The sequence below is a fragment of the Ruditapes philippinarum genome, unplaced genomic scaffold, assembly GCF_026571515.1.
Source record: "Ruditapes philippinarum isolate M1 unplaced genomic scaffold, ASM2657151v2 ctg5539_1_1_1_1, whole genome shotgun sequence".
NCBI lineage: Eukaryota > Metazoa > Mollusca > Bivalvia > Venerida > Veneridae > Ruditapes > Ruditapes philippinarum.
The window spans coordinates 131,792-203,880 of NW_026864389.1; the positions used below are offsets into that span (position 1 = coordinate 131,792).

Below are 72,089 nucleotides of genomic sequence, written 5' to 3' on the forward strand. Positions count from 1 at the left end.
TGTAATACATATAATTTGGCTGACATTCAATTCAGTCTGTAAGAATTATACAGCTTATATTTGTTTGTTTCTCTCTTTACAGTATACCAACAAAGTATAGGTCAAATTGGGTAAAAACAGGAAAGATGTTTTTTTTTTCTTTTGGCTGGGTTTTACATTGCACCAACACAGTATAGGTCATATGACAACTTTCCAGCTTTACTGGTGAAGAAAGACCTCAGGTGCCACTCTGTACATTACTGTTCCAGGCACAAACAGGCATCTGAGTAGAACCACCAACATTCCATAAGCAAGCTGGATAGTTGTCTCGCATGTATAATCTGACGACACTTGCGCAGCTCGAACCTACAGCAGTGAGCGGCAAGGAAAGACTTAATAAAGGTTATACATCAAGATAGCAAAATTGGGTGTCCTACAGTTAAGAACCTGGTGCTGGAATGCATGAAAATACAGGTAAGCCTGGCTCTATACTCCTGGTATAGCTCTATTAAAATTGCAGCCAGCATTTAAAGAGTTTACAGTGATATGTGAAGACTAGAAAATTGATTTTATTCTCTTAAAAACACATAATGGTAATCTTACTTCAACATATGTAATATTAAAATGACTAACAATAAATAAATGACATCATCATTCTTTGAAACATACATAAAAAACAACTTTTATCCATTACCAAAAATAGAGAAATAATAAACATGGTCATATCATGAAAATGTCATAATAAATGTTTGAGAGTTATTGCACGCATTATTTCTTTTTCTTTGATTTCTGTGAGGACTGTTGTGCTGAAGTGCTTCCAATCTCCTCTGCTTCTACACGAGATTTCTGCCAGTTTAATGGAGTATTTCTGAACATGGGCCATGGTGGAAGTGTTAACTGTCAAAAATGAATTATACATTATCATATTGAATAGTTGAACATATTAAAACTCATGATATTGTTCATGGTAAATGTTTGGTCACAAGTCACACCAGCATGGTCAAGATACTGTACCTAAATTTTAATCAATACATTTAACGGGACTACTTATTCCTGCCTCATTCTCTCAAATCCAATCCAATGGATGTCTGTGTGTGTGTGGGGGGGGGGGGGGGGGGGGGGGGGCGGGGTTTCATGACCCACTCTGAGATTTGACTATTTTGCATAAAATATAGTATTACATCAAGGTTGGACATTAACTCTTGTCTTTTACGGATAAAAAATCATGCAAAAATTTTACATCAATGCACTTTAAATTTATATATATTTCCGAAATAATACATAGTTTAAGAAACAAGAAAAGCTAAATGAATGGAGATTATCTTACTTGGACAAACCTTTAATACTGTACTACGACTACAAACCTCCAGTAGAACTTGCCAAGTTAACAATGATATAAATAAACAAAGTCAACAAATATGTAACAAAAATAGATTAACTGTATCAGTAACTTACCAGGCATGATATAACAAATCCAGCTATAAGAATATACATGGTCTGTGAGAACTGCTGACAAATATAACCCCATATAAATCCAACAGTCTGAAATTATAAATTCATAATCATCAACACTGATGAAAACTTAAACGCTGCATCAGAAACATGTTGCAATACATTATACAGATGAGTTTGTGAAACATGTATTAAGAGATTAATACCTTCACCTTATCATCTTCCGGCCCTACTCTGACGTGTATTAATGTCTTTAATACACTTGGTATATCTAATAGTAGCATTTAAAAAAGCAACAACAACAAATACTTTGAAGTTCTTTCGTTGAAATTCTTGTCTACACTTCTACTGTTTTGTACAGAGATGTTTACTGTTTGTGTGTTCAAAGCAGTAGAATCTAGAAGCAAGTTTTATTTTCATTTGTTTCAGAATGAATTTAGTATTATTTCTTCTTCAATAGTAACAAAAATGTGTTTGTACTAAATACTCTTAAGCTCTCACAATAAAAATAAAGTGATTCGTGCTGACAAACTACTTTCACTTTTACAGTTAACTGCTTGATGACGTAAAATATGACGTCATTGTTTCAGTTTGTGCACGTGCACATGTTCTGCGGGCTGATAACTAGTTCTCGGCCCCGGGCCGCAAACTCATAATAGGTCACGTGACACTCATAATCAGTTGAAATCATAGGCAATTTTGTTACTATATATAGTACATTTGTAACAAGTGTATTAATTACTTTTAAGACAGGGGCAACAGACATTTATCATTTTAGGGGGAAAATTTCAAAATACCTACAGACTGAACAGCAACCAGTGAAGATGATGATCAGACAGCACGGATGTGCCAGTGATCTTCATCTACACTAGTTGCATGGGTTAATGCTGACCTATTCATTATGATTTACAAGTTGCTGGGAATGACATTTTTTCAAAATGGGGGAAACACTTTAAAGAGCCATCAAAATTTGCTTTGGGAAACTTACCGGACAATCCTTTAAGGTTGCAAGAGACAAAGTTTGGTGAGGTATCAATTGATAAATTAAAGCAACCTTCAGCTTTTCTAAAGGTTAAATATGTTATTTTTAGATAAATCATTTCATATAATTGAGTTATTTAAGTAGAAAATGAAATTTGTCATCGATAAAATAAATAAACAATAAGGAATCCACTTGATACCTATAATCTACCGGTCTGCTCTCTATATGTTAATTAGTAAAGCTTACAATTTGTTTCCAGATATTCTATTTTAAGAAACAATGTCACCGATGCACTATAAATAGTTCTCAGGACACTGTTTTGAAGAGGGCCTAACAGTGATATGATGCACTTTTCCAAGATAAAATTTCTGAAATACTTAGTATGAAACAATACAGAATATATTTATAGTCTATTTATACCTCCAGTTCTAGTGAGGGAAAACTAATTAAGTGTTTGAAACGAAACAAGGACCTTTAAGTAAGTGTATGTTACGGAAGTTCAACTTTAATACATTAACACTTGCATCACTACTGACTAAATTTAAGAGGTCAATATACTTAATTCATATTAAATTGTTGAGAGATTCTGGGAATCTTTCAATACAAGTCGAACAAACTTTGATTTTCTTACTAAGAACTGCTTATTAGAGTGTTCTTTACAAGGTAACACGGTTGGACTTTCTAGTCAAATTATAAATGATGCCAGATCAACATCTACAGAGCTAAATTTTCTAATATCTCTATAAATACCGGAAAAACAATTTTATATACTTACTGCAAACGTAATAATGATCAACTGAAACATTTTCTCCGCTTTCTTCTGGCCATTGAAGTCCTGAAATATATAGTGGTTAAATGTGGTGAACTGTTGATAGAAATAAAGATAGGCTTAAAGTGTATTTCTTCTGGCCAACAAAGTCCTGAAATATATAGTGGTTAAATGTGGTGAACTGTTGATAGAAATAAAGATATGCTTAAAGTGTATTTCTTCTGGCCAACAAAGTCCTGAAATATATAGTGGTTAAATGTGGTGAACTGTTGATAGAAATAAAGATATGCTTAAAGTGTATTTCTTCTGGCCAACAAAGTCCTGAAATATATAGTGGTTAAATGTGGTGAACTGTTGATAGAAATAAAGATATGCTTAAAGTGTATTTCTTCTGGCCAAGAAAGTCCTGAAATGTATAGCAGGGCTCATCCTGGGGGGAAATTTTAGGGAGAAGTGACTTCCTCGCGAAAATTAGGGAGAAGGGAAACAACCCAATGCATTAACATGCATGGCTATACATCCTTTAATTATAATATAAACACAATTAACATCACTTATAATATTTCTCCAGTTTATTAATTAATAATAGATTAATTAGTAGTAGATCTGGCAATGGTATCTAAATGTTTTTGAGCTGCAAATATGAATATAAAAAATTATTTTTGATATCTATTGATCAGCTATTTATAAGCTTTCTCTAAATATGTGTTTATATATTTTCATGTACATTTGTTGATAATAATGTGTAAGAAAAGATATGATGATAAAATCAATTTCATATTTTTTACTTTCCTCACTTTTAATAGAAGATGATGTCACATTGGATATTGATTAATAATATCTGTTCTATTCTGTTCTGGTAACAGAAATTTCTTTCAAAGTCCTGAATGTTGTAATGTCATATTTATATGCATATAATTATGCTTATAAAACAATTTTCAAACATCAAAGAATATGTAAAATATGTACTGCAAACATTTGTGCACATTATATTTGATCACTAAAATTACATACATTCATTTCTTATTGAAAAATTTGACTGAGAAATTGTAGAAAATTAATTTCTAATTACCTCCCTTTATTTTCATGAAATGTTAAATTAGGTAATATCTTTATAAATAATGCTTTTTAAAATTTACAATATTGATAAATCTTAATCTGAGCGTCATATTTACGACATTAAAACAAATATATATATTGAAACAATAAGAACACTTCTTTCCTGACAAATTTTGTTGTTATATACGTTACATGATATACGACCGATATGTAGTTTAGCCGGGATGTCTTGCCCACGTGCGTAAACTGTGTCAAATTTGGCATTTCTACAAAGAGAACAATGCCTAACACCCCCACTGTCTACAACATACCAATCGCATGGCTTTCTTAAATTTTCGCGTAGGTGTAACTATCAGAATCAGTAACTTTCTTACTGCTCGGTTTCGGCATTTCGCCTTGTAGCCATGACGTGAGCGACATAACAATTTTACAGTAAAAATTGATGTTAACAGACTGAAATCATTCAAAACTATGATTAAGTTTTTAATCCGGTCGCTGATCATTAATGAAATTGATTATTTTTAATTGACTAACAGTTTTGTGATAGCCGTGAAAAATCCATTGCACATCGACTTTACTCGGGTTAAAAACCCACCATCGAAGTGCATCGTGTATATCAATTTGGGAAGATTGCACGTGTTTAGATAATCGGGGAAAAAACAATGTATAATTATCGCCAAATCCCGTATTAAACTCGCAAAACTATCACACAATTATACCGTTTCGGGCCGATGCTCTCATTATTTATTGTTTAGAGTAGGCGGTCTATCGCTTCGCTTACAGGTGAAGGGTAGTATAAAGCGACGCTCTGATTGGATAATGATAATTAGCGGTCGTCATATGGGCGGATACAATCTCTGCTCTTTACATCGCTAAGTAATTACTATTTGGGAATTAAGATTTTATCGGCGATGTTGAATTCTCTTTGATCAGTCGGAAGAGCGAAATTGGAATATACACGGCGAAGTTTTCGCCTGAATCGCCCTTCCGGATGATTTCGAGACGTTTCGGCCCCAAGACATATCGGCCCCAAATTACCCAAGACGTTTCGGCCCCGGACGTTTCAGCCCTTTACCAAATGGGCCCCAGAATAAGTACTGTGTTTTAAACCGGTATATTAAAATTTCATAGTTATAATAATCAAAAATGACAATTTTCATGAAGTGGAACGCCAATTTCCAAGTACCTTGAAAGATTTACGATACCTCTTATATATTTTACATAAAATATTAAATCTTTACCAAACCATCAACGATTAGATACTTGTTGCATTTAATGTTAACTTCAATGTTTATAAATATATCACAATAAATAGCTACTCGTAATTATTTCCTTGATATTGAAAAATCTAACACATTTAATTATCAGGTAAGGAAAGTTAGTTGTTCATGCACGTGAAAATCGAAACATTCGGTCATGTAATTTTACAATGAAAAGAAAACAGAAGCCATAATATCTATAATTCTTTTGTCACTGTCAACATTGTTTGATTAAACTAATTAATAAATATATAGCAGGTACATAGCATTTATAATTTGGTTTCAGTCTTTCAATCACTTTTATAACATCTAGCATCTATCATTATCTAATAACAATAATTCAGGAGATTATAGCAAAACGTTTTTTTTTTTTTTTAAATCTTTTGAAGTTTTCTCTGATATTACTTACATAAAGCTATACACAGTTAATTAGTTACACCTTAAAAAAATACGTAGGCCTATAGTTTAATTAAGATAAAAAAAATAATGCTTTCTAAGGAATAATTGTAATTAACTTTCTTAATCAAGAAGTTTTAGTGGTTTGATTTATAAATTAAGGATTAACCTGCCTTTATTGTTTGTTACACATTTAAAAAAAAAACATTAACTATATCTAAATGGTTCAAGAGATCAAAAGATAATAAATAATTATTTAATTAAGAATTAAAGTGTCAAAATTGTTTAATTGTAATTAAATTAATTGTTGTTAATTAATTGTCTGTACTATATAGTAGGGCCGAAACGTCTCGCGGAAAAGGGCCGAAACGACCAGGGGCCGATTTTTCCACTGGGGCCGATTTGGTTTGTGGCCGAAACGTCCTGTTTGCTTCCGGATGAGCCCTGTATAGTGGTTAAATGTGGTGAACTGTTGGTAGAAATAAAGATACAGTATGCTTAAAGTCTATTTCTTCAGGCCATTGCAAAGTCCTTAAATATATAGTGGTTAAATGTGGTGAACTGTTGATAGAAATAAAGATATGCTTAAAGTGTATTTCTTCTGGCCAACAAAGTCCTGAAATGTATAGCGGTTAAATGTGGTGAACTGTTGATAGAAATAAAGATAAGCTTAAAGTGTATTTCTTCAATAGAACATGTTTAAAAGTTTTCTATTTGGCCCCAAAACGGGCCAATCAAATTATTTTGAACAAATTTGATAACAGGTTGGGGGCATGATGGTGAACAAGTGTGCAAAGCTTCAAAGCCATATGTCAATGGACTTATATTTGAGGTGGTACGCAAACTTAAACATAAGAGGTTACATCAAAGCCAATGCTCCTGTGACTAGTATAGCTCTACTTATTCAGCAAAAAAACAAGGAAAATTTAGACATTTAACCTTTAAGGTCAAAGTCATTATGAATGAAGGTCAAGGTTAGTCTTGTCTACTTGAATGTTCTGTCCCAAGGGTTGTTGTGACCAAGTATGAAGACAATACACAAAGAACCTAAAAAGTTATGATCAAGGTTAAAGTCTGCGTACAGCTATGGCAATTGCAATGTTGACATGACTGTCAAAATTTGACAAAAAAAAGTCGGGCTAATTATCAATGCACAATATTCATACCAAAGTAAGCATTATGAAAACTATGTCAGTTGTTAAAACAATAAGCATTTTTTTCTGAATAAATTGTGTTTTCCACAATTTTAAGATTGCCTATGGCTGAAAAAAAAACAACAATTTTTATCTACCTGTAAATTTTCTGACGAAAATTCCTTTAAAACAATATTCAGGGGACTGCCATATTTATATTGTTATTTCCAAAAGGTAAACCAATTTGAAAACAAGACTCATGATCGCTATCGTGCCAACAGCATCATTATATTAGCAGCATATCCTGCTAAATGATATCATTTTAAGAGGAGATTACTCTATAGTTATTTATCTTTGTGAGTATGATTGTACATGCAATAGTCTTTAAATAATTTCATATCATATGTTGTCCTACCAATTTCTTTATTGGTTAAATAGATAGAACTTTTTATATACATGTATATTGAGTCTAGTATTTATGTTCCGTCTATTGATTATTATAAAAGGGGCAATAATCAAATTTAAGTTTATAACAGGAAATGTACTATAAGAGTTATTTCCCCTTCATATTTTCATTTAAAACAAAATGAGGAAATGAAAAAGTAAATTTCCACATTTCTTGTCGAACAGAAAGTCAATACAATGGTTTGGTAATTTCACAAGATAATATCCAATCCAACTTTCAAAGTAAGTTAAAAATTTATTTTTATAATAATACACATAATTTCATCGGCAGTTTTAAAGCCTTAAATAATAATCATAAATGTAACTTTGATATACAAAAAGGTTACACAATTCGAAGGGACAAAATTCAATTATTATAAACTATAGTAATAAAGCAAGTGAGTAATTTTTCTTCTTTTCTTTGTTTTAATACAAACATGAGCTGCCATGTTAAATCTATGAATGCCTTGAAAAGGTTTCTTAACCCATTACGTTATATACACGCCTTTTAACGCCTTTTTCACACACCCCCCCCCCCATTTTGTTGTCTCAAATGGTGAAAAAATGCCTTATTTAGGCCCCCAACACTTGTTTTTGTTTGAGCAATGTTGTTAAAAAAAGTGACCTCTTTTTTGGCGCGGCCCCCCAACCAAAAGAGGGGGTTGCCAGAAGGGGGATGTGCCCTCTTCTGTTTGGGGGGTTTGAAGGGGGGTGGAGTCCCCCTCATCGCCAAGAAATTTTTGGACTTGTGAGAGGCTATAAATGACCCCAGATTCAGGGCTCATCCGGAAGGGCGATTCAGGCGAAAACTTCGCCGTGTATACTCCCATTTCGCTCTTCCGATTGATCAAAGAGAAGTCAACATCGCCGATAAAATCTTAATTCCCAAATAGTAATTACTTAGCGATGCAAAGAGCAGAGATTGTATCCGCCCATATGACGACCGCTAATTATCATTATCCAATCAGAGCGTCGCTTTATACTACCCTTCCACCTGTAAGCGAAGCGATAGATCGCCTACTCTAAACAGTAAATAATGAGAGCATCGGCCCGAAACGGTAAAATTGTGTGATAGTTTTGCGAGTTGAATACGGGATTTGGCTATAATTATACATCGTTTTTTCCCCGATTATCTAAACACGTGCAATCTTCCCTAATTGATATACACGATGCACTTCGGTGGTGGTTTTTACCCCGAGTAAAGGCGATGTGCAATGGATTTTTCACGGCTATCACAAAACTGTTGGTCAATTCAAAATAATCAATTTCATTAATGATCAGCGACCGGATTAAAAAACTTAATCATCATAGTTTTGAATGATTTCAGTCTGTGAACATCAATTTTTTCTGTAAAATTGTTATGTCGCTCACGTCATGGCTACAAGGCGAAATGCCGAAACCGAGCTGTAAGAAAGTTACTGATTCTGATAGTTACACCTACGCGAAAATTTAAGAAAGCCAATTCGCAAAAATCTTGCTATTGGTATTTTGTAGACAGTGGGGGTGTTTGGCGTGGTTCTCTTTGTAAAAATGCCAATTTTGACACAGTTTAGCACGTGGACAAGACATCCCGGCTAAACTACATATCGGTCGTAAATCATGTATCATGTAACGTGTATATATCTACAAAATTTGTCAGGAAAGAAGTGTTCTAATTGTTTCAATATATATATTTGTTTAAATGTCGTAAATATGACGCTCAGATTAAGATTTATCAATATTGTTAATTTTAAAAAGCATTATTTATAAAGATATTACCAAATTTAACATTTCATGAAAATAAAGGGAGGTAATTAGAAATTAATTTTCTACAATTTCTCAGTCAAATTTTTCAATAAGAAATGAATGTATGTAATTTTAGTGATCAAATATGATGTGCACAAATGTTTGCAGTACATATTTTACATATTCTTTGATGTTTGAAAATTGTTTTATAAGCATAATTATTTGCATATAAATGTGACATTACAACCTTCAGGACTTTGAAAGATATTTCTGTTACCAGAACAGAAGAGATATTATTAATCAATATCCAAAGTGACTTCATCTTCTATTAAAAGTGAGGAAAGAAAAATATGTAAAATTGGTTTTATCATATTTTTTCTTACACATTATTATCAACAAATGTACATGAATATATATAAACACATATTTAGAGAAAGCTTATAAATAGCTGATCAATAGATATCAAAAAATAATTTTTATATTCATATTTGCAGCTCAAAAACATTTAGATGCCATTGCCAGATCTACTATTAATTAATCTGCTTTTAATTAATACTACTATTAATTAATCTACTATTAATTAATAAACTGGAGAAATATTATAAGTGATGTTAATTGTGTTTAAATTATAATTAAAGGATGTATAGCCATGCATGTTAATGCATACACATTGGGTTGTTTCCCATCTCCCTAATTTTCGCGAGGAAGTCACTTCTCCCTAAAATTTCCCCCCAGGATGAGCCCTGAGATTGATCATAAGGTAACATGTAACCAACGCTGAAAAGCATTTGACTCTATCTCAATCCATTGAGAAGTTGCAGCACTTTGAAATCAATTTTGATGGAAAAAATCAATGCAAAATAGTGATTTTTGGCAATTCTGAGATGTCCCCTCGTTGCCATGGTAACAGAAAATTTAAGCCTGAGCATGTTGTTGCAAGGGCAATGGTCCAGTCAACATTTGTGCCAAGTTTGATTAGTGTTGAAGCAGTTTTTATAGTATTATAGCAATTTGAACTTGTAACGGGAGACTTTTCAATGAAAACAGCCATTTTTCACAAAATGCTCATGAAGTAATGGGTTAAGTATTGCTGCTATTGCAGTAAGGTATCATGATAAGAAAAGAGAATAAAAGTAACTACATGTAAGTGCTTAATATTTTACATGTGAAATGAAGTTAGCAAACTTACCACCTTGACCTTAGAGATAGGGACATGGGTCTTAAGACGCAACACATTATCTTGATGTGGTAGACATTTCTGCCAAGTCATTTTTGAAATCCTTTAATGTATGATAAAATTAGAGTCTGGACACGATGTTGTACCTTTAAACTCTAAATGTGACATTGACCTTTGAGGTAGGGAGGTAATTCTTCGATGCAACATATTGTCTTGATGTGGTAGACATTTGTGCCATTAGTTATGTTAAAATATCTCTTAATGCATGACAGTCACATTCCAGACCAAAATGAGCCACGTCATGAGAAAACCAACATAATGGGTTTGCGACCTGCATGGATCCTGATCAGACTGAGCATGCATGGATCCAGACCAGCCTGCGCAGTCTGATCAGGATCCATGCTGTTCCCTATCAGTTTGTTTACTTGTTATAGGGTCTGTAAGCCAACAGCATGGATCCTTATCAGACTGCACGGATGCGCAGGCTGGTCTGGATCCATGCTGGTCGCAAACACATTATGTTGGTTTTGTCGTGACACTTGTAAAGTCGTAAGTTGAAACAAAGAGGAAGAAAATCCACCACATCAGTAACAATTTGCCGCAATTGAATTTAAGAAATAAGTATTCAGGAAACAAAACCTAATAAAAAAAATTCCTGATTTACTGATACACTGACATCAAAATTTTACATAATAAAGATAGAAAAATATCAATACAAATATTAGTACATGTAGATAAGAGGAACAAAATGAGAGACAAAGTTAATCTATATAATATTATTTATTGATCAATATCTAACTCAAAATTTCATAATATCGAAACCGGATATCCTGTACTGTTTTGTTCTAGAACAAAAAATTCAAGGACAAATAAATAACAAGTCGAAGTTTGAGACAAAAAGATATAAAGGCTGACTGAAACAATTTTTCATTTTACTAATATATTACAGAATGTTTCAAGAACCTGGCTACAATGAAAACCTATCACTGAGGTTATGTGAGGTTTTAGATGACATTGGTGTCAATGAAAGAATGGTAATGAAAAGGAGGAGAGTGAACATTTTGAAAGAGACTATAACTAATATCAGGTACAGGTCAACTGGTAAAACTGGAACTGTATATCATCTAGGTAGTCAGACTGAAGGTACAACTACTACAGGACTTCATTCAGACATTGATGTACTATTCTGTAGCGATGTTGTCAATATAATACAAGACTGGTCAGAGTGGGAACATGCCAAGAAAAACTTTCTCATGATAAAAGATGAAAACACTACCCCTGGGTATTGTTTCTTACAACTGCTCCGAACTGATGAACCTCTTCCTGTCACTGTCATTCCTGATGAACACCATGTAAGTGATAGAATTGGAAGAGTATTGTATAAAAACACAATATTTCAAGGTTTCGTTCCAGGTGCTGTGGTTCATGGACCATCACTGTCAGTTATTAATCAGGCACAACATAGATTATCTGATTTCGATAATGTGTTAGCTTTTTCTTGTAAATCATGGCCTCAATCAGCATCAGGTTGGTTAGAGAGACAAGGTATTGGCAGATGGCCAACACAAGACATGAAAAGATATGCAGCCAGTACTGGGTGTTTTGTTGTTCCAACTGGAAGTAAAGTTAGTGAATATCCTGAACTGGAATGGAGAATATCTACAACATTGGCAGAAAGGTGCCTAATACTTAATCTAAATATAACACAAATAAGGTGCTATGTATTATTGAAAATGATTCAAAAATCCTTCCTAAATCCTACAGCAGAAATTAATATATCAAGTTTCTTGTGTAAAACAGTTTTATTACATTGTATAGAAAACACAGAGCCAAGTATATGGAAAGAAAACAATTTATTTACATGTTTAACATACAACTTATTGGAATTACACAGCTGTGTACAGAATGACTGTTGTTCTCATTTCATTATCCAAGAAAACAATTTGATGGCAGGACAATTTACAGCTGAAAAAAAACTTGAACTTTCCAAAAATATAACTGATTTTATACAGAATGCTAGACATGGGTTACTCAGAATTGATATTGATGATCTTGGTCAAAGACTGCAAGTTAAGCTGAACATGGTACCATATGAAGCATACAATTTTCCGTCTCCTCTTGAAATATTTAAAAATCAAGTGACCTTAACCTATATACAGACTGCAGGTCATACAAGTGGATGTCATAAGCTTGCTTTAGCATATTTACACAATCAAAAGATAAGGACAATGAAGCAATCTGTTGGTAAACTAATGGCCTTCAGTGACAATGGTAATAGATTAGAACATGCTGCATTCAAGTTTCTAGCACCTTTAATTTTTACCACATATGGATCTGCCCTGGCATCATCCAGCATTGGTGAAAATAATCAAGTGTCACCTGAAGCATTGGTTTGGCTTTCAGCTGGATCAAACTCGGATATCTTTTCTAGCAGACTTAAATTGGCTTCAGTGTTCTACTGTACAGGAAATATTGAGAAAGCTGAACTAATTCTAAGACACACTGAACAACAATATATCTTTAATTCTGTGCCTTCTGTATCTGTCTGTACCTGCTGGAAGAAACCTCCACCAACAGTAACAGCAGAATTCATGAGGGTATGTGGTGAACAAAGTGAGGACTGTATCAAACATATAACAGCATTTTGTGTCAGATTTATACAGGAAGAAATCAACTGTGTTCCTCATGAACTACAATATGAAATGTTCAGATCTACACAAGATGACAGGATACACAGGAATAAATGTAGTGACTATTGGATGGACTGGGCTGTAATTGATTCTCTACCTTTCCTGTTCTTTCTACAACACAAGATCTACCACCGTCTACAAAGACATCAAGATCAACAACAAGCACTATGTAAACTTATAACAACCATAGTAAAAGCTAAATATCTTGGACATAGGGAAACAGCCCTAAATATTTTAGGGCAATGTATGGAGCAAGAAAACAGACCTGAACAGGCATTAAAATGCTACCTGCTTTCTCTTCAACAAAGAGCTAGAAACAATGTAGCAAGCTTACATATATGTAAACTCCTTTCAGGGGTTGTGGCTGGTCGATAAAAAATGTGGTCACTTAGCAGAAAATATTAAGACTTGAATTTCTATTGATCATTGGACATTTAAACTAAAAATATGTCCATAGGACACAGGTGCCCCCAACGCCCTCTGTTCTGTCAATCTTAAGACTCTAGGTCAAATGTTTTTTTGAAAACTAAAAATCTTTTACTTAGTAAAGGGCAAGAACTTTACAAATACTGAATAAATCCACAAGCAAACCCCAAGGTGCATAAGTACACATGCTGACCAACATTCTTGTAAACTTTCAGGCCTACAAGTGAAATACTTTTTGAGCTATGCATGAACAAGTTGAAAATTGCAAATTTATACTACTGTAAGTCAAGGGCAATAAGTCTAACAAAACTGAAGAAAATCCACATGCAATGTCCCAGGTTCATAGCTTCACAGTAATGTGAATCATTATTCCTGTAATTTAGTGATGTCTGTAAAGTTGGTTGATTCTAACTCAAGCACTCAAGGAACAAATAACAACATAATGAAACAGTTTTTACTAAGTCACAAGCCAAACCCCAGGAGCACAACTAAATATGCTTAGCAACCTTCCTGTAACGTTAAATGACTTTATGTCAAATCCTTTTTGAGGTACATGCGACACAAGTTGAAAATAGCAAAAAATTTCTAAGTCAAGGGCATAACTCTACAAATACTAAATAAATCCAGACCAAAATACCCAGGTGCACAACTACACATGATGATCAATATTCCTGTAAAGTTTAATGATTCTATGTCAAATCCTTTTTGAGTTACATGCACCACAAGTTGAAAATTGCAAAATTTTACTAAGTCAAGGGCAATAACTCTAAAATTACTAAAAATATCCAGACAAAAATACCCAGGTGCACAACTACACATGCTGATCAACATTCCTGTAAAGTTTCATGACTCTAGATCAAATCCTTTTTGGGTAACATGCGACACAAGTTGAAAATTGCAAAATATTACTAAGTCAAGGGCAATAACTCTAAAAATACTAAAAGTATCCAGACGAAAATACCCAGGTGCACAACTACACATGCTGATCAACATTCCTGTAAAGTTTCATGACTCTAGGTCAAATACTTTTTGAGTTACGTGCGACACAGAAGAGAACGGAAGGACGGACAAGGGTAAATCTTTATGCCCGTCACTTAAGTGGGGGCACAAAAACTCAATTCAAGTGATTTGAAAATTCCTCCATGCGCAAAACAAGATTGCATTTGAGAAAAATGCTATGCCACCGCATGGTTAAAATTTCATAGCTGTACATCAAAGGACAAGAAAGTAGGTCACATCATCAAAATCTAGGTCACCTGATATCAAAGTTCAATTTTACAACTAAAACTGTGCACATGGTCAAAATGTCATTGCTGTACATCAAAGGACAAGAAAGTAGGTCACTGTCCCCTTGGGCAAGGCATAATTTTGACCCAAGGGTTTAATTCAAAACAATTTTGATGCAGGTCCACCAAACAACATTTCAAGTCAAATATCTAAGCTATAGCTTTCTCCCATTCAGAAAACATTTGTTTTTTTTCTGTTTTTACTATGTGTACATAATGAGAATCACTGCCCCCGGGCAGGGCCAATTTTGACACCAGGGAAAATTTTGAACAACTTTGGTAGAGGACCTATAAATGATATCAAAGCTCTATGCCGTGTACCTTCAGACAAAAATACTTTTTATTTTTTCACTATATGTACATAATGAAAATCAATGACCCCCGGGGCGGAACCAATTTTCACCCAGGGCTATAATTTGAACAATCTTGCAAGAGTTCACTACACAATGTTTCATGCAAAATATCTTAACTCTAGCCTTTGTAAATTTAGAGAAGATGATTTTTTAAGTTTTTACTATATATATATAAGGAAAACCTATGGCCACCGGGGGCGGGGCTAATTTTGACACAAGAGGCAAAATTTGAATAACTTTTGTAGAGTACCTTTAGATGATATTATTTAACAAATATTAAAGCTCTAAGCCTTGTACCTTCAGACAATAAGATTTATTTATTTTTTACACTATGTATATATTGAAATCAATGACCCCAAGGGCGGGGGCAATTTTGACCCTAGGACTATAATTTGAACAATCTTGCTAGAGGTTTACTACACAATGTTTCATGCAAAATATCTAACCTCTAGCATTTGTCAATTGCTAGAAGAATTTTTTTTTAAGTTTTTACTATAAGTTTTTACTATATACATATAAGGAAAACCAATGACCCCCGGGGCGGGCCGATTTTGACCCCAGGGCTATAATTTGAACAATCTTGGAAGAGGTCTACCAGACGATGCCTTATGCAAAATATCTAAGCTCTAGGCATTTTGGGTTTTTACAAGAAGGTATTTTAAGTTTTTACTATATGTACATAGTGAAAATCAATGACCCCCGGGGCGGGGCCAATTTTGACCCCAGGGCTTTAATTTGAACAATCTTGTTAGAGGTCTACCAGACAATGCCTTATGCAAAATATCTAAGCTCTAGGCCTTTTGGGTCTTTACAAGAAGATTTTTTAAAAATTTTTAATTCCTTTTGGTTGCCATGGCAACCAGATTTCTGCATGGAATTAAATTCTTTGAACAACTTTGGAAGCCCTTCACCCAAGGAACAATCCTGCCAAGTTTGGTTGAAATTGGACTCGTGGTTTTTCACAAGAAGATTTTTTAAGTTCACTATATAACCTATATAACACACACACAAACACACACACAAACACACGCACACACACACAGGTGAATCGCTATATGCCACCGCATCGCAGATGCTGCGGTGGCATAAAAAAGTTATGGCATGGACAAGTTTGGATGCATTCAAGCACACACAAACTAACACTGTACAGCCATTTTGACAACTACGCTGAACTTAGCATAATACTTCAAAGCATAAGTAAGATACAGTGTGGACAATCAAATTTTAATATTTTTCATTTGACCTCTTGTGACCTTGTCAAGACAACTCGACTCAACATATGATATATAGCATACCAGTAAAGATATTTCTTTATATTTTAAACTTTTAATCAGAAAAGCTGCTGCTTAATTCATTCTTTCACAGTATATATGCTATTCATTTTTTTATATTTGTTTGTTTTTTGTTGTCTTTTTTTTCTTTTTTTTTTTTTGGGGGGGGGGGGTACATATACATTATAACAAGGCATTTTTTCCATGTTAAATATTATCAATTTAGAATTGAGAATATACACAAAATGACCTCCTAAACAGTAATTTTTGTAACATAAAGATGATTCATGTAGTCCAATGACACTAGAAAAAAATTATTTGACTCATGAAAATTTTGGCCAAAGAGTCTTTGACTCGTGAAATTCTGACCCTACTGAGAGCCCTGCATCACCCCATCATGGTGAACATTTGTATCAAATTATTTTGCAATCCTTGAATAATGAGCAAGATATAGACCAGACAAATCCAGACGTATAGAAGGAGGGGTGCACACATGGACCCACATACACTGAAAATACGCCAAAAGTGGCGACTAAGTTTAACCAACCGTACTAATAAAATCCTTAGATTTTATGCCATTTTGTTCATATTTTGTTGTACTCAAAATGATTACAATACATATCCAAATATGGAGTAACTATTTTCCCCTGGGGTAGTACCGCTTTCTATCAGATCTATGGGAAAAATAGTTTGTCATAAACAACTAAAATACAAACAATTGTCATATCTTGTCATAAAAAAAACTAAGGTAATATTTAGAATCAATTTAAAACTTTTCCGCCCTTTTCTAACTTCAGTTACTGGTCATTGAATTTTCTAACCATTTTTACCTAAAAACCAGGTTAACCTGTTCAAACGTATAAACATATGTGAGACCCCAGTTTGTGAGTCTATCATGCAGTGGTCCAGTTTCTGTTTCCACACATTTAATGTTCTTTTTACTAGGAAAGCAGTAATTCATAACAAAATTATCTGCCAACAGATGATTAGACACACATTGCATTATATCATCAACAAAAAATCAAATGTCAGACATATTTTCAAATAAAGTTCTAAAGAGAAACAGGCATAGCCAAATATGTGTCATCCGAAATGTGGTAGGTTTAGTGAACGTTATGTGTTGCTTTTACAAAATGAATGTGGAAAAGAATAATTGCAGCGTGGAAATCTATCTATCTATCTCCCATATAGTCAAACCCCTGCTGGGGACCTAGACTTGACGCGCGTCAACTGACAAGAATGTTAGTAAAAGAACTGAAATAAAAGAATATAAAAGTAATGGAAATGAGTAAATTGTTAAAAACAGGTTAAAAATAGAGAAGGTATTTTAGGGAGACGTATGTTCAATCCGGCTAACAGCCAGACTGAACTCGGGGCCAGACAAGTTCATGATATCAGGTGGTAAAGCATTCCAGTGGACTATTGTTCTTGGGAAAAATGAATATTTATAGTAGTCAGTTTTAGTTTGGACTTGTTGGAATGCATGGGGATGGGATGTTCTTGATGATCTTGTAAGAGGGACGATATTATTTGGGAAAGGGATAGCCACCTGGTCATGCAAGATGTTGTGAAACATGACCAGGCGTTGGTCAATACGCCGAAGGTCAAGGCGCCTCCATTGAAGGGAAGTCAACATGTCAGTGACACTCGACAAACGGCCAAAGTCATGTTTGACCCACCTAGCAGCCCTTCTCTGGACAGACTCTATCTGGTCAATGAGAGTTCCTGTGTAGGGGGACCAGACCGTGGAGCTTATACTCGAGCTGGGCCTAACAAGTGTCTTGTATGCAGTTGACTTTAACCTTTCTGAGTGAACCTTGATATTTCGGCGTAGAAAACCAAGTGTTTTGATTTGCCTTTGTTGTGATGTTGTTTATGTGTTTGTTCCATGTTAGATCATTTGATATTGTAATACCAAGGTATTTTGCAGATGAGACTGTTTCTAATGTGGTGTTATGTAGAAGGTATTGTGTTGGAATGACTGTTTTTCGTTTTGTGATTTGGATAACTGTGCATTTTGATGGATTAAATTGCATGTCCCATTTTGTCTCCCATTGTTCAAGTTGGTGTAAGTCGTGTTGCAGTAAGCTAGAATGAGAAGCGACAGTCAGAGATAGATAGATGGCCGTGTCATCAGCAAATAGGCGGACTTTAGAGGATTGGACATATTCAGGAAGGTCATTGATGTATATAAGAAATAAGAGAGGTCCGAGGACCGAGCCCTGGGGAACACCGGAGGAGACTGGTATGGAGCTGGATGTGGAGCCATTTACCACCACGGACTGTGACCTGTTATCAAGAAAACCTTTGATCCATTTAAGAGTTTGACCCCTTATACCGTAGAAATGCAGCTTATACAGGAGTTTTTCATGGTTGACCATATCAAAGGCCTTAGAGAAGTCAAGAAGGATTAAGTCTACTTGGCTTCTCTGATTTACTGACTGTAGGATATCATCTATAAGCATTAATAGTTGGGATTGACATGACCTTTTTTTCTCGGAAACCATGCTGCAATTCATAGAACAAGTTTGATCTAGTAAAGTGCTTTGTTATGCTGGAGGAGACAATGTGTTCCAGGGTTTTACACAAGATACAGGTAAGAGAGATAGGGCGATAGTTTGCTGGGTCTGACTTGCTACCTTTTTTAAAGACAGGGGCCACATTCGCCATTTTCCAGATGTCTGGTAGAGTGCTGGACTGCAGTGATTTTTGGAAAAGTTTGGACACTATAGGGGCTAGTTCTTTACTGGTATTTTTCAGCACTATGGGTCTAATTTGGTCAGGTCCTGCAGCCTTATGGGGGTTAAGGTTTTTTAAGAGCTTCTCAACACCTTTTACAGAGATATCAATATCACACATGGGGTTATGGGGGCTAAATGATGTGTGGGGAACCTCTCTACCTGTATCTGCCTGGAAAGAGTAAGAATAGAATACAAACCATATGTACTGGTAGTTTCTTAATGCTTTCTGGGAGGTATTTTTGGAGATCCATCTTGTTGATGTACACGTCTAATTAAAACAGGAAGTCAATGTCAAGAGACGCTTGTTGACAGTAAAGCGGCGTACATATAAAATCTTCTTACCGGCAAAATAATATATTTTTTGCGGAAAATTGAATTAAACCGCTGCAAAGATTAAAATATCGTATGGAAGTGAAACAGAGAGATCTGCTGTACAGGCTTATGATAAGGTGCAGTATCTGCAATGTTTAACAAATAAGACGGGCATGTGCGTGGATAAAGGGTCAACTCGGCCTTATACCAACTCGGCCCACGTCAACTCGGCCCTCTTACTGTCGTAATATATTTAAAATCTCTTAGGAAATAGAGTGTTTAGTCACAGATCTGTAAATATTGTCACGGTTCAGAACTGTTCACTTTATAGGGGAGAAGATGTGTAGCAGCTCAGAGTTTAATTCACATTGCTCTGTAACTCAGTGAAATTCAAGGACGAATTTCAATATGGGGAAGTATGTCACTGTTCAGAACTGTTCACTATATAGGGGAGAAGATGTGTAAGCGGCCGGATAGCTCAGTCGGTAGAGCCGCGGTACGGTATTCGAAGGTCCCGGGTTCGAGTCCCGGTCAGGCTGCACATATTTCTCACTCTGACAATATGAAAAAGGCAAAGCCTCAAGGCGTGCTCGATTTACTTTTACCTTGAAATAGTATAAAATAATTGTTCATTTTTATTTTACATTTTCCGTTTTAAAATTGTCATTGGGAATTTTATAGACTGCTTCCCTTTATTCTGGTTCCCTGTCCAATTATGGTTCCCATATAAGTGTGCGGGACACTAGTCTACACTTACATTTTCAATCAGAACACCTCGGTTTTTATCGTTATCTTGTAATTCAAAAGTGCGATGTGTCAATTCAGTACTTTGGACGAAAGTTTTCAAAACCATCACTATCTAGCAGGTACTCGCGTTATGGTAAAGCTGGCTTTGTGAGCAGGCCCTTTAGACCAGCTCTTCGAGCTCGCTATAAAAGTCTCTGGTTTAGTTAATAAACTTTTAAGGAATAAACTTCTATTAAACTATCTTTTTAACTTTCTGGTGATTTTTGACGTGTAAACACAGCTATGTCACAGCTAGTCATCACAGCGAGGGGTTTCACATTAAGGGAAGATGGATGAATGAAGGGATGAAGTAATTCAGAGATACCATCACTAAAGCAAATATCTAGACATTGAAAAAGTTGACAGCTAATTGTTTGAAATGATTCACAGATAGTTAACCCCTCAGACAGTTCACCGTACTAGACCATTTTTTGCAAACACTTCAATCTTCAAACAGTTAATCCATCTGATGTTAAGAAATCTGACCGAGACACTCCCCCCCCCCATTTTTTTATTATTTTTTGTTCAACAAAAAATAATCATGTTATTGACTAAAGTAATGGATAAATTGTTGAATTGTTGTTTTTGCCCTAAAAAAGCCCCTTGTTTAAATTTGCCAGCTAGACAATAAAGGTTGGAATGACTAGTAGTCAAGAATTGACATGTCAATAATCTATAAAAAAAACACTCAATCAGAAAATGTCTCACCAAAGTCACGGTTTACTCAAAATAGTTATCTTAGATTCAAAATATATTTATCTTGTATAAATTTTAAATGAAAGTGAAAGTGATTAAGCCAATTGTATGATAATTTTAATAATTTTTTTAATAATCAGGTTAATTCATTTGATGAAAAATTAGGGCTATTTCCTTAATTTCCATAAATTGTGCTACTTTTTTTAATTTATTGTTTTATGACATTATGGATGACCTTAGTATTAAATGCAACCCTGTTAGTTAAAAGAACTTGATGTTATAATAGAAACATAACTTATTCTTATGTGATTCGTTCATTCATTTAATTATTTATTCATTTATACATTTATTATTCACAAATAACATTTATAATACAATAAACTAATCAATTATGAGATAACTGTTGAATCATCAACCAATCAACATGTTGAATAAACAAGGTGACATGCAGTAAACACAATAATAGATGAAAGTGCTTTGTATTACAATGGGTAATACAATCAATAAATCTTATTTAGCTTTATTTGTTATCTGGAAAAAAATAATAAAAAGTTACTAAAATAATTAAAGTAAACATATAAAAGCTTTATTTGTTGTTGAATTATTTACTTAACCCTTAACCACATATATACGCGAAACAACGCACTTTCGACCCCCCCCCCCTTTTTGGGGCCTCAAATAGTGAAAAAATGTCCTATTTGGGCCCTAAACATAAGTTTTCGTTTGAGAAATGTTGCTAAAAAAATTGAGCACTTTTTCGGCGCCGCCCCCATCCAAAAGATACATCCCAGGGGGTTGCCAGAAGGGGGATGTGCCCCCTTTCTGTTAGGGGGGTTTGAAGGGGGGGCGGAGTCCCCCCTCATCGCCAAGAAAATTTTGGACTTGTGAGAAGGCTAAAAAATGACCCCAGGTCGACCATAATGTAACGTTTAACCAAAGCTCGAAAAGCCTTTTGACTCTATCTCAATTCCCTTGAGAAGTTGCAGCACTTTTTTAAATAAATTTTGATGGAAAAATCGAGGCAAAATAGTGATTTTTGGCAATTTTGAGATGTCCCCTCGTTGCCATGGTAACAGGAAATTTAAGACTGAGCATGTCGTTACAAAGGCAATGGTCCAGTCAACATTTGTGCCAAGTTTGATTAGTATTGAAGCATTTTTCATAGTTTCATAGCAGTTTGAACTTGTAACAGGAGGCTTTTCAGTGAAAACGGCCATTTTTCACAATATGCTCATGGGGGAAAGGGTTAATAAGAAAAATTGGATAAGTGGTTTCTGTGTCTTACTGATTTTTGGGGGTGAAGTGTTCTGAGAGTGAAGTGTCTTGATAGGTGAAGTGTCTAGTTCCCTTTGACATTATCTTTGTTCAGAAGGATAGTCAGACCATTCTCTCCCTTACCAGTTCCTCCCTTGAACATGTTAAAATCAGCATTATTCAAACACTTGTGTAAACCTGATTTACCGGTATATATCTGACAGAAATCCATTAACAAGTGAGTAAAATCTAAATTGAATTTTTCTTAATGTTTCAGCCAGTTGTTCTATGATGGACACCAGCAGTTAGCAGTCAACCTTGCTTCCATGGTAAAGGCTCACCCAGCATGCCCACCATCAGATAGACTGCTCAAAGTTTTAAAACTTGGACTCAAAGCAGAAGAAGGTAATTAGTCTAACTTATGAGCTTGGTGAATGCTGGTGGTATATTGACTTGTTAATCACCAGCCTGACCCGCAACATTGCTTTGAATTGCTTTGCCTGACCTGCAACATTGACTTGCCTTATATCACCACCCTGACCTGTAACATTGACTTGTTAATCACCAGCCTGACCTGCAACATTGACTTGCCTTATATCACCACCCTGACCTGCAACATTGACTTGTTAATCACCAGCCTGACCTGCAACATTGCTTTGCCTTATATCACCACCCTGACCTGTAACATTGACTTGTTAATCACCAGCCTGACCTGCAACATTGCTTTGCCTTATATCACCACCTTGACCTGCAACATTGACTTGTTAATCACCAGCCTGACCTGCAACATTGACTTGCCTCATATCACCACCCTGACCTGCAACATTGACTTGTTAATCACCAGCCTGACCTGCAACATTGACTTGCCTTATATCACCACCCTGACCTGCAACATTGACTTGTTAATCACCAGCCTGACCTGCAACATTGACTTGCCATATATCACCACCCTGACCTGTAACATTGACTTGTTAATCACCAGCCTGACCTGCAACATTGACTTGCCTTATATCACCACCTTGACCTGCAACATTGACTTGTTAATCACCAGCCTGACCTGCAACATTGACTTGCCTATATCACCAGTCTGACCTGCAACATTGACTTGCCTATATCACCAGCCTGACCTGCAACATTAACTTGCTTTATATCACCAGTCTGACCTGCAACATTGATTTGCCTATATCACCAGTCTGACCTGCAACATTGCTTTGCCTATATCACCAGCCTGACCTGCAACATTGCTTTGCCTTATATCACCAGTCTGACCTGCAACATTGACTTGCTTAAATCACCAGCCTGACCTGCAACATTGACTTGCTTATATCACCTACCTGACCTGCAACATTGCTTTGCCTTATATCACCAGTCTGACCTGCAACATTGACTTGCCTATATCACCAGTCAGATTACTGTCTGACCTGCAACATTGTTTTTCCTGTATCCCCAGTCTGACCTGCAACATTGCTTTTTCTGTATTACCAGTTTGACCTGCAACATTGCTTTGCCTATATCACCTGCCTGACCTGCAACATAGACTTGCCTATATCACCTGCCTGACCTGAAACATTGCTTTTTCTATATCACCTACCTGACCTGCAACATTACTTTTTCTATATCACCTACCTGACCTGCAACATTGACATGCCTATATCACCTAACTGACCTTCAACATTGCTTTTTCTATATCACCTACCTGACCTACAACATTGACATGCCTATATCACCTACCTGACCTGCAACATTGCTTTGCCTATATCACCTACCTGACCTGCAACATTGCTTTGCCTATATCTCCTGCCTGACCTGCAACATGTACTTGCTTATATCACTAGCCTAACATGATACGGCAAATTGAAGACAGTGTGATTGAAAAATTCTGAACTATCATATTAACACTGATGTACCTGAGGTCATCCTACACTAGTAAATGTATGAAGATCCTCATTTGACTCTAGAAGTTTAGGTGCAAGTTAAACTCTAACCAAGAATGAAACAAATAGCCCAGTAGGAAAATATTTCTCACTAGGACAAAAGCCCCCTTGCTAAATTTAGCAGGAATGACAATAGCCTATTTCCATTAGAAAGAGCCTGCATGATTTATGTTCACTCATGAACAATTTTGCAGAGACTTAGAAATATCCCTTACTAACTTTTTAGTCCCCTACCGGTTTACCGGAGGGGACTTTAGGTTTACCCTCCGTCAGTCCGTCCGTCTGTCCGTCCGTCAGTCCGTCCGTCCACAAAACTGGATCCCGCGATAACGCAAAAAGTACTGATAATATTTTAATGAAACTTGATATATGGATTGATGGCAGTATGGAGATTATGCACGTCTTTTTCTTTTCTTCCTTTGTTGAAAATTCTGGTTGCTATGGCAACAAATAGACTGAAAATATGGCAAATTTTACACATAACCTGGTTCCCGCGATAACGCAAAAAGTACTGAAAATATTTTTATGAAATTTGTAATATGGATAGATGGCAGTATGGAGATTATGCACGTATTTTTCTTTTCTTCCTATGTTGAAAATTCTGGTTGCTATGGCAACAAATAGACTGAAAATATGGCAAATTTTACACATAACCTGGATCCAGTGATAACACAAAAAGTACTGAAAATATGTTTATGAAACTTGACATATGGGTAGATGGCAGTATGGAAATTATGCACATCCTTTTCTTATCTTCCTATGTTGAAAATTCTGGTTGCTATGGCAAACAAATAGACTGAATTTCAAGATTTTCTGGTTCTAGTTTTTAAGTTTTTTCACTATAAGTTCTTTATTTCTTAAGGTATTTTCTTCAAACTTTAAATATAAGTTGCTTGTCATCAACCACATCATATGTGACAAGGTTTACAACTCTAGCACAGAATTTTTTCAGAATTACCTCCCTTGAACTTTAAATTTTCATGAAAAAAACATTGTTTTTTTTTTTAATAACTTCTTTTTCTGAATGTATCTACTTCAAACTTCATATAAATGTTTCTTATTATCACTCAACATTAAATTTTGTGAGTGTTCAATACTCTAGCAAGACTATTTCCAGAATTATGCCCCTTTTGAACTTAGACTTTTTTTTGAGAAATTGGTAATTTTTACTCCAACTTCTACAATCATGATAGGATTTTAAAAATGTTATATTTTGATAACAGGGATGTTTAAAAAATAACTTTAGAGTGTCCTTCAGTCCGTCTGTCTGTACATAAAAACTGTTTCCTGTGATCACTTTTAAAGGACTTTTTCAACAAATTTACTTAAAATAGGAACCTAAGTGAATGGCCCTTCAGAATGTTGCTTGGGCTCTTACCGGTAGGGGACTTATGGATTGCTTGCAATACTATGATAATTGCTTGTTTCATACTTGTTGTTACAGAGGTGACTGGGGAAAAGACATTCAAGAGTGAGTACATCACTCCTGGTGCAGGAATTGATTTGGAGTTTGAGACAGATGGTAAGTGATTTAAGTGTAAAATTATATTGTCTTCTCTTATAGAGCAATGATGGTATCAGATCGAAGTCTTCAGATCTAACTTACATATGGCCAATTGATTTCTTTTTTGACAGAAATTCATTTATAGTCCTTGTGTGGCTGCTCTCAATAAAATGAGTGAAAGGTGTTCATGTGTTCTGAATAAGACAGTTTACAGATCTGAACTTATAAATAATAAGTGAGGCTTTATTGAAGAGACTAAACAGATTGAAATATCAATAATGATAAATGAAATTATTGAAGGAATGTGGTACATATTTAAAATGTGGTATATATTTAATTTGTAGTTATGGGGTATATAATAAATAAGAAGGTAGATGGTATTTACTTATTATGAACTTGATGTATATTTAATTTGAAGGTATGTTGAATATATTTAATATAAAAATATTTGGTATATATTTGATATGAAGATATGTGGTATATATTTGATATAAAGGTATGTGGTATATATTTGATACAAAGGTATGTGGTATATATTTGGTATGAAGGTATGTGGTATATATTTGATATAAAGGTATGTGGTATATATTTGATATGAAGATATGTGGTATATAAGTGATATGAATGTATGTGTTATATATTTGATATGAAGGTATGTGGTAAAATAATATATTTGATATGAAGCTATGTGGTATATATTTGATATGAAGTTAGGTGGTATATATTTGATATAAAGGTAGGTGGTATATATTTGATATGAAGGTTATGTGGTATATATTTGATATGAAGATTTTTGTGGTATATATTTGATATGAAGGTATGTGGTATATATTTAATATGAAGATATGTGATATATATATTTGATATGAAGGTATGTGGTATATATTTCAGTTCAGACAATATCACCAGAAGCAGCCTTGTATGAGACATGTTATGTTACAGCACACAAGAGTGCCTGCAGAGTAGGAGTCTTCCATCCCAGTGGTAATTTCTTATTGATATGTTGTACATCTATTTGTATATACTGTGAGGGACATCCATGGAGGAGTGATTTAGGCTATTGTCTTCAAACAGCTGGCCCTTCACCAATTTTGGTTCAGATCAGTCCAGCTAGCTAACCAAAGGTTGCTGGTTTTATTGAGTGCACAGAGAAGCTTATTGGGGTCATCCTCAACCATAAAGACAGCATGTATGACATGGATTATAAGAATCTAACACCGGCTGCCAGTACAGACCAGAATATCTAACTCACTGGTATCTGTTTACAGAGGTAACAAGGCTCTGTCTAGAGCTTGATATTCCAGTCTGTGACGATGGCTGCTGTTTGCTTAATTTTCTATTATATTAACATACTGTATTTAAATCATATTTCAAAAAGAAAAAAAACGAAAACTAATCTTTTCATTTAGTACTCTTTTCAAAAAGTAGCGCATGTATTTTCAACTTCATTCATAAAGGCTAAAATGATGTCATCTTATAATTAAGAATGCAATTCATTCAAAAAAGGCACATGGGAATGACTTCATTTAAAGCATGCCTGTTAGACAGGTTTTTCTAGCAGCAATGTAAATAGTAGATAATCCTGTCTGGTATGCAAGAAATACATGTATTATATCAGACCATTAACAATCTGTATAACATACATATGCCTTACTGAATGACATTTTTATGGCCCCCTTTGAAGAAGAGGGCGAATATTGTTTTCTGATGTTGGTCGGTCTGTCTGTTGGTCTGTCCGTCAGTAGACCACATGGTTTCGGCTGATTTTCTTAAAAACTATTTGTCACAAAGTCCTTCATATTTCACATACTGATTGGTCATAACTAGTAGATGACCCCTATTGATTTTGGGGTCACAATGTCAAAGGTCAAGATCACAGGGGCATTAAATATCAGAATGGTTTCTGCTAATTATACTAATGATAGCTTTCATTCAGTTTCAGATCATACATGTATATTGGTCATTTTTTTTTATTTTTCCATAACTGAACACTTCCATGTACACATATATGGCAGGTTTCTGTAACAAATTTACCAATAATGAGTCAAGGGCGAGAAAGGGGGACATATTTCTTGTTTAAATAATTGATTTTGTTACGGTTGGATATATAGATAAGATATGATGAGGTAGGTATAATAAAGGGTCATTGTTAGAGAATGATTATATTTTATATTTCTAGGTCAGTTAATTGCTACAGGCTCTGAAGACACATCAATAAAGGTAAAACATTGACCTTCTTTTCCTGTAATGTTAGGTGTTAAATTTCATTTCAAATGAAAATAATACTTTTGGTCATGCATAAAATAAAAAAATATCAACTCATCGATTTACATTTAAAAATACTTGAAATTACTTCTGCTAATACTTAAGAATGAATCACTGATTCTTTACACTGATTCTTTCATGTGTGAAAGCTATCCAGTTATCTTATGTAGCGTCAGTGGTATTATTCCGGTGCCCGTTGGTGCTTGAAATAAGGCACAGGGGTACCCGAGGTCTTCCTCCTAGTAAAGCTGGAAAGTTGCCATATGACCTATATTGTGTTGGTGCGACGTAAAGCCCAATGAAAAAAAAAATCTTATAATGAAGGAGTCAAAGCAGTTCAATTTTTCAACTATTCATAGAATACAGAGAGCTAGTCATGCATTTTTTGACATCGTCATCACACTTTGGTGAAGTCTTTGCATGCAAGTTGGTATCTCTGAAACTACTGAAGTGAATGAGTTTAACTTCAACACACTTATTTGAGTGCATAAGAGGAGACCATTGTCCAAGGCCAATAACTGTAACTTGAATTTTGACAGAATCATGACCCTTTTTTGTACTTAAAAAGTTCTACATTATCCAGGCTCTTGTTTTACTATCAAGCACTGAGAAAAGTCGAGAGTGTTGTCTTACTCACAGCCCTGTTTCATTTTTTGTCAGATTCTAGATGTGGAAAGAATGTTGGCCAAGAGTGCAACGCCCCCTGAAGTGATTGCACTGGAGACGCCCCAACAAGCCATGGAAAATCACCCAGTCATCAGAACATTATACGACCACAATGGGGTATGTAAATAACATGTTAAATTATAAACTTGCATTGATGAGGACCACAATGGGGTATGTAAATAACATGTTAAATTATAAACTTGCATTGATGAGGACCACAACGGGGTATGTAGATAACATGTTAAATTATAAACTTGCACAGATAGGGGTCACAATGGAGTATGTAGATAACATGTTAAATTATAAACTTGCACAGATAGGGGTCACAATGGGGTATGTAGATAACATGTTAAATTATAAACTTGCACAGATAGGGGTCACAATGGGGTATGTAGATAACATGTTAAATTATAAACTTGCACAGATAGGGGTCACAATGGGGTATGTAGATAACATGTTAAATTACAAACTTGCATTGATGAGGACCACAACGGGGTATGTAGATAACATGTTAAATTATAAACTTGCATTGATGAGGACCACAATGGGGTATGTAGATAACATGTTAAATTATAAAACTTGCATTGATGAGGACCACAATGGGGTATGTAGATAACATGTTAAATTATAAACTTGCATTGATGAGGACCACAACGGGTATGTAGATAACATGTTAAAATTATAAACTTGCATTGATGAGGACCACAATGGGGTATGTAGATAACATGTTAAATTATAAACTTGCACAGATAGGGGTCACAATGGGGTATGTAGATAACATGTTAAATTATAAACTTGCACAGATAGGGGTCACAATGGGGTATGTAGATAACATGTTAAATTATAAACTTGCACAGATAGGGGTCACAATGGGGTATGTAGATAACATGTTAAATTACAAACTTGCATTGATGAGGACCACAATGGGGTATGTAGAAAACATTTTTAATTATATGCTTACACAAGGCCTGTGTCTGACCAAATTGTAACTAAAATATCTGTTTGCATTAATCTTTTCAATCATTTTTGACATTTGAACAGAATTATCATGCCCTGATATCAAAAAGGGTTTACTTATACAAATCCTTTGCAAGAAAGCTATCAAGTTCTCAAATTAAAAAAAAAGTTCAAAATCTGACATTTTGAGTTTGTACTCAGACGTTTTATCTCTTTATTTTTTGCTAAATATGTATCATAAAGCACAACTGTACTTCTATATTTCAGGAAATTACTTGTCTTGACTTTCATCCACACCATCAAATTCTGGCGTCCGGCAGCAAAGATTTTAGTGTCAGATTCTTTGAATATTCAAAACCATCAGTGAAAAAGGCATATAAAAGTATACAGGTTAGAGATTTACTTTATTCCTCACAATCACAAAATCTGTTTCCAGTATGAATAGTGAAGATTATGATTGGTGAAGATAAATTCAGGATATCATATTGATGGATCAGTGCGAAATGGATGTAACTCCTTCATTACCAGTGTGCAATTTGAGTTACAGCTGTTTAGCACCAAACCCTTAAAGGGACTCCACTGAGGTTTTTTGACATGACTGAAAATATTTTTTTGAGATTATTACTCCATCTGATGTAGGTCTATACCAACAATTTATCTGCAAAATTTCAGATCATTAGCTCGGTTGGTTTTTTTCCAGAATAATTGTTTTAATTGTCAAAAATGACCTTAAATTGAAAAGCGTTTAAACGCTTTTCACTCAAATCGGACTCATAATAACACAAACATACAATTTTCAGTGTATTTCTAGGTACATGTATATTTCTTAGTTATCTTTTGTATATATTTCTGCTTTAGGTATGTGAAAAATTAAAATTTCATGGTTTTAGGCTTATCAACCTCATTGGAGTTCCTTTAATATGCTGTAATTGGATACCTTTTGATATCAAGCCATTTAAATGAGCTGTTTATTGATAATTAGATATCATATTATATCAACTATTAACCCTTTCCCCCATGAGCATATTGTGAAAAATGGCCGTTTTCACTGAAAAGCCTTCTGTTACAAGTTCAAACTGCTATGAAACTATGAAAAATGCTTCAATACTAATCAAACTTTGCACAAATGTTGACTGGACCATTGCCTTTGTAACGACATGCTCAGTCTTAAATTTTCTGTTACCATGGCAACGAGGGGACATCTCAAAATTGCCAAAAATCACTATTTTGCCTCAATTTTTTCCATCAAAATTTATTTCAAAGTGCTGCAACTTCTCAAGGGATTGAGATAGAGTCAAAGGCTTTTCAGCGTTGGTTTCACTTTACATTATGATCGACCTGGGGTCATTTTTAGCCTCTCACAAGTCCAAAATTTTCTTGGCGATGAGGGGGACTCCACCCCCCCTTCAAAACCCCCAAACAGAAGGGGGCACATCCCCCTTCTGGCAAACCCTGATGTATCTTTTGGATGGGGGGCGGCACCAAAAAGTGCTCAATTTTTTTAGCAACATTTCTCGAACAAAAACATGTGTTTGGGGCCCAAATAGGACATTTTTTCACTATTTGAGGCCTAAAAAAAAAGGGGGGGGTCAAAATTGCGTTGTTTCGCGTATATATGAGGTAAAGGGTTAATACAAGCCTTCAGCAATCTGTAAGCTTTATAAATATATCAAGTTTAAGAATGTATCATTTTATATAAAGGCTATGATATTTGTAATTATCAAGTTTTAAAATGTGTCAATCATTTTGTGTCAAAGCTAAGATATTTGTTTTAGAATGCACAATTTTGTATTTGGATATTTTGTAAAAAGGGGTTTCAAGTAGCAATTGAGTTGTTTTGTATTAAGACTATTATTTCCAGTCAAATACTGTGGTGGTATGAGTTGGGTTTTTTATCCTTGTACCCTACATACATGTAGATCCAGTAAGTCAGAGGACATAGTCATTCACTGGGGAAAAACTCTGGTCAGGTTTTACACCATTTGGCTTTCCAGCTTCAAAATGATCATTTTGAATGAGTTAAATATTTTTTGATGTGACGTTTATGAATGTGGACCTATGAAATTAAATGCCTAAGTGTGACATCCTAAATTGGTATTGCCATTGTGATTTCAACATTAATTTCATGTATTAAGATATACGGTAAGTTGTGGTAAATAAGATTATGGTTCTGTATGCATAATTATCTTCTTGAAAAATGAATGAGGATGATTTGACAAAGTTATAATTAAATATACATCAATGAAGTAGAAAGTATCATCAATATGAAATTAAGGAAAGTGTTGTTTTTACTGATATCATTTTATATTTATTTAAGGAAGCAGCAGAAGTAAGGACGTTATCATTTCATCCTGGAGGGGATTTTATCCTGGTTGGTACCAATCATCCTACATGTAAGTTAATTAACATTTTGTCTTCTCCCAACAACTTTTACTGTATTTGTTTTATTTTGGTTAGGTTTTAATCCACACCATTACTTTAAAGGTCATGTGACCACTTTCCAGCTTTACAGCTTTTATGGAAGACCTCCATGTAGCCCTGTGGTACATTATTCCAGGTGTGTTTTGGGCACTTGAGTAGAACCACCACTGTTCCGTAAGCTTACTGGATAGCTTTCTTCATTTGAAAGAATCCAAAGTCTCTAACAAGATTTGAACCTGCAGCTCTGTTATATAAGTGGTTTAAAGTCATCACCCTGAACCACTCGGCCAATGATGCCCTATCACAATAAATGAATTTAAATAGACTAGCTCCTTTCTTAGATTATGACTACATTTGTATTTCTAGTAACACTTACAGTATGTCAACTTTTCGATTTGTGCTAATATATGTAGCTCCCTGTAAGAGATACGTTCATTGTGATCAAGTAAAATTAATGCATTTACAACAATAAACAAGAGGCCATCAAGTTGTGGATAATACAAAAGCTTAATCCAAACTGTTTTACTTCTTAGTGTTGTCAAGATCATTGTAAGATTTGAGTCTACTTGAAGTAAGCACAATTGCTTGTAAACAATTAATTGTTTTATAGAAATACATTCTTGCATTTAAATTTTAAACTGCATATCTGACATAATGTCATCTGTTGTATTCTTTAAGTTCTTTTTTTGCCTGGTATGAAGTAACAAAATGATGTAGAATTATATAACGCTTGTTGTTGTTTTTTTACTAGAAAAAAGTCGACATTTTCAATGATTTTTCTAGAAATTGTAAGTTTTGATGTAAAGGGTAAATAGCAACTTACCAGAGTTATTGATCATTAGTGATGTGTATTTCTGTTATGTTTCAGTACGGCTTTACGATGTGAACACATTTCAATGTTTTGTTGGAAGAAATCCCAATGACCAGCATACAGCTGCTGTTACATCTGTAAGTGACCGTCGGTATAGCAGTAAAGTCGACCCTGTGTATAGCAAATACAGTCCACTCTCAGTATACAATTACAGTCGACTCTCAGTATACAAGTACAGTTGACTCATGGTATACAAGTACAGTCAACCCTTGGTGTACCAGTACAGTCGACTCTCAGTATACAAGTACAGTTGACCCTCAGTGTACCAGTACAGTCGACCCTCAGTATACAAGTACAGTCGACTCATGGTTTACAAGTACAGTAGAACCTCAGTATACAAGTACAGTCGACCTTCAGTATAATAGTACAGTCTACCCTCAGTATACAAGTACAGTTGACCCTCAGTATACAAGTGCAGTCAACCCTCAGTATACAAGTACATTTGACCCTCAGTATACAAGTACAGTCTACTCTCAGTATACAAGTACAGTCTACTCTCAGTATACAAGTACAGTTGACCCTCAGTATACAAGTACAGTCTACTCTCAGTATACAAGTACAGTCTACTCTCAGTATACAAGTACAGTCGACCCCCAGTATACCAGCATAGACGACTCTCAGTATACAAGTACAGTCGACCCTCAGTTTACAAGTACAGTTGACCCCCAGTATAACAGTACAGTCAACTCTCTGTATACAATTACTGTTGACCTCAGTATACAAGTGTAGTCGACCCTCAGTATAGCAGTACAGTCGACTCTCAATATACCAGTACAGACGACTCTCAGTATACAAGTACAGTTGACCCTCAGTATAGCAGTACAGTCGACTCTCAGTATAGCAGTACAGTCAACTCTCAGTATACCAGTACAGTCGCCTCTCAGTATACAAGTACAGTTGACCCTCATTTTACAAGTACAGTCGACCCCCTGTATACCAGTACAGACGACTCTCAGTATACAAGTACAGTTGACCCTCAGTATACAAGTACAGTCGACCCCTTGTATACCAGTACAGTCGCCTCTCAGTATACAAGTACTGTTGACCCTCAGTATACAAGTACAGTCGACCCCCTGTATACCAGTACAGTCGACTCTCAGTATACAAGTACTGTTGACCCTCAGTATACAAGTATAGTCGACCCTCAGTATACAAGTACAGTCGACCCTCAGTATACAAGTACAGTTGATTCATGGTATATAATTACAGCCAACCCTTGGTATACCAGTACATTTGACCCTCAGTATACAAGTACAGTCGACCCTCAGTATACAAGTACAGTTGACCCCCTGTATACCAGTACAGACGACTCTCAGTATACAAGTACAGTTGACCCTCAGTATACAAGTACAGTCGACTCTCAGTATACAAGTACAGTCGACCCCCTGTATACCAGTACAGACGACTCTCAGTATACAAGTACAGTTGACCCTCAGTATACAAGTACAGTCGACTCTCAGTATACAAGTACAGTTGACCCCCTGTATACCAGTACAGACGACTCTCAGTATACAAGTACTGTTGATCCTCAGTATACAAGTTCAGTTGACCATCAGTATAACAGTACAGACGACTCTCAGTATAAAAGTACTGTTGACCCTCAGTATACAAGTACAGTCGACTCTCAGTATACAAGTACAGTTGACCCCCTGTATACCAGTACAGACGACTCTCAGTATACAAGTACTGTTGACCCTCAGTATACAAGTTCAGTTGACCATCAGTATACAAGTACAGTCGACTCTCAGTATACAAGTACAGTTGATTCATGGTATATAATTACAGCCAACCCTTGGTATACCAGTACATTTGACCCTCAGTATACAAGTACAGTCGACCCTCAGTATACAAGTACAGTCGACCCTCAGTATAATAGTTTGGTGGACTCTCAGTATACAAGTACAGTCGACCCTCAGTATACAAGTACAGTTGATTCATGGTATATAATTACAGCCAACCCTTGGTATACCAGTACATTTGACCCTCAGTATACAAGTACAGTCGACCCTCGGTATACAAGTACAGTCGACCCTCAGTATAATAGTTTGGTGGACTCTCAGTATACAAGTACTGTTGAATTGAGATATCTCGAATCTCAAGGCATTTCACTTCGAGAATCGAGATTAACAAAATTTGACTTATAAGAAGCTGCTGCCGTGATGTCGCCATTTGAACATGTTTATACCTGATTGATCATCTAATGTTGTAGAGCTAGTTTTAAATAATAACAGGCACACTGCAATTTAAAGGCACATTATGCCTCAGAAATCCATAATTTTAATTCTTTAGAAATGTCAAACATTTGTTTAGAAATGTTTAGATAATGGATCCAGTGCATACCAACAACAAGTTTAACAACTGAAGAAAATAGTGCTAAACATGCAGTAATGTTTCATCAAGGTAGCAAAATGTAAACAAAGTAGTATTTTGACTTCCATACAAAATACTATTTCCCATTGATTGCCAATAGGGCAAAAGAATCAAAAGATAGTTTATGTATATGGCAAAACAAAGTATTTTAAGAAATTGTAACAAGATATCAAAAATAAAAAAAAAATAAGAAATAAAAATGATAGCATTTCTGAGGCATAATGGGCATTTAATAAATAATAAATCACTGATCAATACATTATAAGGATATTATCAGCATAAACATGTTCATATGAAGCACTCATGGTGATTATGAATTTTAAAACACATTTGAACATGCCAGAAATAATATCAATCACACCTGGAAAAGGGTTAATGTTACCATAGAATGAAAATGAAAGTAGCAAGTCTTGTGAACTTGAATAAACATAAATGTATGCATATGTTATATGGAGGCATAAATCAGACAAATAACATTTACATTGATAAAATGTGCACTATTGTCTAAATTAAATCCTAATTTAGATGACTAATCATTGAAATTAATTAGGTTTTATACTAAATAGAGCAATTTCAACATCTTGTTAATTACCCAGGATTACCAGCATTTATAAAACAATCATATGTGAACTAGACTCATCCAGTATAACAATTTCTCACTTAAATGTAGCCAACCATTGAAAATTCCTCTTGACACATCTTCAGTATGAGTAAGTCAAAATTTGATCTAAACAGAGTTAAAATATATTGAGCAAAGCAGGAACTTTGACAGGACTTTAAAAATTCTTCAATTTATGCTAAATTTTTAAGAAAAGCAAGATTGAGTTACTGACAGTGAACTACACTTAATTCAAATATTGTAAAGTATACTATTTACCTTCCTTGGCTTATTGATCTTCTAGCAGGTATTTGCTGCTATACCCGGGAATAACGTGCCCAAGCTGTACTCTGATCATGACCATGTTTACTAATATGACACCAGTATTTTGTTATTACAGTGGAGCCTTGCTAATCGGAACCCTTCTAGTCTGGAATCCTTTCTTATCCGAATGAAGTGTCCGGTCCCGATTTTATTCGTTCTATTTTCAATAGTAAAAAAACTTTCGGATCCGGAACCTGTCTACTCCGAATTCTGGACGATTTTTTCAAGTTTTATTCTTATTTTACTTTAAAATTAACCTTTCGGATCCGAACAGATTTTGCCAATTATTACACCTACATTCAAAATAACAATCGCACATCTTGCAGGGGTAAACGTACACCAAACTGATGTGTTATTTCGCCTGATTATAATGGGTGAAACGTATGATCTGCGAAGGTGTGAAAATTACACTTAGCTTGCCTTGATATCTACTATAATTGCTTAATTGATTGTTTTTCGTCACCTTCAATAAATATTTTGATAAAATACAATAGAAATATCTTTTTATCTTTTGTAATGAATTTAATGACAGTGATGAAATAACGGGAATTAACGGAAACTGTCAGTGAATTAGGATAATCGCTGAATAGGATAAGAGTAAGCAACAATTGACAATGCTGATACAAATATTTAATCATGTCTCAACCTCCTGTTTAACATCATAGGTTAACTTACCCTTGAGGACATAACATTTTTGCTTATTTATTTATTTTCATTTATTTATTTTTGTATTCACTGCATTAAAATGAACAATATGATGTTGCAAAAATAAAACATTTATATTGCAATTTCAAATGCATTCCTGTTTTCTTTCCTCAAACTTTTCTGCCAATAACATGAACAAACATGTAAAAAAGCAGTCTTATCCGGAAACCTTTCTAATTCAAACTTTTCTTCTGGTCCGAACAAGTTTGAATTAGACAGGTTCCACTGTACCAGGCAACAGACTTGATAGTGATTAATATGAGTATCAGGTCATGTAAAGTGCTGAACCGTCTTTGTTGTCTTAAAATAAATCCAGTGTAAACAACTCTACCAGCACAAAATATAGAAATAAAACTGATGTTTGCCTAATGTGACAGTGATTACTATAAAGCCCCATAAAAACACAACCATGGTTTAATTAAATAACACAAAAACCTCAAAACAGATATTTTATTACAAGTACATGTGCTTTCCACTTTAAAGCAAGGAGAAGATCATGTGGAAGATTGTGAAACCAAATGTGTAAGCCTCATTAAATAAAAGTCGTCACTCACTCACTCACTCACTTAATAATATTCTATGGTGCTGTTAAGTAGAAATGATTTTATTATCCCCCGCCGATGGAATCGGGAGGGGGATATAGTTTTGGCGTTGTCCGTCCGTCCTTCCGTCCGTCCGTCCGTCCGTCCGTCCGAATTTCGTTTCCGGAGTAGTTCTCTGCAACTAATGGCTGGAATTCAACGAAACTTTATGGGAATGTTGATCAGCATGTGAAGTTGTGCACCTGGGTATTTTCGTCTGGATATTTTTAGTATTTTTAGAGTTATTGCCCTTGACTTAGTAAAACGTCCGAATTTCGTTTCCGGAGTAGTTCTCTGCAACTAATGGCTGGAATTCAACGAAACTTTATGGGAATGTTCATCAGCATGTGAAGTTGTGCACCTGGGTATTTTCTTCTGGATATTTTTAGTATTTTTAGAGTTATTGCCCTTGACTTAGTAAAATTTTGTAATTTTCAACTTGTGTCGCATGTAACTCAAAAAGTATTTGACCTAGAGTCATGAAACTTTACAGGAATGTTGATCAGTATGTGTAGTTGTGTACCTGGGTATTTTCATCTGGATATTTTTAGCATTTTTAGAGTTATTGCCCTTGACTTAGTAAAATTTTGTAATTTTCAACTTGTGTCGCATGTAACTCAAAAAGTGTTTGACCTAGAGTCATGAAACTTTACAGGAATGTTGATCAGTATGTGTAGTTGTGCACCTGGGTATTTTCGTCTGGATTTATTTAGTATTTTTAGAGTTATTGCCCTTGACTTAGAAAATGTTTGCAATTTTCAACATGTGTCGCATGTAACTCAAAAAGGATTTGACATAGAGTCATTTAACCTTATTGGAAAGTTGCTCAGCATATTTAGTTTGTTCCTGGGGTTTCGCTTGTGGATTTATCCAGTATTTGTAGAGTTATTTCCCTTGACTTAGTAAAAACTGTTTCATTATGTTGTTATTTGATCCTTGAGTGCTTGAGTTAGAATCAACCAACTTTACAGGAATAATGATCAACATCACTAAATTACGAATAATGAAGTCTGGAGATTAAGATGTTTTTACATCTAGGTGAGCTATTGTGATCCCCCACCGTCCGTCGTCATGCGTCGTCAGCAATTTCTTTAAACAACATCTCCTCAGAAACAAATGACTGCACAGCAACCAAACTTTACAGGAATGATCCTAGGGTGGTCCCCTGCCAAAGTTGATCAAATGGTTCTGGTCTGTTGCATAGCCTTATGTCTTCAGTTGTTGTGTTAATAATAACCAGTACTCGGCGGGGGATATAAATTCAACGAATTTGCTTGTTTTTTATATGTTTCATTTCATACATTTATACAGGCTAAATACAGTCCTAATGCTAACTTGTATACAACATGTGCTAAAGATGGACACATCAAGATTTGGGACGCTGTGTCTGGTTTGTGTATAAATACATTCAAGAATGCTCACGATGGAGAGGAAGTGTGTTCAGTACAGTTTACAAGAAATTCCAAGGTATAAACACTTTTCTAACCTTTCCTTTACTCTCATTTTGAAGAATTTTTCCTTGGACTAAGGTTTCAATAGCTTTTCTTTGTAAACATAATTGCATTTTTAAAAAAAAATTTCCATGTATATAACTCTTTTGTACAGTTGCAATTCTGTTTTTGTTACATGTTTGATAATTCCATTTGTTCTCCTTTGTAAATTCATGTAAGGTAGCGGACATGGTTATGTTTAAAACATATTTAATGTACAACATAATGAAAGAATATGAACAGATGATGTTCTACAAAGTAATATATCTGTTATTGATTATGAATTTGCGACTCATTTGATGGTCTAAATATATTAACATATCGGGTAATATTTATAATTCACAATAAGACTTATTTACCAAAAGATGGAGAAAAAATCTGATTAGATAAATATTATGGTTTGGTGTAAGATATGTCAGCTTTATTCATCTACAGATTAAAGCATTTTTTCAGGGCTTACCCTGGTTGAAAATTTCTTTTAGACAAATTTTTATGATTTAATGATTACATACAAATTTATATCAGAATAGTATATTAACATGGGCTAAGACATCCAGTAGCCAAAGTTATTTTTTTTAGCCAAATTATAAAAATTAATAAAATGGTAAATGGCTAAAACTGGCAAATTTAATTAGAAAAATGTTGACTCATCAAATTAAGAAAATTACTTGGCAGGTTGTAAAAATGTTTTAGTTAAAAGTCAGGTTTTTGTAGCCAGCTTGAATGTACAGTTTGCTTTATAAAATAAGTTCTCTTGCCTTGTAGTATATTTTATCAAGTGGGAAAGATTCATTAGTGAAGTTATGGGAGTTGTCTACTAACAGATGTCTGATAGTGTATACTGGAGCAGGAACTATGGGAAAACAGGAGCACAGAACTAAAGCTTGTTTCAATCATACAGAAGATTATGGTGAGTTGAGTACTTTTTGAGTGGCGTCCGTGGCTGAGTGGTTAAGTCGTTGGCTTCAAACCACTTGCCCCTCACCGCTGTTGGTTCGAATCCCGACTTGGGATTTATTCATTTGAGGAAGCTATCTAGCTAGCTTAAGGAATGTTGGTTCTACTCAGGTGCCTGAAATAATGCACGGAAGGGCACCTGAGGTTTTCCTTCACCAGTAAAGCTGGAACGTCGCCATATGACCTATACTGTGTCAGTGTGACATAAAACCCAATCAAACAAAGTACTTTTTATGTTTTGCTGAATCACACAAATGGTTTTAACCTCTCCCTATATATTTACAGAGATGGACTTAAATCTGTTTGAAATTTCTCCAAGATAATGAGTTTAACGGTCATTTGTCTCCCACCCCTAGTCAAAAAATCATGTGGGATTGGTGTTTTATCACTTGCAGAGAAAATTGTTAATTTCTGGTTTCTTGAATCTGTTAAGTGGGTTCACCACCAACATATGAACAAAAACAAAAAAACAAAACAGAAGAAAAATACTGATCTGTATATTGCCAAGTTAAATGGGGGTAAAAGTGGGGATACATTATCATCTAGCAAACAGTCTAAGAGTGTTTTTCATCTGAATACACATATTTACCATATTTTCAATTAAGTAATGTTAAGGACAGAATACACTGATGATGTTGAATGAAATATGAACAAGTGAGTCCATGTCCCCAGTAACACTAGAATGCTTTCTTTCAATGAAAATCTGAAATAAATATTTATCACTTTTGTGAATTAACCTTGTCTGTTTCAGTGTTGTTCCCGGATGAGAAGACAACAAGTCTGTGTTGCTGGGACTCGAGAAATGCTGAACGTCAAAGACTTCTTTCTCTTGGTATGTGATCATTGTGTCTACTGAAATTTTATATTTTGTCATCAAGTGTATATATGCATGTATTCAATGTTACTTTTGTTCATTGCTTCTTATGTCTTTTTAACTGTTAAGAGTCTTTCAGTATCATTGAAAATTCTTGTCCCATCAAAACTTGCAAAATAATAGGTCTGTGTTTAGTGACTGCTACAAATAGACATATGTACCTATCAAATTATTGATAGAAGCTTTAGAAAATGGAGGGAGCTCTTTAATTATGTCAAACATGTTTTTATATTTCAGGCCATAATGGGATTGTTCGCTGTATAAATCATTCACCGACAGGGCCTGCATTTGTCACATGCAGTGATGATAATCGTGCACGATTCTGGTACAGGAAAGCTGATTCAGACTGATAATACAATATTCATTGATCTTGATGCTTCATTTGTATATAAAAAATATACAATATAGAAAGCACGCTTGTGCAGAACTTTGTACTAGGGGCCCTAGTCTAGGGCATATCGGTTCTATTCATACCTTATCATGTTGTTTTATGTGTCAAACTTTAAGTACTTTAAGCAACAAGTTGTAAATTGTTTTTGTATTGTTTTGTTTTGTTTTTTCATTGCTTAAAATCGTCTTTTTTTTAAATTAAATCAGCTGTAGCTAATGTTTAAGAGATACATAAATGCCATTTTGTTTATAAAAAGATACAGAATTTACCATTATTTTAATGTGTATTCCTTTAGAAACAAGAGCAAGAATGTAATACATTCAATTTCTTCTTTTTTTTTTCTTTTTTTTAAATAAATTCCTACTTTAGTAAATGATATAGAATCTACTATTATATTCAAGGACTTTTATAGATTTATCGAAATAAATGAATTGTTAGGGTTTTTTTAACAAATAATGAACAAGTACGGTATGGTAATCAACTGTTTCAATCTGAATAAAATTATACATGTATTACCAAGTTATGATTTGTAGATCTATTAAAATTATATGCCTATGTTTTATTGACATCTATAAAGGTATATGACCAAATTATGATTTGTAGATCTATTAAATTATATGCCTATGTTTTATTGACATCTATGAAGATATATGACCAAATTATGATTGATGTAGGCATTTATGAAGTAATGTGCCCTATACATGTACTTTTACTTGTGTTTAACTATGTTGTAGGTTTCTATTTATCATCAATCAGTTTAGATATGCTTTGTTTTAAATAGATTGAAAACAGCATGCCTCCAGATTTTCATGAACTGTTTCAATGTATTAAAAAGTAAAATATCAAGTGAATAAATTAATTTACCCATTGCCAACACCACAATATATCTAGAAAAAATTAACAAAATAGGTAAGAATATGCAAAATACTGCTTACTGTGTTAGACATGCTGTAGAAATATGGTAATAAATTCTGATAATCTGTCATTAATTGCATATAACATGTAAATTACATCTTGAATTTTCAATATTTTTACTTTTTTTAAAAAAAAAATCTAAGTACATATTTTTCAAGGTAGATTTTCTGGAACTATTTTGGCCAATCTGGAGGTATACAACTTTAAATAGATAAATATGAACTTGAAACAATTTGAAGATTTGAGACAATTAGATATGGCCTTTTTTACATAAGACTGGAAAATAATAAAATAAAGTATTAAATTGAATGGAATAGTTGTATATTTATTGTTTTATAATTATGGCTCAGTCCTTGGTTTGAGATATTTGTGTTCAAGATCTGATGATCATTAAGAATGTCTTGGGTTATTGTTGTTAGATGATGTTGATTATCCTCTGGCTTGTAGAAGTACATGGTTTCCATGGTTCCCACTGAAATATCAGTGATACATTCAGAGATGATACATGCAGAGGTATTGGTTCTCACTGAAATATTGGTGATACAAGCAGAGGTATTTGTCCTACTGAAATATTGGTGATACATGCAGAGGTACTGGTTCCTACTGAGATATCAGTGATACATGCAGAGGTATTGGTTCCCACTGAGATATTAGTTATACATCCAGAGAAACTGATTCCCGCTGAGATATCAGTGATACATGCATTGGTATTGGTTCCCACTGAAATATTGGTAATACATGGAGAGGTACTGGTTCCCACTGAAATATCGGTGATACATGCAGAGGTACTGGTTCCCACTGAAATATCGGTGATACACGAAGAGGTATTGGTTCCCACAGAAATATTGGTGATACATGCAGAGGTACTGGTTCCCACTGAAATATCAGTGATACATGCAGAGGTACTGGTTCTCACTGAAATATCAGTGATACATGGAGAGGTACTGGTTCCCACCGAGATATCGGTGATACATGCAGAGGTACCGGTTCCCACAGAAATATCAGTGATACATGCTGAGGTACTGGTTCCCACTGAAATATCGGTAATACACGCAGAGGTACTGCTTCCCACTGAAATATCAGTGATACACGCAGAGGTATTGGTTGCCACTGAAATATCTGTGATACATGCTGAGGTATTGGTTCCAACTGAAATATGGGTGATACATGGAGAGGTACTGGTTGCCACTGAAATATCGGTGATATATGGAGAGGTACTGGTTCCCACTGAAATATCGGTGATACATGGAAGGGTACTGGTTCCCACTGAAATATCGGTGATACATGCAGAGGTACTGGTTCCCACTGAAATATCGGTGATACATGCAGAGTATTGGTTCCCACTGAAATATCGGTGATACATGCAGACGGTACTGGTTCCCACTGAAATATCGTTGAAACATGCAGAGGTTATTGGTTCCCACAGAAATATTGGTGATACATGCAGAGGTATTGGTTCCCACTGAAATATCGGTGATACATGGAGAGGTATTGGTTCCCACAGAAAATATTGGTAATACATGGAGAGGTACTGGTTCACACAGAAATATTGGTGATAAATGCAGAGGTATTGGTTCCCACTGAAATATCAGTGATACATGGAGAGGTACTGGTTCCCACTGAAATATTGGTGATACATGCGTTGGTATTGGTTCCCACTGAAATATTGGTAATACATGGAGAGGTACTGGTTCCCACTGACATAATCGGTGATACATGCAGAGGTATTGGTTCCCACAGAAATATTGGTGATACATGCAGAGGTATTGGTTCCCACTGAAATATCAGTGATACATGGAGAGGTATACCGGTTCCCACTGATTTTTATCAGTGATATATGCATGCAGAGGTACTGGTTCCCACTGAATATCGGTGATACATGCAGAGGTATTGGTTCCCACTGAAATATTGGTGATACATGCAGAGGTATTTGTTCCCACTGAAATATTGGTGATACATGCAGAGGTACTTGCTCCCACTGAAATATTGGTAATACATGCAGAGGTACTGGTTCCCACTGAAATATCAGTGATACATGGAGAGGTACCGGTTCCCACTGAAATATCGGTGATACATGGAGAGGTACTGGTTCCCATTTAAATATCGGTAATACATGCAGAGGTACTGGTTCCTACAGAAATAGCAGTGATACATGCAGAGGTACTGGTTCCCACTGAAATATCAGTGATACACGAAGAGGTACTGGTTCCCACTGAAATATTAGTGATACACGAAGAGGTATTGGTTCCCACTGAAATATTGGTGATACACGGAGAGGTACTGGTTCCCACTGAAATATCAGTGATACACGAAGAGGTACTGGTTCCCACTGAAATATCAGTGATACACGAAGAGGTATTGGTTCCCACTGAAATATTGGTGATACACGGAGAGGTACTGGTTCCCACTGAAATATGGGTGATACATGAAGAGGTACTGGTTCCCACTGAAATATGGTGATACATGGAGAGGTATTGTTCCCACTGAAATATCAGTGATACACGAAGAGGTACTGGTTCCCACTGAAATATTGGTGATACATGGAGAGGTACTGGTTCCCACTGAAATATCGGTGATACATGCTGCTTGCAGAGGTATCAGTTTCCACTGAAATATCGAAGATCTTATGAAATTCAGGTCCAACATGTGAATTGACTTGAAAACATTTATAAAAATTCTTCATAATGTGTATTGAATCTACTCTTACACTCTTTTAATGTGTAAATTGTGTAGGTCACATACACCTGTTACCGTGGAACTTTGAAAATATGATGTTATTTAGAAATGTAATTAAATAGACCGTAATCAATGACACAAAATAAAACATACAACACAAAAGCTTAAATTATGATGAATTTCAATGCAGGAGCATACAGTCATAGAAAGGAAGATGTGTATCAGTTTAGGAAAGATTGAAATACACCTGGTATATCAAAGTAAAGAGTTAGGTGTCTGTAAAGTAAATTTATAGTTGTAAACATTTCATTCCTTTTTATCCTTAAACATTTTAATCTTAGAAAGAAATAAAGAGAAAGTAAATTAAGTAATCAAAACCAATAAAGTACGAAACGCAATGTTGTTTTTCTAAGCAGTATTTATTATGTATACTGTTATAGCGATCTCTATTTTCACACAAAAGGCATTTGGGTTGTTTTTGTTGTTGTTTGTAAAAAAGACATTATAAACTTGATTTGCAATAGTTTCAATGGACTTTGCGATTTGTCTAAATAGGTGTAAATATCTGAAAAAAGTGACCTTTGCTGAAATGCCTGCCAGCTGATAAACAAACTGATATATGACAGCAGCTGTACAGGGTTTTCTATATGTGTGTGTCTACCGTAAATAAGTAAACCTTTTCATAGACGTAATTGAATTTAATGCACATACTTACGTTGTGACGTGGCTGATATGAAAATCGTTGCAGTGAGTTTAATGATAATGTTTGAGCCGTGTCACGACATAGTGGGTTTGCGACCAGCATGGATCCAGACCAGCCTGCGCATTCGCGCAGTCTGATCTGGATCAATGCTGTTTGCTTACCAACCCTATAACAAGTAGTGAAACTGATCGCGAACAGCATGGATCCTGATCAGACTGCGCGGATGCGCAGGGTGGTCTGGATCCATGCTGGTCGCAAACGCACTGTGATGGTTTTGTCATGACGCGGCTCATTTTCATTATAAGAAGCTGCATATCTGGTAAATACAATTTGCTTCCGTCAACCAGTCGTATGCGTATCATACATATATATGATTCCGATACATGTCACATATTGTTTATTGTATGAAATGTACCAAATGTTATAGAAATACAGAATGTGCACGCACCATCGCGCATGCATTGAAATATTACAAAGAGACCTTTATTCATGTAAAAATTAATTGTAACCCCTGCCCTCAACCCGGGACAAAGCGGGATAAGCGAGAGTAAACTGTCCTCCAGGCTTTGGTTTGGGCTAATTGTAACGGAAAATCTTTCTAACTCTTATTGCATGGACATTTTAAAAGGGAGCGGAAGGGATTGATTCTGCAGAGGTGCGCCTGTTAACGAAATTCGCGATTATAAGGTTGCCGGGGTTACAGCTAAGTAATGATTTAAGTAACACGGTACTAAATAACAAATTATGTTGTGCTGTTGAGATACTGGAGTATAGTTTGTTGTTTTCCGATTTTCAAAAATGTTCGTCAAGTAATAAACGTTCTTTTAAAAATATGTATTGAATCATATGTATTCTCGTTCAATTAACATAAATCTTTTTAGTAACGCGTATTATCTAAGTAAAGAAATTGTTTTATAAAAGTATACTTTCAGTAGTTATTCTTTTTCAATGAAGATATTCTCAGAGATAATCATAATTTTAATGATAATTTTTTAAAAACAATCAACAATCTTTAAAAAAAACACTTTCAGCGTTCATTCTATTTGAAATTGTAAGAACCAATCTCAAAATAAAAAAACAACATTCTTTAAATAATAAACGCATTATTTCTAGTGCACTTAGACGCATTCTGTTAGTAATAAACGCATCATTTTAGTGATGAACACAAAAGTTTAGTAATTAACGCATTCATTTAGTAAATAACGCATTTTTTTAGTAATTGACGCATTCATTTAGTAATTGACGTATTCCTTTAGTAATAGACGTGTTCTGTAAGTAACAAACGTACATCTTTCATGCATTTCTTATTAGTTGAGTAAAAAAGTAATTATAAACGGACTATTTTAATGATAAACACATGTTTTTGTTGTGGACAAATTTTTTTAGTAGACAAATTCTATTAATACAACAATTGATTTCAGTAATGGACTACTAAAGTACCAAACACATGTAGTTATCGACGTATTATTTTTAGCTTTAGTTTTAAATAATTATTGCATTCCCTTTAGAAAAGATGCTCTTTTTTAGAAATAATAAACGCATGTTTTAATAATAAAATCAATAATTTAACTTCCTCTCCAAATAAGTTAAAAAAGAGAGTTTAAAGACGCATTCTTTGACGCATTAAATGATGAACACATTCTTTCAAAAACTCCCTGTCTCATTTCTTTCATTTATATTTCCATAACCTGTCTTATTCTAATTACCAGATAAGTTGATGACGATAAGAATTTCAACACAACATATCTGTTAACAAAAGAGCACATGTCAAAGTTTGTTAAATATTGTTTGTTATTCAAGTAAAAGGTCAGTGTAGGGATCTATCACAAAGAAAGTACCGATGATGCTTAGTTTAAAGGGATTTACCGGCTTTTGATACCGGTTTGGAAAATTTTTTTTTGGAAATTTATTCCATTTTTATAAGATTAGAAGGGGGTAATTTTTTTGCCATTTAATTTACTTCATTTTTGATCCCCTTTTTTTAAAAAATTTAAACTGTGAAAGAAAAACCCCAACATTGAAAACGTTTAAAATTTTTAAACCGATAAGAAATAAAAAAATGGAAATGGGGTTTCGGGTTTATTTTCCAGTATTTTTTAAAATTTCACTTTAAAAATAAATTTTTTATTTTAGCGGATTATTTAAGTAAGAAATAAATTTTTGTTTTTATGGTTTTTGGATAAAATTTCCAATGGGGATTTATCAAATAAAGTTTTTAAATCTTTGTAACTTTTCAAAATGTTACTTTTTTAAAATTTTATAAGGGCCTTTTTTAAATTTTCCCCGTGAAAAGGAAAGTATTTGGAAATAATTCAAAAAAATCGGGGGGGGGGTTTTCCCAAATGGAAAAAACCAAACTGAAACAAGAAATGTCAAAATAATCACACAATTCGATATTTATTACATGATCTATTAAAATCTGGATATCACAAAACCGAAGTTAGTAGTCAGTTTCATTAGAAGTTTTAAGTTGTGTCGTCGGCGGTCAGTATGAAATGTTTATATGTTTCTAAAATAATCCAAATAGTTAATATATCTAATGTCAACTACGTTCAAGTCGTCCAGTGTTGGTGTAGCCACACATTTGTCTTCCTGCAGAACTCTTAAATCCTTGTCACTGTCCATAAATCTCGGATAAATACAAAAACCTCTGGGAAACCAGACTTTGGGATGACATGTACAATAGTTAAAGCCAATCTTTGTAAATTCTCCTTTCTTCAACAACACGTTAGAACGTCTGCACGTGTAATCTGAAAGGACAAAGAAAGATTGGGGTATTCATCTTTAAGTTAACAAAAAAGTGGTCGTTATTTGAACATAGTGTGTAATTTTATAATTTCTTTAAAATTTATTTACAAAATAAACATGTGACTTAAATATAAACAAATGACACAGAAATATAAGCAACATATGCATTAATAGCAGCTTTCTTCGCCAGATTCCGACTGCAATGATTCAGACTTGTACATAACGTACGGAAAGTGGCGATAACATTAACACAATCAGTTGCATGGGCTTTACTTACCATCTGGACAATCAAATTTGCATTTTTTCTTCCCAGTCTTTGTGGCTCGAGGATTCACACACTCAAGGAAGGGTTCAGGTATCCCATCATTATTACAAGAAAACGTACCATTCTCATAACATGTACATCTATCACATGCAGCAAACCCTCCTGCAAATAAATAACAAATGTGATGACATTAAGTGTCTCTATAATAAGTCTCTATATTAAAATTGTTTTAATGGATTGGGAATGCACCAGCCGATTTGTTATCAAGCCACCTACCCCGGGGTGTTGCGTGGGTGGGGGTCGTTGGGGTAGCAGATGGTATCTGCATGGGATAGAAGAGATATATCCCAAAGAAAGACCGATGGTAGAATGACTTCGGCGTCACGATTTAAATGTCACGAATTCACGAGTTTCAACTACATAAATTCACGCTTTCAACTACATGAATTCACGACTTTAATTTCATGAATTCACAATTTTATGAAGTTGAAATGTTGAAATCGTGAATTCTTGAAGTTGAAATCGTGAAGCCATATCGTGAATTCGTGAAATTGAAATCGTGATTTTTTGAAGTTTAAATCGTGAAGATGAATTCGTGAAATCATGAAGTTGAAATCGAGAATTCGTGTAGTTGAATTCGTGACAATGAAATTGTGAATTCATGAAGTTAAAATCGTGAATTCGTGAAGTTGAAATCGTAATTTAATGAATTCCGTATGTTGAAAACATGAATTCGCGAAGTTAAAATTGTGAATTCACGAAGACGAAATTGGGGTTTCGTGAAGTTGAAATCCCTCGGGCTACACATTTTTCTTTCTTCTGCACTGCAGGGCAAAAACAGTAGATTTGTATTGGCGGCTATATAGTGGGATTTTCCCATCTAGCGGTGAGTCGGGGCAATTAGTATTACATGATTGTCCCCGAATGATAGGGCCTTGACCTGGGGATTTGGTTATTCAAGATTGAAGTACCCATTGTTAGTTACCGGATTTCAATTGAATGTTGTATAAATTATCGAAATGCTTTTCTATTTCAAATTTTCTGAAACGATAAACGTGATAAAAAATTATATCGAAACCAACATAATGGGTTTGCGACCAGCATGGATCCAGACCAGCCTGCGTATCCGCGCAGTCTGATCAGGATCCATGCTGTTCGCTTACAAACCCTATTACAAGTAAAGAAACTGATAACGAACAGCATGGATCCTGATCAGACCATTATAATAAACCCATTATGTTGGTTTTGCCGTGACGCGGCTCATATATAGTTCATTACACGGTGTAATGTGCCTATAGGGGCTGACGGTCGTGGTAAATTAAATTAGATTCACATACCCACTGGAACAGATGCAACAGGAAATGCCTCAATTGGTAACGCACAACCGCAGGAAGGACAGCACGCATCTGGCAGGAACGCTTGCCTGGATACCGGACAGTCTAGAGCTGGACAGCTTGCGGCTGCGTCATCACATTCAGGTTTACACACCGTACAGCACCCATCTTCGTCCATTATCTGTTTATTTACACCACATAGTGGAACAGTACAAATTCTCTGTGTGCATGTAAAACTTCCATCTTCACAACAAACACACACTTTACATTGATCCGATCCTTCCTCCGGGTGAGTAAATTTATCTGATAAAACATAAATTATACAAATAAAACTTCATTCAGCTGCTAGGGGACACTAAACATCTAACACAAGCTATACGTGAATGCCAAACAATTTGAAAAGCTTTTCAAAGGTTTTTTGTTTTTCTCAAAGAAATAAAAGTTAGTAAACCCGATTTTAGGTCAGAGTGGAAACATATTAATTTGTGGGTATTTTTTTTTCATAAAGCATTCATTTTAGAAATTTACTTTGAATGTACTAGTAATATATAAGAACATAAAACAAATAACAAAGAATGCCAGATAGAAGATTGAACAACGCTCGCGAAGTAAATATAAAACTTATATAATACGTTGAAATATGATTGTTTTTCTTTCAAAACAGCGTTTGTTAAGTTATTGATATATATGATAAGATTATGTGCAGGGATTGACAAATATACATTTTACTTTGATTTTAAGACTTTCGATCTCCACACCCCAAGTGTCTGGGAATAACATTAATTCCGTTTTCTTTTCAGTAATTTTATCACTAGACCTACGCCCCCACCCCCTCCTTTTATATTTATCTCTATATATGCGAGAATGGTCGACTTTAACGTTGACTTATTTAGATAGAAGACAGGAGATATTGTCCCTGATATATATTTTACGTTGTCGACTTTTACTTTGGCTTATTTAGAACAAAATGTCCCTAATAAATTATGTTGGATATACATTGCATTTTTTGGTTTTTTTTGGGTTTTTTTAATTTTATTGTTGACAGGAATTATACATGCAAAAAAAAATTTTTTTAAACGATATAAAATAACAAACTGAAAAAACCTTTTTTTAAAAAATCCATTGAAAAAAAATTCCAGAAAAAAAGTTTCTCAATATTTTTTTTGAGAGGGATGGCGATGAAAAAATTTAACTTTTGAGTTTAATTTTTTTTAAAATAACTTTATATTTACATTTTGTTTTTGATATTCGATAAACCTGAGACATTTTTCTTTAAAAAAAATTTGCACAATTCCTGGTCTCTCTTTAGTACTGGATTACACGTTGAAATTACTTGTACGGTTAAACCTAGGTAAGTATATTGTAAATTCATACATGGCAACAAATTATCTTTTAAAGAAACATATTTCATAATTGACAATATTCAATGGCAGCATAACTCCCAAGTAATAGATCGAGAATAAATTTAAGCATTCCATGCTAGTAATTAATCATACTGATCAAAACGCATGGTTTTCAAAATCCATCTCATTTAAGCCTTAATAAGAATTAAAGAAGAATAAAAACCAAAACAGCTTCTTATGGTGGCTGATTTGGAGCACTTTTGTGCGTCGTGTCGCTAGCGACAGCACGACAAAGCGCCAAACGGTGCGTTGTAACACTGTCGTCTTGTCGTCCTGTAGATAACGAAGCACACCAAACGGCGCGTTGTCACACGACTCAAATCGAAGGATTGGCTATTTGTATAGCCAACAGGGCGACCTAGCAAAAACGCGCCGTTTGGCGTGCTTCGCTTGAATGAATTAAACATTCTTAAAGAAAATAATATTTTAAACATAATCAAATTATTGCTAGTGTTTACCTCCTTTTTGATAAGTAACGCCGTTTATCTCACACGAAGCATTGGTATAAGTCAAACTAACGACAACTAGTAAAATGGTGAGAAGTGTAAACCTTATGTCCATATTTGTTAATTTATATGTTTGTATTTGTCTATATAAACGATGTCTAAATGAGCGCTCCTGCATGTCTGTACACTTATATACATGCGATTTATCAAATCCTCTTTCAACCTGTAATTTTTATCCTTCGTTGGAATGCCATCGAATCAACAACAATATAATTAATTATCATATTCTTATAAAATGATGATTATTTGTTATATACTTATAAATAAAAAATTGAGAAATATTGATGAAATAAATGCGTATTTTTACTTTTCCGTATTTTCACTGTAAAATTTATTTTTTACAGCATACTGAAACATATTTTCCGTATCTTACTGGTGTGAATTAGATTAGTTTACTTCTTCTTCTTTTTCTTCTTCTTCTTCTCCTCTTCTTCCTTCTTCTTCTTTCAAAGATTTTCGTTAGCCTAGTCTAAAAGAACAAGTTTGCTTTTTTAAAAAGAAGCACACGAGAGGTCTTTTTGCAGCTGCGGAAGGTTTGTTTAATTCGAAAATATTTGGAGATATTTTTGCATAAAAGTCACAATGAATTTTTATAAATAACAATTATTTAACAAAATAGAATTTATTAGAATATATTTATTGAATATAGTATCATAATTAAAGTTTGTTTTACACGTCATTTATTAATGTTTTGAAAAGATTATGTGCCGGAGAAATGGACATTTACTTGACGCATCAGATATATTTTTTCTACAAAGGAAAAATTTATGTTATATTATCAAACTAAATTTAAAATAAATGACATATATTCAAAGTAGTATCAAAATAAATGTTTCTTGTAAAATTCAATATTCAATATTCAATATTCAATCAAATTCAAATAATTTTCGATTAATGTTTGGTAAGTATATGGAAAAATTTCCTCTGCAACTGATATTTTCCAAAATGTATGTGTTGAAACTCGGCAAGCCAATGGGCGGGTCCCCACGGGACGGATTATCCGATCCAAACCACAACATATGACATATATTATTATTCCTGCGCCATTTAAGCACATTTTCTTAACGAACCGCATTAAAATGACGTCATTTCGGTGTATTAAGAATTAAATTACATCAAAAATTGTTTTCTAAGGTAAATAATTTTTTAAATATGATAGAATATGCAAGAAAAAATATCTAACTTGCGTTCCGGAATAGATCGGACGGGTCCCCTCGGGACGAATAATCTGATCGGAACTGCAACATACGACATATTCTCTGCGATTTTATTGGAGGATAAATTAAAGAAAACCCGGACATAACAAAAAAGTCGCTGATACAGTTTGCATAATTTGTCATATAAAAAATTAGAGACTAAATAATCACCAATGTCACTTGCTGAAATTTACTGGGTGTACAATGATTTGACGGTACAAAGTTATTGATCTAAAAGATACAAAACAGTAAATAATAAACAAACCATCTGTGCCCGATCTACTCCTATCCCTGCAGAGAGATCATTGTAAGCAATCAAACACGTATGAAAACCTAAGCACTTTACTAGCCAATCGTAAAATGCGTTCAGTATACATAAATATTTTCATCGAAAATAAACAAAACAACTTAAATGCGAATTAACGCCACGTGAAATGTTGTTTCATGTAACATAGCAACACCTTGTTTCAAAACAATAATATATGTAAGATGGAACACGTATTGCGTCCGAAAAGTTGTAAAATATTGGCGGCAACATACAATCACAGGCACAAGTATCGGACCTGGGAAGAAAATATGACCACATTGATAAATCAAAGCACAGAAGGCGCTGAATTTGATTGGGTCTCAGAATGTCAGAAAGGATTATAAACCAATTTGTTTTTGTATAGTGCCACCAGTGCTGTTTCCAGTGTTATAACTGTAGTAAATTAACTATTAGACTAATTGCAACACTGATATTAAATTCAATGTTTATTTGGCTTAAACAATTAAAAAAATGAGTTGCTGGAGGTGTTTACACGCTCGTTTAGGAAGCGAGATGTCTGAAGTTCAAATCCCAGTTAACACCGTGGGTAAGCAACTTTGGTCACGTGACCCCAAAAGTCAACGTACACGGCCAAAATGAGCCAAAAATGCATATTTAGAAAGCATCGGAAATGTCGCGGTCGGTAGGCTATGTAGCATTATTTAAAATGACTCGATAGAAAAATAATTACAAAACAACTTACCTTAGCCGAGCTATTTTGGCTCATTTTGGCCGTGTACGTTGACTTTTGGGGTCACATGACCAAAATTGCTTACCCACGGTGAAATTACTCATTCAAAAAAAAAATAAATAAAAATGAAAACAACTTTTAAGTACTTGCACGATCTTGCCTGGCAAAATAAATCAATATTTGTAAGATCTTTGTTGTGTAAACTAAACAATTGTTCTAACTATAATGTATAACAAGAGCTGTCAATAGTACAGCACGCTCAACTATTATTGGTGCTTGATAGTAAAAGTGCCTCGACAAAATATTTTTTTTAAAAAGGGCCACATTTTTTTTTCAAGTCCATGTTACAGTTATAGGCTTTGCAGAGTGACCTAATATCCTCTCAAACAAGTGTGTTCTTCCAAAGCAAGATGTCAATGGAATATTAAAATATTTGAGGTGGTATGCAATCTTTAGTGGGTACGCCAACACTCGGGGTACTTGGATAGCTCTACTTATTCTTCGACTAGTTGAGCTAAAAAGCTTATGATTAACATAAATACATGTACAATGATTATTTAATGCGACACATATTTTTCTTGCCTTTGTTTATTTGTCACATATGTCTGTAAAAGATGTAACATTCTAATTTGGGTCTCTGGAAACAATAACAAACTTGATTCATATTTTTATCAGTGATTTATTTCACACATCATTTGTTCAATATTCAAACAAATTATCAACAGTTACCTAGACAATCTACTATATTTACAGCCAATCATTGCCCACACATAAAAAACAATCATATCAATCTAAGTAGCATATTTAACCAGGTCAAAATAAATCTAGAGAACTGCCAAAGAGAACGGCCTACTTTCATACAAGCATGTTAGAAACTGATACAGTTTCAATATAAAATAAACCCTAAATGCTTCTATACAAATGATTGTTTTAATTAAACATGTTTAATTAACAATATATCTTCTTAAAAACAAGTGTGATGATTTCTTTCATATAGAAATGTACATTTATTGAAAGGTTATCATAGGTTTTGGTATTTATATCACATTTATCTCTTATCAAACACTATGAACATTCCGGAACACCTGCTAACAAGACTTATTTATTACATTTTCTTTTAATAATAAAATTTTTTCAGTGACATAGTGGGTTTCAGAAAAGAGTGAGCTATCTTATACATTTATATATAATTCATTGTCAATTTGCAGGAAACAGAATATATGACAAAGCACATGTTCTCATTTATATTTAACCCTCACCTGCTAAACAAATTTACCTTGCTTAAAATTCTAAACAGTTTGTCACCATTTAGAACTGATCACTGTTTAGGGTAGAAGATGTGTAAGTGGCAGGATAGCTCAGTTGGTAGAGCAACGAAAAGGTATTCCAAGAGTCCTGTGTTCAAGTCCCTGCCAGGCTGCATATAATTCTCACCCTGTGATAAGTTCATTTAAAATTTCAGGTATTTCAATATATAAATACAAAGATTGAAGTATTGACAGTATAAAGCCTGGTCTGACTGCCTGGCTGTACAGGCTAGCCTGGTTCTATACTGGTGGTACAGGTTTATCACTATTGGTTCTCGCAGGTTCAGGTAACACATAGAATATAGCAGAAAATCAACAAAATACAGGTATATCTACATTAGCAGAATGATTTCTGAAATCCATTAACTGCCCGCGAGCTTCTTTTAATTATTTATACATTTGAATCAACAGAAGAAAAACAACAACAACAACAACATATCAATAGAGATAGTTATATATACATGTATATAAACATTTTAGAGGTTTTTAAACAAAACAAGAGCATATTGACAACAATAATTGTATATCATACTCCCAGAAAGTTGCCTGTTTGCTGATCTTACATCTGACACAGCTAAAATTACATGACCTTACTTAAGTTGTAAGAGAAAAATGCTAAAGGAAAAAATATTAGTTTTTGTAATTTCTTTACAAGAAATAATTTTTTAAGTAATTTGCAAGAAAAAATTGTCACATACGGGAATATCCAGCTTTGGGGTAACTGTTAAGCAGAAACATGGCAGAGCCTCGTTACCACTGTAAACAAGAGGGCCATGATGGCCCTGAAGTCGCTCACCTGTACATAGCGCCCCTCCCCCCACCCCGCCCCCAGCAGGGCCGATTTTAACCCAAGGGCTTTTATTTGAACAAACTTGGAAGACACCCATAAGAAGATGTTTCATGCTAAACATCTAAGCTCTAGCTCATTGGGTTTCTTAAAAGAAGATTTTTTAAGTTTTTACTATATGCATATAGTTAATAAATGACACCCCTGGGGCGGGGCCAGTTTTGACCCCAGGGCTTTTACTTGAACATACTTGGTAGACACCCATTAGAACATGTTTCATGCTAAATATCTTAGCTCTAGCTCTTCGAGTTCTTTAAAAGAAGATTTTTAAGTTTTTACTTTATGCATATAAGGAAAATCAATGACCCCCAGGGGCGGGGCCAATTTTGACCCCGGGGCATTTATTTGAACAAACTTCGTAGACACTCATGAGAAGATGTTTCATGCTAAATATCTGAGCTCTAGCTCTTTGGGTTCTTTAAAAGAAGATTTTTTAAGTTTTCACTATATGCATATAGGGAAAATCATTGACCCCCTGGGGCGGGGCCAATTTAGACCCCGGGGCTTTTATTTGAACAAACTTGGTAGACACTCACTAGAAGATGTTTCATGCCAAATATCTAAGCTCTAGCTCATTGGGTTTCTAAAAAGAAGATTTAAGTTTTTACTATACACATATTGTTAATAAATGACACCCCTGGGGCGGGGCCAGTTTTGATCCCAGGGCTTTTATTTGAACAAACTTTGTAGACATTTACTAGAAGATGTTTCATGCATAATATCTAAACTCTAGCTATTTGGGTTTTTTCAAAGAAGATTTTTAAGTTCTTGCTATACACATATAAGGAAAATCAATGAAAATCAAAATCAATTGGCCCCGGGGCGGGGCCAATTTTGACCCCAGGGCTTTTATTTGAACATACTTGGTAGACACCCATTAGAACATGTTTCATGCTAAATATCTTAGCTCTAGCTCTTTGAGCTCTTTAAAAGAAGATTTTTTAAGTTTCTACTATATGTATATAGGGAAAATCAATGACCCCCTGGGGCAGGGCCAATTTTGAGCCCGGGGCTTTTATTTGAACAAACTTGGTAGACACTCATTAGAAGATGTTTCATGCTAAATATCTTAACTCTAGCTCTTTGGGTTCTTTAAAAGAAGATTGTTTAAGTTTTTACTATATGCATATAGGGAAAATCAATGACCCCCTGGAGCTCTTATGGTTCTTTAAAAGAGAAAATTTAAAGTTTTTTCTTTCGGTTGCCATCGCAACCAGAGTTCTGCATGGAATTAAATTCTTTGAACAATTTTTAAAGGTGACCACCAAAGGAACATTCCTGTGAAGTTTGGATGAAATTGGCTCAGTGGTTTATGAGGAGATGTCATTTAAAGTAAAGTTTACGGACGGACTGACGCCGGACGAAAAGCGATCACAAAAGCTCACCCTGTCACTGTGACAGGTGAGCTAAAAATACCTGAGACTTAGATATTCAAGTCTGTACCGGCAGCCCATGTAAGATTCTCATGATAAAAATATTAGTCTGGAATACATTAGTGATTATCACCACTCACACTGTAAGGCTTCAAAACTAAACTTTAAACAAAATATAAATGTCCTATGAAAACAATGAAGTATTCTATATTGTTATACAACATGAACACTTATAGGAGTCTCTTTTTAAATCATTACGAGAAAGTTCACATTTACTACATATATTCTTATACAAATTCAATACTTGATTTTATTTATTGCTCTCTAACTTCAAGTAAATCTATAGATTATCAATAGAGAAAACAATTCCATATATACAAATATTCTAATAAATAAACTTCAATATCCTCAACAAACAGATAAACTTGTTAACAGTCTAAAATGCCACGCATACCTAAGAGAACTAATGCATTTGGGGAAAAAATTGTGTATGAAAATTAGGATATTGTGTCATAGATAACAGAATATCTTCATCTATTCTAGTAATATATTTTAAATCCTATAGTTTATTGAAATATTCATTGTAAAGATGGAATTTTTATGAAATATTCTATATAAAAATATTCCATATTAAACCTGACTATATATATGAAATATTCCATATAAGACTGGACTATATATGAAATATTCCATATAAAACTTGACAATATATTGAAATATCCCATATTAAGACAGATTTTATATAAAATATTTAGGGATGGCAACTAGTAACCAGTTAAACGAGTACTTGATCGAAGGTCTGAATATCGGTTAACAAAATTGATATTGGATTACTCGGAAAAAATATGTAATTTCTATTTTATTTTTTTTTGCGTTTTAGAAAGATTAGTTTTTCCAATTAGTTCAGACATTTGGAGATGGACATGCATCTTCCTAAATACCTGTAAAATGCAATCAAAACATGACCTTGCAGAGGTGTGAAAATGATATCGTGAATTAAACGAGGCGATCAACAGTTTGACAAGCACATGGGATTGTCCTACTAGTATTTATTTTATTAATTTACATAGAAAACAAAAGTAGCATGCAGGCGATGTTGCTATTGTGTGATCATTGGAAATCATCCGAGTGACAGAGTACTCGATCGATAAATGACCGAGTACTTGAGAATTAGTTTTGGTATACGTTGCCATCCCAAAATATTCCATATAATGACGGGCCATATATGAAATAACTTGTATAAAGGTAGTCTTTATATGGAAATATCAGACTCGCAGCTACAAAGACAAACAATTGACAGTCATACAGTAACCTTCTGCTAAAACAAATTCACGCCAAATACAGACTATTTCTAACATTACATGCGACTGAAAAAAATAATACAATAGAAAGAAAACATTCCCATTCAATGATGAACTCAACTCAGACTACTATTTTGGGCAATGAATGTAGAAAAATTACTATGAAAAAAAAAAACTTTCTAAAATATTCCTGAGGTGTTCGAGCAAACACTAATCTACATACTTCACCACAATCAATGAATATGACAGCTAGTTTATACAACATGAGTTCCTATATGACATGATAGAATCAAACTTACAATCATTAACCCTCAACCTGCAGAGTTTGTGTAATGGATTAGCCCTGCTTTAATTTCTGGAACAGCCCATTTCAATTGTTGGGGATTTCAGCAACAAAACACAAAACAGGGGCAGCGAAACCAATAGTCGATATTGCCCAGATTGTCTCACAGTCTGTACGGACAAGTTCAAATTTTTCAAGAATTTACTATATAAATATCATATGGACAAGTTAAGAAATGCTTCCCATAAAAACAGGCAAGTAAGTCATAATCAGACTTTACCGCCCCTGCAAAAATTCAGCTAACAACTGTATCAAACCTGGTATAAAAGCAAGGATGTGCAGGCTGACCTGGCCATAGATTGATGGCAAAGGCTGAATACTTTTGGTTCCAGCAGGTTAAGGTTTAATATCAGAATTACCCTTATATTATCTTTCTATTTTTCTCAAAATCATTTGATAACAACCTTAATGTCACTGTGATCAGAGGGTCTGTGCTTTCCTCCTTAATAAAGGTTATATAGTATATAAGTTATTAAAGGTAGATGGTCACTGCTTTCCTCATTATAGTTTGTAAGTTATTCAAGTTAGATGTGGTCTTGTGGTTTATGTACCCGTCTCCACTGGTTGGATCCCTACTGGGTTCACAACTTTGTTTTAAATCATACCACATCTGTAATGTTAAGTTCCAGAAAAACTTCTAGGACATGGACAGATAAAAGGTTCAAATATGCCGTCAGCTTAATCTCGTAAAAGCTAAAAGAAGTATTTCAATTAAAAGTGTTATCTAAGTTGAGTGAATCTATTGAAGATTTTTAAATTTGGAGGGAGTATTCTTCAGTAAGACTGACACAATTTTAAAGAAAAACTTTTGAAATAAATGTTGATTTTCATAAATTACCTTTATTAATAAACAAATTTCTGTACAGAAAAGACCTTGTAACATTTGATAGATTGAGATGGAGGGAATTGCAGGTTTGCTTTAACTGAGTCAATTTTATGCCAGATTATGAAACATCTTCACATCTCCAGATTAAAAAAGTCATACTTGATCCTCAAACACTTTAAGTATAGAAACCAATGCTCCATAAGGGACGAGAAAAATATATCAATGCTCCATAAGGGACGAGAAAAATTTAACAACAATGAGAAGTATGGGGGAAACATTTTAAAGCTGTCTCACACCACTTCATGGCCTGCTGTTGTTAGTAATAAGCTATATGATTTTATCTCCACAGAAAAGCCGGGCATGACTAAAACGTGTCTCTCAGCAACAACAACAACAATAGCAGCAACTACATGTATGTGACCACAGATTCTACATGTATTAATGTACTGTACTAAACCAAACAAAACATCTACATTATTTTCCATATAATATATCACACAGTATCTAGATGTGATACTTCAATTCTCTTATTCTAACATTCACATGTCTTATACATTACAGTACACTTCTCTATCACATACATTCTTTGTTAATAGAGTTGTTTTCCCCTCATATCAATTTTTTACCACTCATTATCTTCTATACCAGAATACAAGACTTATTTGCACTTTTTCACACTATTATAATTTAGTGACAAATATAATCATTTTCACAATTATAATTACTAGTTAACTAAAACATTATACTCAATTTGAATTTCACACATATATCTATAAATAAACAGTCACAGAAAGTTCAGAAAAAGTAAGTTTATCTTTATGATTTTTCAAATATATATACCAGATTGATCTAATTGATTACAATGTAGATTACAATGTAGATTATAATGTATTGCACTAAATAATATCTAACCTTAACCTGCTGATGTTCTAAAAATAGACGTGTCCAACTTACATTTATAAAACTGTCGATTATCAAAAATCATATTTACATGCTATTTTTATACCTTCTTGAGGGAAAAGCATGGTACCACTTTTCAATTTTGGGTCATTTTTTTCACAATCAAAATCATATATTATTCTAGGAAAACTGAATAAGTGAAATTTTACATGCAAGTTATTGGTCTTGACCAAATGGAACAATCTTGACAAATTATTTCCAGTCTGGTCACATAAAAAAACCTCAGTGAAGTCCGTTTAAAGTCAAGCTGGGTAAGGGTTAACAATTTAACATTGACTGTTTGTTGTGGTAGCCAGAACTAAGGTGCATATCTTGACATTTCTATGTAATAGCTTTGTTAGCATTGAAGTAATGACCATAATCAAAAGTTTAATAATAAATTGTACCAATACCTACGCTAATAAGTTGGTCATGAAAATAGGTTGAAATTTTCTTCAGAAAGTTGAGTTAAGATAAACCTGCTGAAAGTTATGATGATTCTAGAACACACCCAACATTAACATATCAAACAAGTGTTCCCTCATTTTTTGTTTATTATAGTCAAAATGTAAAACTGGTAAAGATTATTTAAGTATTGATATCAGCGTATAACAGGTGGGAGAAAATTACATTTAGAATTATCACCATTAATTTTTTCTCCTCTACAGCATGAACTTTCCCTACATTAAACATTTGCCCTCATTTCCATATCCCTGGTGTTAATCTTACTAAACCACCCGTCAAAAATCACACTGTTTAATCCTCACAAATACCATGTACATGTATTAGATGTCATACTTCCATTCCTATCTTAAACTTATTACTTATAAGATACAGTCACTGATTATGTTAAAACATTTGTCTGAATATAAATAAACAACAAGATCTGTTGAAATGTGTAGGTGGGTCAGCTAGAAATTGTAAAATGGCATAGCCAATTACATGTATGAAATTGCTGCATATTTCGTAACAACAAAACATTTAAAATACTATTTCATGGATTAATGGAATTAAACAGTCAATAATAAGATGTAACTAGACAAACCTAATAACAAAACACTTTCATTTGATTCAAATAAACTGTGAGTTGATTAACATATAGATATGCATCCAAATTTGATCCTTATCTTTATCACCTATAAAATGAAGAAAAAAACTGATCAAAACAGTGGCCATTTAGAACTTCAGTCACTAAACAGGGAATTACTTAGAAATCTGGTAACTAAATAACTTACATTTTTTCTGGTTAAAATAAAAGTTAAAGTTCTGTTATAGAAATATCATGGTTTAAGTTACACAAGGTGTATATCTATTGCTTTAAGTAATGTCCCATCTTTACCTTACAATGGAATAATACAAACTATTGTTCCAGTTTATCAAAATTTAACAATACATGTAAGCATTCACTGAGTAACTCTGATTTTAACCCATAACCTGCTGGATCCAAAAGTTATAGAGCTTTTGCCACCAGGATAGTCAGGGCAAATCCCTGCAGTCTGTCACCAGGATAGAGCCAGGGCACATCCCTGCAGTCTGACCAGGCTCTATACTGTTGATTGACCAACTATGGATAGTTCCAAAAAAATGGATGCTGGAAAAGTCCATATAAGACATCCAGTAGGTTAAGGGTTAATATATTTGTCATATAAATCAGTTTAAACATTCAGGGAATAACCTTGTTCTAGCAGTGATACAGCTACATTCAGTATGTACTGGGTACAAGATTAGGTAGATTATCTAGGTAACCATGGTAATGGGAAAATATGGGTGATTTAATGTACAAATAAATTTAACTCTATAAAATAATTACCCCAACTCCCAACCCTGTGAATTTCATACATCATTTACCTCCCCTTATTTCATTCTATTTATTTAATTACAAAGAAGGCTTTATCAAATTTAACACATACATTAATTTCATAGGTATCAAAATGTTTTATACATTTCTATTTCATACAGAACTGTGTGAGACCTATCAATATCACTATTTCTTATTTCTATAAACTTTACATTTCTCATGATAATAGTTACAAAGTAAAAAAACAAAAAACAACAAAAACAACAACATCTTATGCAAAGTGAGTTATCCTGATGAACTGTTGAAAAAAAGCACTTATCAAATATGTACAAGTTTAATCATTTTGTGTATAATATTTGCTAATGTTTAAATTATCAAATGAGCCGCGTCACGACAAAACCAACATAGTGCTTTTGCGACCAGCATGGATCCAGACCAGCCTGCGCATCCGCACAGTCTGATCAGGATCCATGCTGTTCGCTATCAGTTTCTCTACTTGTAATAGGGTTGGTAAGCGAACAGCATGGATCCTGATCAGACTGCTCGGATGCGCAGGCTGGTCTGGAACCATGCTGGTCGCAAACCCATTATGTTGGTTTTGTCGTTATGCGGCTCAAATAATCTTTACACATAAAAAATAACCACAAAAAAAAATCTGTACAAAAAAAACCCAGCAAGAAAGTATTTTTTTTCTGCTTAGCACTAGGGTGCATTTATGTTAGTAAAAATATGATATTTTGCTGCTTTTAAACTTATATTTTGTATGCAAAATTTACAAATGATGAGAATTAAACAGATTTTACAGAATGTCTTAATTAAATTTGAACTTTGTTCAGTTTATGTTAACTATTCTTGTAATGTTTGCCAATAAAATATATGTATCAATACTAAACTTCAAGACCAAGCCAATTTTTTAAATAAAGAAGAGATACACAAAATTATTTCTAAATAATCATAATAATTATTTTCTCCAATAAAAATAAAACTTAATTTCAATTTTTCTTATCAATCTGAGGAGTGAAATTAATATAAAATCTGAAAGCAGCAAAGTATGATATTTGAAGTTTCTAGAACAAACTAAATTAATGTAAATAATAAAATTGTGTGCAGCATACCCAATGCACAGCTGCCTTTATAATGGTGAAATAATAACAATTATGTAACAACAAATTTCAAGTTTACACTGCAACCTCTGCAAAGCAATAACCCATTGACAACAACCGGGACAAATCTCCTCTCTCTAGAGAATGGTCTCTTAGCAACAACCAAAACTGTTGCCTCTAAAAGGGTCTTGTTCTGCACAGATTGTACTGTACATAATCTCTACTGATTAACATTCATGTTTCTTAAATGATCTTCATATTTTAAGGTATTTTGCAATTTAAAGGAACGAAAATGAATCCTACAAATTTTTAGATGCAAAACTGTTCTCAAACACCAGCATTTGATTGGTTGGCGATTAATTTGAATCAACCAATGGCTGGCATTCATTTCTCCCTGGAACCAGTAGTGAGGTCAGTGGGTAACAAAAACATATCAATCGTAGACAATCACTGATTTTTTTTACATAAACCCATTTTTCATTGGTATTACATATTTTCTTTATTTCAAAATTTGGAGAACCTGTAAATTATTGTCAAAAATAACTCCAAAATAAAATATTCAAACTGTATACATAAATTATGCATGGAATAACATGTCTTTATGTCTAGGACTTAATTTCAAATTATGTCAATACAAACAAAGAAAAACAAAAGAAATTCTGTCAATACATTTTTTATGCTGTTCAAAGATGGTATAACTAGAACTGTGTCCAAAGGACACGGATGCCCCCACTGACAACATATATATGGTATATAGTGAAAAAATCAACAAAGGGCCATAATTCTGTTAAATTTGGTTGCAGCAAAAATTCCTTCCTTTACTTCCATCTACACATTAAGGTTGTTCATCCCTGCAAGTTTAAGCAAAATCTGCCATCCGGTTTAAAAGGAGTTGCGTTCACAAAATTTCTACATAGTATATAGTGAAAAAATCAAGAAAGGGCCATAATTCTGTTAAATTTGGTCACAGCAAAAATTCCTTCCTTTACTACCATCTACACATTAAGGTTGTTCATCCCTGGAAGTTTAAGAAAAATCTGCCATCTGGTTTAAGAAGAGTTGCGTTCACAAAATTTCTACATAGTATATAGTGAAAAAATCAACAAAGGGCAATAATTCTGTTAAATTTGGTCGCAGCAAAAATTCCTTCCTTTACTACCATCTACACATTAAGGTTGTTCATCCCTGGAAGTTTAAGCAAAATCTGCCCTTCCGGTTTAAGAGGAGTTGCGTTCACAAGATTTCTACATAGTATATAGTGAAAAAATCATCTGTTAAATTTGGTCGCAGCAAAAATTCCTTCCTTTACTACCATCTACACATTAAGGTTGTTCATCCCTGGAAGTTTAAGCAAAATCTGCCCTTCCGGTTTAAGAGGAGTTGCATTCACAAGATTTCTACATAGTATATAGTGAAAAAATCAACAAAGGGCTAAATTCTGTTAAATTTGGTTGCAGCAAAAATTCCTTCCTTTACTACCATCTACACATTAAGGTTGTTCATCCCTGGAAGTTTAAGCAAAATCTGCCCTTCCGGTTTTAGAGGAGTTGCGTTCACAAGATTTCGGGACGTACAGACAGACAGGCGGACGGACAAACGTACAGACAAGTGCAACGCTATATGCTCCCCACTTTGTGGGAGCATAAAAACTATTCCCATTTTCAGATATACATGCATATACAAATATTTCTAAAAACTTTTTTTTAAATCTATCATATTTTCCAAGTCTGATACACACTTCTTCAGTATTGTTGTTACAGAATAATCCCGGCACAACTACAGTAACAGTTTAACAAATATAAATATGTTATTTATCTAGAGCTATTGTTATGCAGAATGAACAAGATCTAAAATTGCTGGAATTTGTTGACAGCATAAAAATAGCCACATATTGCTATTTCAACAGAATTATTTTCAACACAAATATACATTTTACCAAATATTTGTGACATCCAATAATGGGTTGATTGGTAGACGAATATAAAATTAAACTCTTTTTGCACCAGAAGTGACCGAATATGGATATAAAATTATTTAACATACACTTTTTAAACAGAATAAAAATGATGTTCTTAGCAGAGATATGAAAGTTTATGTAAATAAAACAGTGATTCTAACAAACATAATTCTTGACTGTTTCAATATATGAGCCGCGTCACGACAAACCAACATAATGGGTTTGCGACCAGCATGGATCCAGACCAGCCTGCGCATCCGCGCAGTCTGATCAGGATCCATGCTGTTCGCTTATAAACCCTATTACAAGTAGAGAAACTGTTAGCGAACAGCATGGATCCTGATCAGACTGCGCGGATGCGCAGGCTGGTCTGGATCCATGCTGGTCGCAAACGCACTATGTTGGTTTTGTCGTGACATGGCTCATTTAATAATGACACATGATTAATTAGATGATCCTATGATACTGTCTGTATATAATGGTATCTGAGTGTTAAACTAATATACGACAACTTTGTGTAAGTTCCTGCTGAGGACAGAACGTACATCGTTACAGAATCGTAGAGAGTCCAGCAGCGGTAATAAACATAATAAACAAGTATCTGTTGCGTCACTAAACCATGACGTGATTGGTATAGCATTATCTGAAATATAAACATAATCAATTATTATACAGGCGATCATTTTTTAACCCTTAACATGCAGAATACATGTTACATAATTTGTAACAGTTCATTGAAAAACGTCCACGTAAAAGTACAAAAACTAAACTACCAACAGTATAAAGCCAGGTCAGACTGCATGGATATTGGTGGTAAAAGTTAATCACTTTCGGTTTCAGAATGCTAAGGGCTAATCTGCTGAAATCTAAAGTTATAAACCTTTACTGCCAGTGAATAGCCGGGCCAGCTTCTACATCCATGAAATCTGACCAGGCCCTATACTGTTGACTGACCAACATGTGTGTGTTTTAAGTTTAATAAGGGGCTCCATGCACCTTTTCAGGCACTGAGAGTAGAGACCCCAGACATATCACCATTTATGTCCTGAAATGTATTAAATTGCCAAATAGTAACCTTGACTGACCAATTTCAAATTTTCATTTTAATATCCCCAACAAGAGCCACTTTCCATAAATAAATGACAAAGTTTAGAAAATATAATCAAAATGTAATCATTTGAAAATCAAGGTCATTTAAAGGTTAAGGTCATTTCTAAATTATTCCACATGTCTCTTTGGTCACAAGTGTCGTTTTGTCCACATATGAATTAAAACCGTACATAAATAACAAAATTATGACAACTTAACCAAAATTTAATACTTTGACCTTGACAATCAAGGTTATTTAAAGCTCAATGTCAACAGTCATATTTTGTTTATTAAATCATAAGTCAATATAAATTATGAGCATAATATACTGCAAATGTACATGCATTTTGTTTGTTCTCAAAGTCTTACACAAAATATAAATTATAGGACACATTAAAGTTAAAACAGCTTTATTAGGTTTGTTATCTATTTTTACACAAAAACAAGGAGACAAAACATTAAATAACCAGTAATCCATGTAAATTACCAGTAATCCATGTAAATTACCAGTAATCCACGTAAATTACCAGTAATACATGTAAATTATCAGTAATCCATGTAAACTACCAGTAATCCATGTAAATTACCAGTAATCCATGTAAATTATCAGTAATCCATGTAAATTACCAGTAATCCATGTAAATTATCAGTAATCCATGTAAATTATCAGTAATCCATGAAAATTAAATTATCAGTTATCCATGTTAATTACCAGTAATCCATATAAATGTCAAGTAATTCACCTAAATTACCAGTAAACCATATAAATCATCAGTGATCCATATAAATTACCAGTTATCCATGTAAATTACCAATAATCCATGCAAATTACAAGTAATCCATGGATATAAATTACCAGCAATCCATGTAAATTACCAGTAATCCATGTAAATAACCAGTAATCCATGTAAAATACCAGTAATCCATGTAAATTACCAGTAATCCATGTAAACTACCAGTAATCCATGTAAACTACCAGTAATCCATGTAAATTACCAGTAATCCATGTAAACTACCAGTAATCCATGTAAATTACCAGTAATCCATGTAAATTACCAGTAATCCATGTAAATTACCAGTAATCCATATGATCAGTGCAGACCAAGATTAACCCTCACATCTAAGCTGTCTGATCATGGTCTGCACTGTTCACTATTCACATACATGTGAACTTTTTTCGATGATCAAGTGGGAGATTTTTCTTCAAAAAGAGGTAGATTTTTAGAATTTACAATAAACAAAGAATGCAGTTCTGACATCAAAAATAGGGAGATTTCTTACATTTGTGAAAATACCCCTTATTTTAAGAAAAATCTTTGAAAACATGGCTGCAGAAAGAGGTAGTCTCCCGCTTGAAGTGGGAGTGTTCACATGAATGTATTCATTCAGTACATATTTTGAAATTTTCCCTGTAAATAATTAACTGTTTTGTCCAGACTGAGAGATGGACAGGTCTATTTAAGATACTGAGGGTGATACAGGTTAGAACAGTCTTACTATGTGTTGATACAAGTCATATACAAAATGAGAGAGTGATATTACCTGGATAAGCTCTGTATGCCACAGGTGAATTATCTAGTATAAATATACTGGAGAGGTCACGGTTAATGGCAGAGAGATCTTTAGTGTAACTACCCGCTGCTAAATTACAATGCTGTAAATATTACATAACATCAAACTTTATACATGTATACTCCTTGTACAATATCAATAAATAAGGTAGTCTTACTATCATGCTTTCCCGCCAAAAAAAATCTAACATCGGCCAATATCTAAGCAAGTTGGTTATTTCCAGCACAATACCTTTTTCCAAAATCTTAGGCATTAGATTTTTAACAAGCACTCATCCTTTATTGATATGTACTAAATTTCGGTATAAACTCTTAAAAATTATTTGAATACCAAGAGATCATGAAAAATAATGTTCTGGAAATGGCCGATTTATTATGATATTGGCTGATGTTAGAGAAATTTTTTGGCAGGAAAGCATTACAGAAACTTTCCCTTAATGTAATGAAATTTAAAAAATCTAGACCAATTTAGAAACCTCTGATCATTGATTTTATGAAAACTGAAACTAGCATAAAATTATATTATGTCAACTTGTTACCATCAGAATACAAATGCAAAAATTGGTTCGTTCTGAAATGACATTTTAAATCCCGTGTGCATAATCATATCACACCAACATGATTCAAAGTTAACAACTGCAGGTTCATATAAATATCATTATTGATAACCTTAAAAATCATTGCTTCTGAATCTGTACAATGAAATCTTTGTAGATGACAGAACAAAGTAAATTATTTATCTGCAGCAAGGAATTTTCACAAGGACTGTCACATTGGAGTCCTCATCAAGTCTCAGTGCTAGACAGTGAAACAAGTGCCATGTACAAAAATGTAGTACTTTTTTTTAATTCACAAGGGGGCAAAAAACAGATCAGAAGAAATCCATACTTGTAAAACAGGGTATCATAACAATATGCACTAATACTTCCTTGCAAGAGCAAACTTTTATAACAATGTTGAGTGACAGATCCAGACTTTTAAATCTTGACCAGGTTTAATGAAATTTTATAGGAGAAATGGATCTTGTTTTATAAAGAATTTATTTTAGTTTGATTGTGCAAGAAGTTAGAAGCTTACACTATAAACACACATTCAAATCTGTTCCCAGAACCAACCGGTACTGAGCAATGAGTTTAAAGTTTCTTGCTAAAACAAGATTGCATTTGAGAAAAATGCTATGCCACCGCATTAATACAACACTAAATAGTAGTGTAGGAACAGATTTTTTTGTTTCTATACAATTGAAGATTGTCATAATGCATAGATCCCTGACCTATCTAATTCTTATTATCAGATTAGTGGTTAAATCTGTTGTTAACTCAATAAAAGATCAGAGTAGGAATATATCAATGCACTTGAGTCTAGTGAATTTGGTGGTGAAGGTCATATTTCACACAGCCTAAATTTCATGACTACATCAAAGGACAACATAGTAAGACACTTTGTCAAAATCTAGGTCAGCTGAAATCAAAGTTCACTTAACATCTTAATCTGTACACATTGTTCAAATTTCATAGCTGTACATCAAAGGACAAAAAGTAGGTCACATCATCAAAATCTAGTTCACCAGATATCAAAGTTCAATTTTACAACTAAAACTGTGCACATGGTCAAAATTTCATTGCTGTACATTAAAGGACAAGAAAGTAGGTCACTGTCCCCTTGGGCAAGGCAAAATTATGGACCCAAGGGTTTAATTCAAAACAATCTTGATACAGGTCCACCAAACAACATTTCAAGTCAAATATCTAAGCTGTAGCTTTCTCCTATTCAGAAAAGATTTGTTTTATTTTCTGTTTTTACTATGTGAACATAATGAGAATCACTGCCCCTGGGCAGGGCCAATTTTAACACTAGGGGCATAATTAAAACAACTTTAGTAGAGAACCCATAGAATATATTATAGAGCAAACATCAAAGCTCTATGCCTTGTACCTTCAGACAAAAATATTTCTTTTTTTTTTTTACTATATGTACATAGTAAAAATCAATGACTCCTGGGGGTGGGGCCAATTTTGACCCCAGGGCTATAATGTGTACAATCTTGCTAGAGGTTCACTACATAATGTTTCATGCAAAATATCTTAACTCTAGCCTTTGTAAATTTAGAGAAGGTGATTTTTTAAGTTTTTACTATATACATATAAGGAAAACCTATGGCCCATGGGGCGGGGCTAATTTTGACACAAGAGGCAAAATTTGAACAACTTTGGTAGAGTACCTATAGATGATATCATTTAACAAATATTCAAGCTCTAAGCCTTGTACCTTCAGACAATAAGATTTTTTTATTTTTACTATATGTATATATTGAAAATCAATGACCCCGGGGCAGGGGCAATTTTGACCCCAGGGCTATAATTTGAACAATCTTGCTAGAAGTTCACTTCACAATGTTTCATGCAAAAATATCTTACCTCTAGCATTTGCTAGAAGAAATTTTTTTACTATAAAGTTTTTTCTATATACATATAAGGAAAACCAATGACCCCAGGGGCAGGGCCGATTTTGACCCCAGGGCTATAATTTGAACAATCTGAGTAGAAGTCTACCAGACAATGCCTTATGCAAAATATCTAAGCTCTAGGCCTTTTGGGTCTTTACAAGAAGGTATTTTAAGTTTTTACTATATGTACATATAGTGAAAATCAATGACCCCCGGGGCAGAGCTGATTTTGACCCCAGGGCTATAATTTGAACAATCTTGGTAAGGGTCTATCAGACAATGCCTTATGCAAAATATCTAAGCTCTAGGCCTTTTGGGTCTTTACAAGAAGTTATTTTAAGTTTTTACTACATGTACATATAGTGAAAATCAATGACCCCCGGGGCGGGCCGATTTTGACCCCAGGGTTATTATTTGAATAATCTTGGTAGAGGTCTACCAGACAATGCCTTATGCAAAATATCTAAGCTCTAGGCCTTTTGGGTCTTTACAAGAAGTTATTTTAAGTTTTTTCTATATGTACATATAGTGAAAATCAATGACCCCCGGGGCGGGGCTGTTTTTGACCCCAGGGTTATAATTTGAACAATTTTGATAGAGGTTTACCAGACAATGCCTTATGCAAAATATCTAAGCTCTAGGCCTTTTGGGTCTTTACAAGAAGATTTTTTAAATTTATTCTTATAATTCCTTTTGGTTGCCATGGCAACCAGTTTTCTGCATGGAATGAAATTCTTTGAACAACTTTGGAAGCCCTTCACCCAAGGATCAATCCTGCCAAGTTTGGTTGAAATTGGACAAGTGGTTTTTCACAAGAAGATTTTTTAAGTTCACTATATAATCTATATAACACACACACACACAAACAAACACACAGGTGAATCGCAGATGCTGCGGTGGCATAAAAAAACAATGACTTGCTCCTGACGGGGTTTGAACCAATGCAGCTAGCTATCATTAGATTACTAGTCCGACGAGCTAACCATTCAGCCATGCCGTCACTACTGAATGGATTTTGGTCAGTAAAGACCTGTGGACACTAGTCAATGATACTAACCTGCCTATAATATCGTCTATTTAATATTCCTCTGTTATTATCAAGTTTATCAGCAACTGCTGCCCCATATATCTCCATAGAGGCTGTAAATACAACTAAATCATACCACTGACTCACCTACAATACAAACAAAATCTGTTATAATATGTATGGTTGTATTACATATATATTACACTCTTAAATATAAATAGAAATGCAATTATTTAACCAATGTTCCTGGATTCTGTTGCAGAACTTACCATTTATATTCAATATGTTGGTCTGGTTTTTATACTGACTTCAACATTTTT

The 72,089-nt window shown here is 34.2% G+C and overlaps 4 protein-coding genes across 4 annotated transcripts in view; 1 reads left to right on the forward strand and 3 right to left on the reverse strand.

The window, feature by feature from the left end:
- Window positions 1–526: 526 nt before the first annotated feature.
- Window positions 527–19,496, reverse strand: LOC132725438 (signal peptidase complex subunit 1-like). The gene is made up of 4 exons (XM_060710575.1): window positions 19,340–19,496; window positions 3,189–3,248; window positions 1,435–1,521; window positions 527–876 (listed from the first exon to the last, which is right to left on the reverse strand). Exons 1-4 carry the CDS (start codon window positions 19,391–19,393, stop codon window positions 748–750), a joined length of 330 nt encoding a protein of 109 aa, XP_060566558.1. The 5' UTR covers window positions 19,394–19,496; the 3' UTR covers window positions 527–747.
- On the forward strand, window positions 19,432–42,322 carry LOC132725437 (cleavage stimulation factor subunit 1-like). Its single transcript, XM_060710574.1, has 13 exons — window positions 19,432–19,591; window positions 22,468–22,595; window positions 25,569–25,646; window positions 26,520–26,612; window positions 27,808–27,848; window positions 28,554–28,676; window positions 29,784–29,906; window positions 31,834–31,909; window positions 32,806–32,885; window positions 38,698–38,853; window positions 39,642–39,786; window positions 40,585–40,665; window positions 40,945–42,322. The coding sequence occupies exons 1-13, from the start codon at window positions 19,548–19,550 to the stop codon at window positions 41,055–41,057; spliced, it is 1,281 nt and encodes a 426-aa protein (XP_060566557.1). The 5' UTR covers window positions 19,432–19,547; the 3' UTR covers window positions 41,058–42,322.
- A 5,455-nt stretch (window positions 42,323–47,777) lies between these two features.
- Window positions 47,778–51,760, reverse strand: LOC132725434 (kielin/chordin-like protein). The gene is made up of 4 exons (XM_060710571.1): window positions 51,601–51,760; window positions 49,743–50,042; window positions 48,418–48,567; window positions 47,778–48,142 (listed from the first exon to the last, which is right to left on the reverse strand). The coding sequence occupies exons 1-4, from the start codon at window positions 51,701–51,703 to the stop codon at window positions 47,892–47,894; spliced, it is 804 nt and encodes a 267-aa protein (XP_060566554.1). The 5' UTR covers window positions 51,704–51,760; the 3' UTR covers window positions 47,778–47,891.
- A 12,051-nt stretch (window positions 51,761–63,811) lies between these two features.
- The window catches only part of LOC132725435 (CTD nuclear envelope phosphatase 1-like), a 15,533-nt gene continuing 7,255 nt past the window's right edge, over window positions 63,812–72,089 (reverse strand). Inside the window, exons 5-7 of the mRNA XM_060710572.1 lie at window positions 71,800–71,916; window positions 68,268–68,379; window positions 63,812–66,279 (exon numbers count right to left, since the gene is read on the reverse strand). Coding sequence (XP_060566555.1) covers window positions 66,134–66,279; window positions 68,268–68,379; window positions 71,800–71,916 — 375 coding nt within the window. The 3' untranslated portion in view covers window positions 63,812–66,133. The remainder of the gene's footprint in view (window positions 66,280–68,267; window positions 68,380–71,799; window positions 71,917–72,089) is intronic.

Coding starts and splice junctions, on each gene's coding strand:
- LOC132725437 (XM_060710574.1), top strand. CDS start 19,548: ATGGAAGTGAAACAGAGAGATCTGCTGTACAGGCTTATGATAAG. Junction 31,910..32,805: donor TGGTACCAATCATCCTACAT/GTAAGTTAATTA, acceptor GTTATGTTTCAG/TACGGCTTTACGATGTGAAC. Junction 39,787..40,584: donor CAATCATACAGAAGATTATG/GTGAGTTGAGTA, acceptor TGTCTGTTTCAG/TGTTGTTCCCGGATGAGAAG.
- LOC132725434 (XM_060710571.1), bottom strand. CDS start 51,703: ATGGACATAAGGTTTACACTTCTCACCATTTTACTAGTTGTCGTTAGT. Junction 48,568..49,742: donor TGTTGCATCTGTTCCAGTGG/GTATGTGAATCT, acceptor ATTTATTTGCAG/GAGGGTTTGCTGCATGTGAT. Junction 48,143..48,417: donor CAAATTTGATTGTCCAGATG/GTAAGTAAAGCC, acceptor TTGTCCTTTCAG/ATTACACGTGCAGACGTTCT.
- LOC132725438 (XM_060710575.1), bottom strand. CDS start 19,393: ATGGATCTCCAAAAATACCTCCCAGAAAGCATTAAGAAACTACCAGTA. Junction 3,249..19,339: donor AGAAACTACCAGTACATATG/GTTTGTATTCTA, acceptor TATATATTTCAG/GACTTCAATGGCCAGAAGAA. Junction 1,522..3,188: donor TGATCATTATTACGTTTGCA/GTAAGTATATAA, acceptor TTATAATTTCAG/ACTGTTGGATTTATATGGGG.